The sequence below is a fragment of the Macrobrachium nipponense genome, chromosome 37, assembly GCF_015104395.2.
Source record: "Macrobrachium nipponense isolate FS-2020 chromosome 37, ASM1510439v2, whole genome shotgun sequence".
NCBI classification, from domain to species: domain Eukaryota; kingdom Metazoa; phylum Arthropoda; class Malacostraca; order Decapoda; family Palaemonidae; genus Macrobrachium; species Macrobrachium nipponense.
In genome coordinates this window covers 11,361,340-11,433,428 of record NC_061097.1, presented here as the reverse complement: position 1 = coordinate 11,433,428, position 72,089 = coordinate 11,361,340, and positions in this window count along the sequence as shown.

The following is a 72,089-nucleotide window of genomic DNA, read 5'->3' as shown; positions in this document are numbered from 1 at the left end:
AATTGTTGGCGGCGAATCGGCCGCGTCGAATGGTCCCATCCCCTATATATATATATATATATATATATATATATATATATATATATATATATATATATATATATATATATATATATATATATATATATATATATGTGTGTGTGTGTGTGTGTGTGTGTATTATACATTATTCGTTTGATCTCAACTTCCCTTCAGTATTTTGCTAAACTGTCTATAACTTTTAAAATAGAGTCTTATTGTTCCATAGAAGTGTAGGACAGATACTCTTGCAGAGTGGGAATGAACATGAAAGCATAAACCTAATACGCCTCCGAGTCCTGAACAACAAATTTTGCTTTGGGCAGTGTTTTCTTCACCGATTCGATTTCCTCTGACGTTTATATATTTTGTCTCCAATTTATAAGTAACCTTTTCTAGTTTTATATCCAGAAATGTTAATTTGAGTTGCTTCCAAAGTTTTCCGTGTCTCTTTTCTTTTTAATAGCAATTCTAGTTTTTAATGCCAACTTAAACCGTCCCAAATTCATCTCTCTCTATCTTTCCTATTTTTGCCTCCTAATAATTTACTGTCATAATTCCATACATAAGACATATAAAAAAAAGGCTAGAATGTCATCAGCAATAATTATACCTGTATAACAGAATACACCAAAAAAAATAACTTTGGGCCTAGTAGATTTATTTTTTATGATTTATGGTTATTTAGCTTCAAATGTTGTACATGAGGCTCGAATGGTTCCTTCGTATTGCATTGGAATTTCTATTTATATCAGTTTCCATCAAATAAAAAAAAAATAGGACGTTATTACAGATGCCTCATGCGAAAAAGTTAATGATCTTTTCATTCCTAGAGAGGAAATTATCTGCTGAAGAACCTTCGATAAAAAAAAAAAAAAAAAAAATTGTATGTATATGAATTCATTTGTGCTCATACACTGATAACCGACTGCACACTCATTAACTTGTCATGCACGAACAACCAGTCAATCGAATTAGTGGGTTAAGTATCATTATCGTTATTGCTTTTAGGAAGCCATAAAATCAGGAAGGCTGCGATTAATACTTTAAATTTTTACTACATTCTTCTTTTGACCTCATCAACATAATTCTGCAGCTGTGATGTCATGTGATTTACATTTATTTGTTTGTAACAGTAATCTGCCAATTTCTTTGTGTAATATTTCTCTTTCCCTTTCTCTCTTCTGAACATTTTTGAAGTTCTTATATCCAAGTACCGTTTAATCACCACATTCATCTTTAATGTCTTTCAGCTGGAAGCAATGTCGTCAATAACTATTGCAACGAATTTCATTTACAGTCAGCAGTAAAAAGGAATCTTATGATGAATATTACTTCAAAAAAAATTTTTCTTAGAAAATAAGAGCTGAGTATATATTTTTTATCTCAGCTAAGGAGGTTATGCTCTATTAATTGTCATTAAGCCCTTTTTTTTAATGGGTAATTAGCTGTATGTTAAACTTTTGGCAGTAGTTAATGAACAATTATTTAGTCATCTTTTTTTATCATAGCACATTTATTCACTGTTCAGAAACTTTATTCAATAAAGGAACACTTTAATTTTACATATCTACATCTAATAATACGACAAAAACTGTTTTAAAGATTCATAACAACGAAATGACAAAGTTATCCAAAAGCATTTTACCATTACCTCTCCCCTTCTACCCCCTTGGTTTTGTTGTTTAAAGTGTGAGGAATATTAAGTGTGAGAAGCAAGTGTGTCTCCAGTATAAGTATTTATGACAGAGAGCAGCCAAAGTCAAGCCGAACCTAAAACCATTTATCTCAAGAGAGAAAACTGAACTTCACAAATGCGTTTCTCAACTCCTGCTTATTTTTCGTTTCTCACGGAAATATTCCTCCGACGTTGAATAATATCCAGCATCGAGTTTGCCCTAAAACAGTTCAAGGGACGCTTTCGAATCACAATAAAGCCTCATCGCTCATTTCTTTTATTTTCAAACATGTTTGCTTGCCACTTCTTTCACTCACTATTTATTCCGTTTTCGTGCGGATTTGTTATTTAGGCTAAATTTATCCTTACTTTTGAAATTTCTTTTAAAGCAACGATATCGAGAGTAAACAACTACATGTGTGTGTATATATATATATATATATATATATATATATATATATATATATATATATATATATATATATATATATATATATATATATATGTAAGTGTTTACATAATAAAAATATGGAATGTTAGTCCATATATATAAAAGATTGCTTGCAGGAATGTGATCAGACTAGAGACGCTAAAGATGACGTATACAATAAGTATGTAGGCTAAGTTGACATGTCGTCATCTGTGGTCATTCATTTGTTTTGAAACAGTCCATGCTCCCTGCTTGAGTACAACTACGCCGACCTATGATTCAAACGGCCTGACGTGGGATCTGTAGCGTGTCTCATTTGATTGTGTGTTTCGTATGAAACTATGTCATTTGTATGTATGTTCATATGTTCGGAACTACTGTCTGTTCCTTCATAACTTGTAACAGAGATGGTAGACAGGAGAACAGAGTTAGGTATCGTCATTAGAAGACCTGTATCTCTTTACCTAAGCTTTATCATGTAGAGAGAACAGAGTAGCCATCATCATTGGCAGAAGCGATCAAGCTATCGTTATTAGAAGACTTGTACAATCATATCTGATCTTCAGCATGTAAAACTTCAGAAGAATATATATATTTTATACTTCGTGTTTTCTACAAGAACCTCCTCACCATGAGTTTAACACATCATCGTCATAATCCCGACTTCGTAAGTGATCTACAAACCCCAAAACACTCCATTGAAGATGGAAGTGCAATACCAAACCGACTTAGCGTATAGATTATCGCAAGTCTAACATTACCTCATAGGGTTCGCCTTATCATACAAGGCACAAGCCCTAATATATATATATATATATATATATATATATATTATATATATATATATATATATATATATATATATATATGTATATATATAATATAATATATATTTGAACGTAATATACTGTACATATAAATACAATATAACCACAAAAGTAAACAAGTGATTTTGTTTATTAGCTGATGTTACTAGGGGAAAGTTCAAAATGAAAAGACAGTGCCAAGTACTTTCGTGTATTTAACACATCTTTGTGCCCTGAAACTGTGTTTAGAGAGAGAGAGAGAGAGAGAGGAGAGAGAGAGAGAGAGAGAGAGAGAGAGAGAGAGAATATGGCAACTTTAACAACATTTTTACCTTAACCATTGCAGACCACTGATATTATTTCTAAAACTATATCAATTCCAGCCTTGTCATTATTGACCACAAGACTGGGGTTCTCTATCAGCCATCGGCTCACCACGATATAAAGCACCAGACCCCTAGTTTCATGCCAAGATATGAAGCTATTTGGTCAATTAAACTCCAGGAGTTTCAGCTTTTTAGCGTGTTTTTCTGGCCTTATTATATATGAGAGAATTCAAGTTACGGCTGTACAGTTTCCTCTTTTAGGATGGCTAAGTGGCTACGTTTCTATATACAATAACTGAGTACTAAATATATCTATGCCTATGCTGCTATTGTCTGCTGCTTTTTATGTAACCTTCTTACAGAAAATTTAAAATGCACATTATTAATGCATGATTTTTCAGTGACTTTCGAGATAGTTTGGACATTTATTAGGTTACCAGGCATACGTAGAACATTCCCAAGATAATTGCTGTTTGACGAGGTCTACGAGTGTCAGCAGGTTATGGCAGAAACAAAGAAGTATTTAAAGACAACTTCGCAATGTCCTCATTTACTGTCATGTGTAATGGTTGCTATGCTCGGTTATGATTTTAAGATGTCAGATGTACAGGCTACTAAAATATTTTTAAATGAAGACTCGTTCTTTCTGAGAGTGAGTGACCTTGTAGGAACTGGGATGCCTCACCTGAACTCTATATCTGCAGTCAACTAAACAGTAATCAAGTAAACTAAAGCACCATTCAAATAATTCATTTATGGGAGACCTTGGGCTTGATATGTAAATGAAAAATGTCAAGAGCTTTTCATAGGGGGGACTAAGGTATTCTGTTTTCACAAGAGGACTGACTCAGCCCAGTGTGGATGATTTATGCTTCAAGTACAAATTGCTAAACGAATGCTTTGCATGAGTCGATGATAATTGTTGGATAACTTTTCTTGGGTTTTCCTGATGTAGTAGACAACTTCAGAGATAAGTGGTACTTTTACTGTTAGCAATATTCTTCCCATTGTGAGAGCGAGTGCTCTCTCATAATTAGGGATAACATCAGGTTAATGTACCTAGGGATTCTGAAAGACACTCGATTTTTATAGGATTGCAAGGAAGAGCCCTCTAGAAAATTATTGCTTGAATATCTCTATTTTTTACTTGAAAACTACCTTGTGTAACATTTTAAATGAAATTAAAAATTTTCCAATTCTATCATCAATACTGGTATACCTCTGACAATTCCAGGATCAATGTCTTGTTTCTTTTTGCCAGGTACAACACTACAATTTAGGCAACTTCCAACACTGATAAACGTTATGTGTACTGAAATGAGACCATGTTTTCATTTTCTTGAACAACAACTAATAGAGAGATGTGTAACCGCTCTTGCTTTTATAATGAAATCAAAGTCGGAACTTCCATTATAAACAAGTAGATCCTGAAGCTCTTTGTCATGTCTAATGATAAAGAAGACACCGATACATTGTGTAGACGTGTATTTTTTTTAATGTAATATTCTTCTCTTTTCTACCCTAGAATTATAAAACACTTAAATTAGCTTTATATTTTCTTTTGAATTGACCACAACTATTGTTACTCTTTTTCTTGATTTTCTCCCATTGAGGTTGATTAACACTTCATAACCTAACCATTTTGTTCGCTTTTTTCTATTTTGGAAATTAGGCCCACAGCCTCTTTCTAACTAGCCATATTTCCCCTGTTTTATGTAAACCCTCTGCCTCTAAAAATGGACTTTTAGTACACATCAGGCCTTGACCTTTCACATTTGGCAAACCTTTGGAGCTCTCTTTCTGATTTACTTTAATCATCTTATTTTCTTGTCGACAGAGAAGTAGGTTTATTGTTCACTTTAGCTTTAAGCCTCGCTCTCTTTTCACTTTTTTCCTACGTTAATCTTCAACTAAATTAAATCAAATAAGTACAGGATCAGAGTACATTTCATCAAGACAAACATCAGCATCTAAAACATTGTGTGGATTAAGGAGCCTTTTTAAATTACAAGCCTCAGCATCCACAACAGCCCCAGGATGACTGCTTATATGAATTATAGTAACAGAATTTTAAGAGAGGTGAAACTAGAAGGTCAGAAATTGTGAAGCCTCAGCAGAAAATTAATGTTATTTGCAAATCGATCCTCATAACGAGCTGTAAGTCAGGAAACATGAACACTAAAATTGATAGCTGCAAATAATGCACTCTGAAAAAGAGAATATTGTCTGAATTTAAGGAAAACCAGTATCTTTTTTTATTTGTCTCGTGAATTTTTTGAAATACTGCTGATAATCAGGCAGAAAATTTTCTTAGTTTTCAGAAATTCCTTCGTCGTTCCCGAGTAACTCACAGAATTTTATAAGCGAGATCTCACCCAGAAACTCTGAAATATGATACTGATATCGTCATCTGTTAGATATAAGACTTCTTGAAAAGAATACACAATTTTTTTAAGCGATATTGTTAAAAAAAAAAGACAGACAATATCAGGGATTAAACCAAGTAAACTTGTGGAATTGAGAAGGGTGGAGGAGAGTAACAAAAATGGCTGCCGATTTCAGAACTCCGGTCAAGGAATAAGCCAGAGGGAAGAAAAATAAAAAGTTTGGTGCGAGAGAGAAAGATACTGTCACCATACCTTATGATCCCGGGGTAATGAACTTACCTAAGTAAGACTATGATATGCCGGATTGACAAGTGTAACTAGGTTACCTAATCAGAGCAGGGTCGCTTGCTTAAACTTTTTTAAATAATGGCTGAAATAGTTTTGTGGGAACAAGATAGGTTGGTCATGTCATGACAGACAGAAAGCGGAACATAGCAGTGGCATAGCCAGGAGGGTTCATCAGGAGAAGAACCACTGAGGGACCTTAAGCATAAGATTAAGATTACCAGTACTGTATAGATCTCTAATAACTGGGATGATGGAAAGCACTTGTGATAGCAAAATAATCCCAAAATATCCTTAAAAGGGTTTCAGCCATTTTTCACCTTGAGTGTGTCATTGAGATCATGCATTTCATTTTTACAGATGAAGTGCTTGAAAACTTATCGAAACTGTGTATAATTTTATTTGTATTTGTTCTTCGTCACCTACAAGCATTGCTAGACATCTAAAGGTCCATTAAAGAATGAATCGGGTTTCTAGAAGAAAATAGTATTTTCAAGCATGATAAAAGAAAAACTGGACATATGACAAGCATTAAGAAGGGAAATCCATGAGATTAACCAATGATTATGGTATCGCGGGTTCGTTTCCCGCTACTGGACATCATGATTTCTTTCATATTTCTTTAAAATAGGATCTCTAGGCTTTGCAGTGACAAGCATATCCAAAAGAGAGCAAAGAATTTGATAAGTTAAGAGGCCATTGTGGCTATTACATTTACATATGTATCTGGTAAAAATAACCAGTAGATTCTACATATATGATAGGTGGAAAAGTTCCTAAAGATCAAGGAAACTATCAGAAAAACACCAAAAACTTAATAAAGAAACGATTGGAAAGGAGGGCAAAATCCAAGAGAGGTGAAATAGAACTAGCAGAACTATCCAAAACAATAAGCAAACTAAAAACCTAAGATATTCGTAAACACAATCACATCAAAATTGACGAAACTCTATAGATGGGAAGAAGCATCAAGTTGATGAAAAGAAAACTTAGAACAGGGCGCCAACATATATTTATTTGCTTTAAAGGATGAAAATGGAAATATTCTCAACAAGAGATGGAGTGGTAAACATTCCTGTGGATTTCAATACAATGCTGTACAGTGGTGATATAGGAAATGACTTTGTCAACAGAAATAATGAAACAACTGAGTCGCTACCAAAAGTAACAGTAGGAGAAGTAAAGAAAGTATTAAAAGTATTGAAAAGAAACAAAGCAGCAGGAGAAGATGGCTTAACAATTGATTTAATAATAGATGGAGGAAATTTCATAAAAGTAAAACTAGCTGAACCTTACACAAAATGTTGCAAGAATCCTCTATACCTACAGCTTGGAAAAACTTTACCATTATATTAATTCACAAAAAAGGGAGACACAAAAGGCCTGAAAAATTACCGCCCAATAAGTTTACTCTCAGTAATATATAAAATATCTATAAAGATCATATTAGGCTGAATAGAAAGACAGCTAGACTTTAATCAACCAAGAGAGCAGGCAGGTTTTAGAAGCGGGTTTTCAACAACTGACCATATCCATGTAATTAACTAGCTAAAGGAAAAATCAACAAAGTATGACAAACCACTATGTATGGCATTTGTTATTCCTTGTTGGACGAGTTGGTTACGTTCTCAACTACCAATCTCAGGGTCCGGGTTCGATTCCCCTCTCTGCCAACAGAGGAATTTATTTCTGGGATAGAAATTCTTTTCTCATTGTGGTTCGGATCCCACAATAGCGTAGGTCCCATTGATAAGTAACCAATTAGTTCCTAGCCACTAAAAATATCTAATCCTTCGGGCCAACCCTAAGAGAGCTGTTAATCAGCTCAGTGGTCTGGTAAAACTAAGATATACTGATGGCATTTCTAGACTAAGGGGAAGCTTTTGATTCTGTCAAAACTTCGGCAGTAATGAAAACCTTTCAAAAGCAGGGAATAGATGAAGCTTGAGTTAGAATACTTGAAGATACCTACACGGGTAGTACAGCAATCCTAAAACTACATAAAGTCAGTGAGTAATTTCCGATTCAGACAGAAGTTAGACTGGAAGACCCCATCTCTCCTAAATTATTCACATCGTGCCTTGAAGAAGTTTTTAAGAATTTAGATTGGGAAAATGAAGGAATTAACATTAATGGGGAATACCTTAATAACTTCAAATTTACAGATGACATAGTTCTACTTAGTAAATCAGGGGAGAAATTACACAAGATGATAGAAGATTTGAATAGAGAAAGCAGAAATGTAGGAATGAAAATGAATATGAGTAAAACAAAGATAATGTTCTATGAAAATGCAGATACAACATATAAGGGTTATGGACGTGCCTCTAATGTTTCCCCAGGACATGAGACTGAAATTAAAAGAAGGATAAGCATGGGCTGGAGGGCTTTTGGTAAACAAAATGAGATTATGATAATTAAATGCCACTTTCTCTAAAAAGAAAAGTATTGAATCAGATGGTCCTACCAGTATCAACTTATGCATCAGAAACTTGGAGCTTTACTAATGCCTTAGAACATAAGCTAGTTACAACTCAAAGAGCTATGGAAAGGATAATGATGGGAATAACACTAAGAGACATAAAAAGAACAACATGGTTACGAGAGCAAACTAAAGTAGAGGATATTCTAACAACTAAGAAAAAGAAATGGGCATGGGCAGGACATACTGTAATGAGAATGTCAGGCAATAGATGGACAAGAAGAATAAAAGAATAGGTCCCTAGATATTGCAAACGAAGCAGAGGAAAAGACGATGGATTGACGAGCTAAGAAAATTTGCAGGTATAGAATGGCGTGGACAGACTATAAACAAGCAAGAGTGGAAGGACATGTCTGAGGCCTTTGTCCTGCAGTTGATGATGATGATTATTTGTGTATATACATACATACATACATACATACATACATATATATATATATATATATATATATATATATATATATATATATATATATATTTATGTCCTGCCCATGCCCATTTCGGTGGTCTGACTGCCACCCTTATCAAGTAGTGAATGACCAAAGTTGCTTGGGAGATATACCTTTAGGTGATGCCTGGAGTCGTTGCTGAGCCGCCGTAGGTTATTAATTGTCTTTATCCTCTTCATCCTTGCCTTAAGGAAGACATGGTCTATATGATCAGAGTCCCAGGCTCCATTGGAAAGGTAGATACTATTACCTTGTTTTATCAGTGAAGATTCTACCATTTGACATTTGTATTGACAACTGCTCTTGTATAAAATTTGGGATGAATTTTATTTATAAGACGGAAAATTGCGAAACTATTTTGTCCATATCTAAACTCCTATGTTTTTACAAACTGGTTTCTGCTGGATGTTACTCAATGATTTTCCCAGTGTATTCGGATAAGTGAAGATGAAAGGGTTGGAGTGACCTAAGGTTTTTGTGATCTCTCGTAAATTGTCCATGTGAGGGATTATGATGTTGTTTGCATATTTTCCCTTTTCTTTGTTTTCTGTGAGCTTGTAAAAAAATGCTCTTTGTTTTATGCATGGCTTTTTCTATTATGTGCTTGGGGCATTTTAACAAGATAAGTTGATTTCTGATTGTTTCAAGTTCTTTGTTAAGAAATTCTGTGGAGCAAATTCTCAGGGCTCTAAGAAATACGTTGATTGCTATGCCGAATTTAACTGAAAGGTCATGGTAGCTGTAAAAATGTATATATAAAGTGAGAATGTCACTTTTCTGAAGACATTCAGAGTGACACACACTTAACACACTTCCCTATGGTACTCCTTCCTCTTGTTCTTTCAAATTGGACAAAGTACTACCAACTCTGACTTCAAAATAACGGTTTTTAAAAAAAAACTTTAATAAAAAGTGGTAGTTCACCACGCAGACCAATTTCATCCAAGATTCATAATTCCATGCCTCCAGGTAGTATCATAAGCCTTTTCTAGGTTAAAAAAAAAACACCACATAATGCTTCTTCGATTCTGAAAACCACACCAACCTAAAATTCACCATTTTTTCCATAAGTTTACATTAACAGGATGTTAAAGCTATTGGTCTATAGCTTGTAGGGACACATGAATCTTTCCAAGGTTTAACAAAGGGTAAAACTGTAGCTATTTCCCAAACACTAGGGTAATCACTCCTTAAAAATTCTATTAATAGTACTCTCTCCCTGTAAAATGGAGAATTTTCATCCCTGCTTGATATCATTGCAAAAAGTTCAGCAAAAACATTGCTTACAGCTTTTAAGTCGGTTATAAAGTGACCACTGACTTTTAAAACAGGGAGGGGACTAAGATTATACTTTCCTGCTATTTTCTTAATAATTGTCCATATCTTGGGCGTAGGTGTTTTGCAGGTAATTGTTGACATAAAAAGTACCATGATTCTCGTCTAACATGTTTTTTCCCATCTGAATTTGGCTTGAGCTTTTTTAAAGGAGATCAAGTAGCATTCACATCGATGTCTTCTGTACCTAGTAAAAGCTGCTCTCATGGCTTTATGTCTTATTTTGCATTGAACATTCCACCATGGAACAGGATTCCGATGCAATTTTCCACTGGTATTTGGGATTGCCTTTTCTGCTGCAAACATAAAAAATCATTGCTAAATAGAACACTGCTTCTCCTATTGTTGGCATATATTTTGCATCTAGTTCAATATAACCTAGTTCCTGGAAAAGGGGCCAATTTGATTTACTGGTACACCACCTAGGCATTCTGTATACTGCCTCATATTTCTCAGTTCTGATGACAATTGGGAAATGATCACTACCGTATAGATCATCCAACACCTCTCAGTTGAAGTCTATGAATTTATCAGAACTGGTGATAGATAAGTCAATGCATGAAAATGTACCAGTCTGAATGTGAAAATGGGTGGGTTTTTCAGTATTCAAAAGGGTCATATCTGAATTTTCTATCGATGATAAGATAAGGTTGCCTCTTTGATTTGTTAAAATGTCACCTCAGAGTTCATGTCGACCATTAAAGTCTCCCAATATAAGAAATGGTCGAGGTAGCTGTTCATATGAGTGTGTTAACTGTCGTTCAAGTATTGGGTTATTAGGAGGGAGATACAATGAACAAATTGTGTGTCTTTTTTAAGTGAATTGTAACAGCTACAGCTTGTAATTGAGTTTGCAACTGTATTTTTGAGTGAGCAATATCTCGTCTTACAAGAAGAGCACTTCCACCCGAATTTCCCTGTAAAGGGAATTGGGAGTGGAATGCAAAAAACTCTTTAAGAGTAAGCATTTTGTTGTTGCTTAGCACAGTCTCTTGTATCGCTAAGCATACTGGGTTATACGTATTAATCAAACATAATAGCTCTTCATATTTAGGGCGAAGTCCCTGGCAGTTCCATTGTAATATAGCAGAGAAAGTACCTATTTTCTAGAGGATGATCCTCTGTCCAAGGTCGTTCTGTTATGCTTTTTCTTTTTACAAGGCCGTTCTGTTATGCTTTTTCTTTTTAGATGACATCTGAGGTTTGTGAAGGACTTTTGGTACAATTCCAGATGTCGAAGGAGTACTTAGAGGGTCATTTGAATGTACCAAGAGATCATTTATGATGGTATTTGAAACGGCAGTATCTTTATCAGTATCTTCGACCCTTGTAGTATCTGGTTTATCATTTTCAACTAGTCTAGTTTTATTGTCTAAACCAAGCTGATCTGAGTGCAACATTTTGTTTGCCTTAGGTTCTACATTTGTTGCTGCTGTGTTGTAAGATAAGATAGTGGGATATGACTCATTATTTGCCATTAATTCAGATGTTCTATGAGGGTCAGCTAAACGATAAGATGATGAGGGTTTACTCATTTTTTTTTCTGACTATTTAACTTTTTCTGCAGATGTATCTCCTTTTTCAAGGTGCTTGACTTTTGATTTAGGCATTGTTACAGACTCTTCACTTAAAGTCCTCTTGTTGACAATTGTCCCATTATCCATTTTTTCTTCTTTATCTTCATTAGGCTTTTTGAGATTCAATTTCTTTTGTCTTTCCCCATTTCCTTTTACTGTATCTACAAATGACTGCTGGGCTCTTTAAAGGTAATGCGCTCTTGAGTCTTGATACAAAGTGTTTCTTTTTAAATGACATACATGATACATGATTTATGTGCTGCATTATGGTCTCCCCCACAATTAGGGCAGCATGGAGTGAGCTCACAATTCCCATGCTCTTTTCTTCCACAGTTAAAAGCATATAGCTGGTTCATTCCTTTCTTTATTCCTACATGTTGTAATTAGATGGCCAAACATTTGGGAATGGAAACATCTTCTGGGAGCGGGAATATACTGTCTAACTAGCAGGTGAACCAAGGCAGCTTTCAGAAATTTAGGGAGACTCAAACAATCAAATGTGAATATCAAAGTAGGTGTTGAATGTAATATTCCCAATACTTTTTTCTTGATTCGTCTCACATCAACCACCTTTTGATCAGCAAATTCTTTTCGGAGAGTGTCCTCAGAATAATGTAGGAGTTCAGTACTATACACTACTCCTTTAGACCGATTCATTGTTTTGTGAGGAGTGCATTTTGCTGTGCTTCCTTCTACAGCATTAATTATAGATAACTTTCTATTTTCATCTGTGATGAACCTTCTACAAGCAAGTTTCCTTCACCTTGAGAGGCTATCTTTGGTTCTTTGCCAGTATTTGTTATATGTCTCAGGTCCTTGAGATCCAAGTAAAATTCCAATATCCGGATTAACATTCCTATTTCTATTATTAAATCTGCTATTCTTTCTTCTGTTCTGAACTACCTAAGGGCTCGTAGTAACAATCAAAGAATCATTTTTGTTTTCATTGGAGGAGATTGGGGATGACAAAGGGAGGTCCTTATCCAAGCCTAAGGTTGTCAACGGTGCCAAAGAGTCGGGGGGTCCAGGGGACAGTGTGCTAGAGAGACTAGTCATGGGAATTTGAAAGAAAAAAAATGGGGGAAACATACACACACAACTACTGCTTGGGAAGGCTGACAAGGTATCGTGGACTAGACAAGGTTTGACATTCTCCACCAACGGCGCACATAGAAGTTGCTTCCCTATGGTCTGCCCCATTACCTACCCTTTCGGGATAGCGCCAATATGCTTGCAGTGGCCCAGGTATAAACCAATCTGCCTGCTGGGAGTTCGGCCCCCACTAATGGGGACTGACACCCCACTCCAAACATATTGGCGAGCTTCCAGACAAAAGCCAGGAGTCCCATCACCCACGAGCCCCCCCCCCCCCCCCCCCCCCCCCCCCCCCCCCCCCCCCCCCATCTCTCGGGTCCAAACCATATTGGGTGGCAACTCACCACCACAACTCCCACAATTAGCTTCGAATCCAAACCCCCTCCAAAAGTTTTGTAGGCCTTCCGTCAGGATCCTTCCTTCGCAAGCTTGAAGGCAGAATCCCTTACCCCCTCACCACGTGAAGGAACCTACTCGAGGGGACTTTCTTCACCAATCATATACCCTCGCTATACCAAACGTCCTGATGCAGCCACACCAACAGTCCCTGTTTGGGCACCAAAATAATGTGGTGGGATCACATGCAAAACAAAGCAAAGCAAACAAGATTTCCCCGCATTTATGTTAGTCTGTTCAGCTACCAAAATTTCCCCCTGCCACACTTTCCTCTTTACTGAATTAAAGAATACCAAATCATAACGGAACATTGTATATCAAACTTAATGCTATTATAACTATTAATCCTTGTAGATGAATAAACACAGGTGGAGATTTTAACTGTGTGACCTCTCTTCGTGACAGTAGTTCAGAAAATGTTCATTTACAGTCAAAAGCTCTAAGGAACTTGATAAAGCAAGTAGGATTGAAAGACATAACCACAGGTTGTCACAAGTTACCTGAATATACTTTTGTTAAAAAAACTACGGGTCAAGAATAGACAGAGTATATGTTAAAAGGCTAATTAACCATATAAAGTCATGGGAAACAATACCTATCAGCTGCTCAGATCACAGCATGGTTTTAGTTAAATTTAATGTACAAAATGTAAAATTTGGTAGAGGTTTTTGGAGGCTTAACACAAAAGTTTTGGGTTCTAAAGAAACTGAGGAGAATTTCGGTGTAGTTTGGAGTCATATTGTGGCTAGAAAAGGTATTTTTGATAATTTGTTATCATGGTGGAATTTTGCAAAAATGGAATGTAAAAAGTTTTTTATAAGAATGTCGAAAATTAGGCCGCAAGAAAAATATGGACTTCTAAATATGTTGCAGGGAAGACTGAAACAATTGTATGCAAAGCTAATGCTGGTGGAATTGACTTTTGAAAGAAATAAGCGGGTGATTAAAGACAGAGTGAATGACATACAGAATGAGTTTTTGTGAGGGCATTAAACTACGAGCAAAACTAAAAGACAGGGCCAGAAGGTGAAAAGGTATCAGCATACTTTTAGGAAGAGAGAAGGATAGGAACTCGGGTATTTTTAGAGTTAAAACGGATAAAGGAGTTCTCATTAATACTGACAGTATTGTTTCATTTTTTAAAAGTTATTACAAAGAGTTATACGATAACGTTAATGTTGATAAAATTCAACAAGAGGAATTACTTAAAATATGCAAGAATAAATTGGATAACGATGATGCAGATATGTTATCAAAGGAAATTGAAGAAGAAATATGGGCAGCCATTAAGGGCTTAAGCACTGGAAAGTCACCAGGAAAGGACGACCTTCCTACTGAATTTTACAAAAAGTTTTGGACACTGTTGAAACCTCACTTCATACAAGTAATTAGGTACGCTCTGAAGGAGGATTTGAGTAGTTCTCAGCATGAAGGCATTCTTAAGCTTATACCAAAGGGTGGGGACGTAGAACTAGCAGAGAACTGGAGGTCAATATCTCTTCTTAACGTAGATTATAAAATATGTGCAAAAGTTTTAGCTAATCGTATGAAATTGGTAATGAATAAGGTTATTTCATCTGAGCCGTATTGTGGTGTAAATGGAAGGTCAATTATCGACTGTAATAATATGATAAGAGATTTAGTGTATTATTCAAACGAAATTCATTCAAACTTGGCTCTTTTAAACCTTGATTGGTCAAAGGCTTTTGACAGGTTGGATACGAAGTTCTTAAGGAGAATTATGAATTGCTTTGGATTTCCCGACTCCTTTATCAAATGGTTAAAGGTGTTATATAAAAGTAGTCATAGCTATTCATGCATCAATGGAGTAATTAGCTCTTCGTTTGAAATAAATAGGTCTGTTAGACAGGGATGTCCCTTGTCCATACTTTTGTTTGTAATATTTCAAGAACACTTATACTTAGCTATTAAAGGTAATAAACAGATTATTCCTCCTCCACTACCAAATAAAAAATGTATCAAGCTTCAAGGGTTTGCAGATGATTCAACAATTTTCATCACCGCTGAGAAATCTCTGCAAGTTGTTTATAAAGAAATAGAAAGGTTTGAAAAGGCTACAGGAGCACAACTAAACTTCGATAAAACAAAAATTTTAAGAATTGGAAACTGGGAAAATAAACTGTCTTGGCCTACTGACAGGGTAAAAAGTATAAAAAACTAATATTTTAGGGATTGAATATAGTGGAAATTATGGAGAAACTTGCAGACAAAATTGGGAAAACAGAATAAACAAGATCAGCAGAATATCATCCATGTCAGAACAGAGAATATTAACCCTATATCAAATGGGTATTATTATCAATTCCTTGATACTCTCAAAAGTATAGTATTTGGCTCACACATTTCCATTGTCTAAACGAGAGGCATTAGCCATAAATTCTTGTATTTTTAGATTTCTTTAGCATGGAAAGTACCAGCCTATTAGAAGAACAACGCTTTGTTTACCCAAGGAAGAAGGGGGACTAGGGATTACTGATGTTTATCACAAGGCTTTATCTATTTTATGTTGAACTGTTTTAAAAGAGCTAACAAATGATTCATGCCTTGCTGTTTATTATTGTAGTATAAGACTAAGTCATATGATGAATACGATTGATATAAAAGAGGCATCGTTTATTTCTAATCCATACTATTCTGTAGCGATAGAGGCAATTAGAAAGGTGTTTCGTTGTAAAAATTTCCTTTTGTTGACAAGTAAAGGAGTTTATGATTGTATCCGTCCAAATTGTGAGGCAATAATAGAGAGTAACTACCCGCTGTTCAACTGGAAAAGCATTTGGAAGAATGTAAACAATACACATAGGATTACGAGAGAGAGAGAATTTATGTATAGATACTTGCATGAGACTCAAGCAACTAACCAAAGATTAAGGATGCTAAAGATAAGGACGGATGGTTCTTGTGACAGATGTGGCGAGGAAGAAAATTCAATCCATATAATTTATTCATGTACTTATATAAAAGATATTTTTCTATGGTTTAAAAATATTTTGATCAATGTATGTAGTATTGAGAATTTTAATGTTAAGAGTTTAATTGTAAAACAACAAAGTGTAACAATGCTGCATTAGTTTTAATTGTGGAATACTTGTATGTCTAATGGGTGAGCAAGAAAAAGAAATATGATCTTAGACAAATTATAAACTTTTTAAAGAGTAAGTTTAGATATACTAGATGGTTACTTGAACGTTTGTTAAGTGAAAGAATGCTGAAGTGTTTTAATAGAAAATATGTCAATTATGATTTCAATTAACTTATCTGTAGGTTTGTGTTATATTATTATATAAGTTGGCAGGCAGATACCAAAAAATATGGTATCAGAAAAGGGACCTCATTTGCGAATGGTTTAAGTTTATGATTTTTGTAATCTATTAAGAATGTAAGTTTGATATGACTAAATATAAATGTATATATCTAAAATATGTTTAAAATCAGATTATATTGTAGTTTACTTTGTAATAAAAGAAAAAAAAAACAATATATTATTTTCCCTACTACGAAAACCAAGTGTAAATTGTAACAAATTCTGAAATTTTTCCTTCAGATACCACAGAAGAAACATTTACGAGGTGGCCAGGAGTGAGCATGTCACCGTGAACGTGTAGGACTGGTTCACTGGTGAAAAATATATTGATATAATTTCTTCAGGATTTCTTCCTCCCTTCACTTCAACAACAGCAGAATTACCTCTTCCCACCTGGTCCTGTCATTTTCATTCACGACCGCTGCCCCATCCATACGGCCAGAATAGTCCAGGAATGGTTTCAAAGTCGAGAGGATCTGCAATTGCTTGACTGGCCAGGTAAGGGTGCAGACATGAACCCAGTAGAGAATATTAGGGATAATTTGGTAAATTGTTGGGATCCTGAGAGGGAGAGGAGACCTGATTAACTTATGGACCACTGTCGAACACAGTGGGAGCTCTTCTGCAATTGACCACAGATCGTCAAAAACCATGTAGTTTCTATGCCTAACGAGAGCAAGAGGTGACCGAGGAAGGGAGGTGTTGACTTCTCACCAAGATTAAAACAAATGTAAAAATTGCATTTGTATATCTTGACTTCCGCTGAACTTCCATGTTGTACGATGACTTAGCACCGCTCCAAACAATGTAAAATAACTCGTAAACGGACCTTGTTCACAATTGGTTTTAGCTCCATTCCTTCATGATTTTACTATAATTTATTTATTAGAAAGGTTAATTTGATATCGAAAAGGAGTTCAAAATCTAAAGGGAATTTCACTATCCTGATTTCTTTAAAAATTCTCTAAAAAAGAGAACCTAGACACATCTTTAAACTGCATTTCTCCAAATAGTTCTTTCCACAAAGGACAGTTAAATGACTGAAGGGGATGTTTAACAATAGAGATGTCCGTCTCTTAGTTGTTCTCACACGGATGATGATGATAACAGCGAAAGGAATTTATGTCCGTATGGCATTAAAACTTTTATCCCAATTAATATATTAGAAATATAGTACCAAGTTAGATTGATACATTTATTCATAACAGGTAATAATTATTGTAATAAACGGCATGTAGGGAATAACCTCTACATTATATTCGAGAGGGAATAACCAAACCATGAATACATGAAACTTCTGAATATATATAACTATCATTGGCAAGCGAATTAACTTTACCATAGGGATTGGTTAAAAGTTTGTACCAAGTTTGGGAGTCCTTCTTCACTTCTATTGCACGTTGCGGAAAATTCTCTGTGACTCTCTCTCTCTCACCCTCCTTTTCATTTTATATTTATTTACAAGGAAGAATGAGTTTAACCCTTCTTTCTTCTTTTTAATTTCTTGTTTTTGTATCCAGAAAATCTACAGTAATACTATAATAGCATTAGGATAAGTACTATAAAAACATGAGGGATTGAAGATAACAAGAAAATCTTTTAAATAGAGATTTTCGTTAGCCAATACTCCATCCGCGAGCAAATCTACCTCTTGTCCAATCATCGGAGTCTCAACTAGCCCACCTTATCCCCACCAATTTCAGTTGTTGCAAAGCCAGGTTGAGGACATCAGTACAGTAAAAGCAAGAAGCTTGTCAGTTTGAATTAGATTTTAGAATCCCAAAACCTGTAAGATTGCTTAACAACAATAAATCCATCCCCGATATACTTCTATTAGTTTAGTCAAGATTAAAGGATCTTTGTAGCACATCAGAACTACATACATAGCGCAATGATATTTCTAGATGACATTATTTCACTTCAAATTAGCTAATATGAGAGAGAGAAGATAAGATGTCGAAACTTTCAATACCTTCACTGAATTTTTGGGTATATTCAATCGAGTGCTGCTGCGCTTCTCTTTATAGCTTCCTAATATAGTATTTGTAAGAAATGCACTGCAACCAATACAGTATATACTTGGCTTACGTGATAAGGTTTAAATATCCTGTTATGATGTTCGTGATTTTCGCCAATACCACAACAACTTTAATATTTTGATAAATTTTAAGTTCTGTGTAACGAATATGACCGATATACAATAATAGATACGGTGGTAAGATTACGCCTTAGCCGAAAGTTAAATGGAATCTTAATAAACAAACTTTTATTAAAAGTGAGACAGTAATCATAGTTACAGCGATTTAACCTGCTCAGATTTCTTTTTTTTTTTTTACTGTGTGTGTGTGTGTTTGTGTTACTCCAACCGTACGTAATGACTCCTCCCACTAAAAGAACTCTAGAGCTTATTGGAGAAAGAGTCCTTCCCCCCATCCCCATCCTCCCTCCCCTTGGATACCCCCTATTGTTAGTCTCTAAAGAAGGTGTAACAGGTAGACCTGTTCGCAACTGTGCACTATATGATATTATATATATATATATATAATTAATATATATATATATATATATATAATTATATATATATATTATATATATAAATAATATATATAATATATTATATATTATTATATATTTATAAATATATATATAGATATATATAATATAATTATATATAATATATTATATATATATTATTATATATTTAATAATTAAATATAATATATAATAATATATAATATAATATATATATATATATATATATATCATATCATATCATATACGTATGTATTCATATATACATAGCTTAATAATGTCAGTCTATTGAATATACTTTTTTTTTGCAATGATAATTAAAGTTAAATAAAGAATTGAATAAATAAATCAACACAGATTCTTGTTGACACACCTCACTCTCGTGCCAGGAAGAGTACAGCAAAACATTAAAAGGATCCGATCGAATTAACGTTCTCGTTAAAGATAAACGTTTTTGTGAACCCTTAGTTGAAAGTACAAAATGTAGAACTTTTTGGATTAATTTCAGCTAGGATTGTCGCATGCGTGTGTGTGTCTAAGTGGTGTTTCATTTCATGGACATACTCTTCCTCTAATACGCAGATATTCATGCCTCATTTAACGGAACTATACCAATTGTAAGGCTTTAAAATGATAACTTTGTTCAAGAAATTCTAAAGAAAAAACTATATAGTAAAATTAATCTTCCTCGTGTATTTCGTGTACATGAAAAAACTCAACTCAATTTCAGAAGCAAAGAAACGAGAGATGGTGAGATGAAAAAGAAATGGCAACGGAGATCGCAGAGCGCACAGGCGTTTGTATATGTATTTCTTTCATTTGCATCGGTTCCAACTTTTCTAAATACCAGTTTATGGTCTGGATCAAAACGAGTTAGCGACGCTTCTCGGCTGCTGCAGGTGACTATAATTGTGTTCCATTAAGTTGTCTCTGTTTCTAGTCCCACCTCATGAATATGCAATGGGGACAAAAGGCTTTAGGCGGCGTTCTCTTTGTACGGACTCTTCGAGTGTGCGTGTGTGTGTGTGTACACAAGGTTTTACCGGGTGGGAGGAAGCAGAAGCTGCTTTATGTTAATCCATCTCTACGGGTTCGTGATTGTACGCTTATGCAGTGGCAGCAGACTCATAAGAGCTGCAGAGAAGCGGTCCCCCTCCTTCTGGGCTGACAGTTGTAACGTTATGTTCGGAACATCAATCACCTCAGAACGTTTTGTTCAAAGTCCGTTAAAGATTTAGCGACGCTACCCGCTTCTTTTTCACCCGTTTAATGGCAAAAGGAGCATGAATGATGACTTGAGGGAATGTCATCAGTTCGGCATCACTTTTTCGTTGACTGAGGGTTGCAGACCTTTTGAATGACCATTCCTAGGGTCATTATCATTAATATACACCCAGCGTGCTATTTCCAGAGGGTTTCATTTTTTACGAAAACATTCTGATGGTGGAACTTACTACACAGTATCGAGACCAGAATATACAAGCTTAATGACATTCATCGCAGAATTTGTATAGTTTATAATTAGTTATGATGCCGATACTAAAAAGAAATAGCAACCTTTGTTACTTTATTATAAGCTTAAGCCAAACAAAATAAGCAATCACTTGCTTAGTAGATGAGACAGAGAACTGGAAAAAGAATATTGCTATGCAAAAGTTGCCTTTAAAATCACACTCAAGATTAGGAGTCGAATTTTGTATGTCTATTCACCCTACATTTCTACCATATGAATTCAATCAGGTGTGTCTCAAGTTTTAAATAATTACAACACATGAACAATAATTCTGTTTGCCAGGGCAAATAAGTGAATCAATTTTCGTGATTTTCATAAGTTTAGTAATAATGGTAAGTAGCAGTAATCGTGGCTGAACCTTTTGCCTGAAAAGAACTGGCGTTACATTAATTGTTCACTTTCCAGGATATTAAAAAGTCATCAAAGAATACAGTGGAAAAGAGGTGCAGCGCTCAGTTCGGGTTTGCCAGGTCCTTAAAACTCCCAACCCGAGGCGCACCACCCAAACGACCTGTAATTCAGTACAATCATCTGTTGGGGTCAGATAATACACACACAACACACACACACACACACACACATATATATATATAGATATATATATATATATATATATATATATATATATATATATATATATATATATATTAGAGAGAGAGAGAGAGAGAGAGAGAGAGAGAGAGAGAGAGAGAGAGAGAGAGAGAGATTCTACTGGTCATTTTTACCAAATACCTACATATGTAATTGTAATTAATAGCCACGATGCCCTCTTTAATTCTCACATTTCTTGTTCTCTTTTGGATACGCTTGTCATTACGAAGCCTTGACATTCAACTTTCAAAGCTACCGACATCATGATTTATTCATATTTCTCTTAAAGTTGGATCTCAAGGCTTTGTAGTGACAAGCGTATCCCAAAAGAGCAAAGAATCTGAGAATTTAACAAGGCATTGTGGCTATTACAATTATATTAAAAAAGGCCCATATAACACTATTTTAACGTTGTAACCATATATTCGAGCAGTTCCTTCTAAGCTCGTGTGATCAGGAGCACAGAAGGAAGTGCTCGAAATATATGGTTGCAACGTTAAAATAGTGTTTTATGGGCCTTTTATTTTCATATTATACTGTTGTATTACAGTAAAAAGACATTTATATATATATATATATATATATATATATATATATATATATATATATATATATATATAATATATATATATATATATATATATATTAGGGCTTGTGCCTTGTATGATAAGGCGCCCTATGAGGTAATGTTAGACTAGCGATAATCTATACGTTAAGTCGGTTGGTATTGCACTTCCATCTTCAATGGAGTGTCTGGGGTTTTGTAGATCACTTACGAAGTCGGTATTATCTTTACGACGATGTGTTTAAACTCATGGTTCGGTGAGGTTCTTGTAGAAAAAACACAAGGTATAAAACATAGTATATTCTTCTGAATTTTTACATGATGAAGATCAGGTATGATTGTACAAGTCTTCTAATAACGATAGCTTGATCGCTTCTGCCAATGATGATGGCTAATCCTATTCCTCTACATGATAAAGCTTAGGTAAAGAGGTACAGGTCTTCTAATGACGATCACTAACTCTGCTCTGCTTGTCTACCATCTCTGTTACAAGTTATGAAGGAACAGACAGTAGTTCGAACATATGAACATACTATCAGATGACATAGTTTCATACGAACACACAATCGAATGAGACACGCTACAGATCACGTAGGCCGTTTGAATAATAGGTCGGGGTAGTTGTCTCAAGCACGGGAGCTTGGACTAATGTTTATAAACAATTGAATGACTACAGGTGACGGCATGTTATCTTAGCTTACATACTTATTGTATACGTCATCTTTAGCGTCTCTAGTCTGATCACATTCCTGCAAGCAATCTGGTTTGACCTCTTTAGTTTTAGATTTTTATATATATGGACTAACATTCCATATTTTTATTATGTAAACACTTACATTAGCTCGGTCAGCTACCAAAACCAACCACTGAATATTACTCAAACTTGACTTGCATTTGACTTATAGGAGTGTGATACAGACACTATGTGAATATATATATATATTAGTAGTAAAATTCATGGTGTAACATGAATTGATTCAAGTAATAAATATAAAACAATGATATTGTAAATAATAGTGATCACAGGATATATAATGATACAGTTTTTGTCAACTTCATCTCTTTAAGATCTTATGCTACAGAAAATACTAATGTACTCTGATAATTGCATAGAATGAAGATTAACATGATAAAAATCATATTTTAACTGATAAAAAATTTCATATATGAATTGATAAAATTATTAATGATTATGCTGATTGATTCGTTGATTTTTATGCTAACTGTTATGTATCTGATTCATTAATCAATATACTAACTCATAAATAACTGCAGATATTGGTAAGATAAAAGGTAACATATTGATTAGAGGCTACCTGATTTGTTCATACATATGTATATGGATTCATATAATTATGATTAATATATGTGCACTTTAAATAGATTCCTATTGCGTACACGCAAAAATATATTTAGATTCTGTTTATGATCATTTATATAAGAGATTCCTATTGCGTACACGCAAAGATATATTTCGACTCTGTTATTTATGATTAATTATATATAGGATACATGATACTTTATTTATATATAGGATACATGACCGAGGTTATACTACTTCACTTTTAACTAGCTTTCGAACAACTTTTCGTCCATTACACAGTTCCAGACAACCACCTTTAGCCAATTGAAACGGCCTTTTTCAATGGTTAAAACAAGGGGAAAATTTGCCTGGGCGGGTCCAACGTTCTATTTTGCGCTCATACTTATTCTCTGCATCCTAAGCTACACGATTCCGTTCGCGATGAATAGATCATCCCAGCACGAGTCCTTCGCCAGCAAAGTAGAGTTGAATATCCTTCGGGTCGTAATTGTCGGAAGTATGTCCCTTTTGTAGTCGAATTCCGACAGCCGCCGGAGCGTTCCGCATTAAAACGAGATTAACGACGAGATACGGTGTCGGTCGAAGAAGTCCATGAAATTCCTTTCACATTGTAGGCGGTTGTTACTTGACTGTAGTCGTCCGCTGCGACGAACGATTTTTTGAAGTTGCTATGTGAAACTCTCGTACTGCAGGATACTGTAACCGGTTCCATTAATCAGCCTGCAAGTGAAATTATACTTGTCACAAGGGCAAAGTAAATTCAGACGACATCCAAATACGGGGAGGGAGAGAGCCATTTAGACCAGACTTAACCCACATGAATTCGCTGATATTTCGGAATTCAAAAGAGTCCGCTGTACAAACTTTTTTATCCATGGCATTAACAATGAGTGAACCTATCCAGGTCTATGATGACTTGTAAAAATATCCGAGATTATAAAAAATAAATAGATATCATTACGAATCTCAAAGAAAATTCGATATTACTGGTAGTAGTAAGTTACTAGACAAAGAAGTGGAAAACGGGGCTAATTGTAAGATTGCCAGGCCAAACAATAAGAGTCAAGAGAGAAAGAGAAGATTAATCATGATCCTATGTGCCCTAACAAAAGTTTCATATTCAATTTTCTCGTGCGTATCCTCTGAGGTTAACTTTTTAAAACATTATTAATAGGTAGAGATGCAACGAAAAAAAACCCACTATGTACTAATTTTCTATATAACTTTGGGTTTTTTCCAAGAAAATGTTACTTTTCCCATGAATGTGATTTACTTGAATTGTAATAGGCTAATGTTGCAAGTAAATATTTCTTATCCACAACTTTGATAATTCTAAATGTCCGTTTACCCATGTCATAAGCTGAATTATTGACTCTAATTGTCTATGAGGTTCAGAAGAAAAAAAATTAATTCATTTTGTTGTTATAGAAATTCTATTTGCTTATATTGTTCATTAATATTAAAATGATTACAAGTCCTTAACTAATTGCATTACACACACGGATAAGAATATGTTATGTGGCCTGTCATGTGACCTATGAACCACATGTGAAGTTCATGAGCTGAGCATTCCTTTCTCCAGTCAATCTGCTTTTGCAAGCAGAGACGACACACAGATGAAGCCTGTGTAAGCAGATTATTGAGGTTAAAAGGAACAAATGCTGATACGGCAATGATGACGTCGTCACTTGGCAGGAGATTGCTCTCAGCCAGCTAAGAGTTACGTTACTTGCTGTAAGAGATACGACTTTAGTATTTTTAAATGATATTTTAGTGTTTTAATTCTCCACCCGCATGAGAGAATGTCTGAAAAAAAGAAAAAAAAAAAAAAACAACAGTACCAAAATTGAACAATATATTAGTTTCATGTTGGCATTATGTTAAATAAATATTCCTTATTCAAACTATATGAAAAAGGTTTCCATACGAATTCTATATATATTATTAGCCCTGTATAAGATTCATATAGGATTATTCCATAGATAACATTTTCACTTCTAGACTTCCTGACTTTAAAATCTCTTTTATTTTATTTTATTTATTTTATTTATTATTAGTTTATTTATTTATTTAATTTTTTTTTTTCATTGACTACGAATATAAATCACCGGGACAGACAATATGTCAGTAATTTTGATTTTTTTTTGGATATGGTTTGAACTTTTAGCTTATTGTCATTACTAAAGCGTTAAGTTAGAGTTCAAATCTTTACGCATATATATTTGGATATTTAATTATCTATGGTTACGTTTTTTGCTTATTGATTTTATCGTGATTCCTTTTTTTTATTATAATTTGTAACCCTTCCGACTTCTTACGGAGTGTATATATTGACTCCACTTGTATCCATATTTTATTTTATCTTTTTTTATATTTATTTATTTATAATTGTTTTTTTTATATATATTTGATAAATTAATGGTTTTGGCCTTGAATATGTGGAAAAGTGTGTTCTAGCGGCGTACCGTATAAGGCTACTTGCGGCATCAATTCTATAGATACAAGATATAAATGATAAAGGTATTTAAAACCGCGAGAACCGCTATAATCCGGTCGGATCCAATATCACGAGTTGTAACTCGTAAGACATTGACACTTCCTATTTAATTATCCGTTATTCTACCAAACCGATTGACTCTGGGTGGATAAAATATATTATTGGTTTTCTTAATGGAAAGGAATTCACACAACGTGTTAAGGAGATTATTATTGATTTACACCACCCGAGTCAGATTATCATGTGTTTGAATTCCATGTTTACTGATTTAGCACTCATAAATATTCCTAACGCACTCAATTGCGGTGTTTGTTTTTAGTGCTATTAATTCTATATAACGTGTCAAGGAACTATTAACACTAAGAAGTGTTTATTCCCCTCTGTCAGACTCGTAACTCTGTTAATAATTCTAAGTATATTCTTTCAAGGATTGTTTGGCACAGGATAGGCCCCTAAACTGACAGGTGTCTTAGTGTGTCCCTTGTTTTCATGACACGTGTTACAATCAGTTATGTGCTTTTTATATCTGTAAGCATTGTAGGCCAGTAAAATAGTGATTTGGCTTTCTGTAACATAGTAGGGAACCCTGGATGACGGAATGCAACCAGTTTATGACGATTGGTATGAAAGAGATTATTACTAATACCTGTCGTTAGTCATCTGCTGTGTTCTTCGGGTTTACCTCGTCACAGACCTACATATAATATTACATTTGATTACATTATTCTGATACACATACTTTAAATATACTTTTGCTTTAGGGTTTCTGCTCGAAGTGTGTATTGTTTTTGCTTAGCCGCTGACCCTGTTTCCGTTTCGAAGTGTTTATTGTTTGGGTTATGTCTGTTGACGCTTGCTTTGTTCAGTTTGTAACAGTTCTGCGCTCCGACCCAGATATTCAATGCTCGCGATCTCTTGGGTTAAGGAATTTTCTTGTTAGATACGGTTTTAACAATAGGCACGGATGTTTCTATATCTTTTAGTCCAATTAATGGTTCTTTGCTGTATGGTGCGGGATTGCGGGATAATGCGTCAGCTATGATATTTGCTTTCCCACCCAGGTAGATATCTTATCTTGGCTCCAAAGACCTGAATGATCATTTGTCACCGAGTTCCTTTTGGACTGTGATTAAAGCCTTTGAAAAAAACTCGTAAAGGACTCATGTTCAGTAAGGACTTTATCAGGATAGCCAAGATTATGAACTTAAAATATACTAGTGAGTTAAAGATACCTAGCCCTTCCTTGCCTATTACGGTATATTTACTTTCAGAGGGCTTTAGTTTACGTGAATAAAAAGCTATAGGGAAGAACTGTTTATCAACATTACTGAAGTAATTACCCCTGGTACCCCCTTGGTCTGAGGCGTCTGTTGCAATAAAAAAAAAAAAAATTCCTTAGTTTAAGGTCAGGGTTTTTATTTTTTAAGCTTTAGGTAAGCTGGCATTTTCGCCGCTTTTAAGATATTGGAAACGCGCCTGTTGAATGCTTTTTCAGACCATAATAAATCTACGTTCTTCTTCGTAAGATCTGTTAAAGGAGCTGTCATGATTGAAGAGTTACATATTTACATACGATTGTAATACCCACTAAAGCGCGAAAGTGCTGTATCCCCCTTTTACGTTAATAAGTACCGGAAAGTTATGAATAGCCGACACCTTACCATGACTACTTTTAAGACCTTGACCAGACATAAAACCTAGATAAACATGTTCGGTTTTAAAAAACTCTCATTTAGATATTTTACTCTGAGATTATTTGTCTTTGTCTCTGTAGCACTAGCTCTACTTTATGTGAATGTACTTCTAAGGTATTAGAAAAGATTACAGATCATCCATATAGGCATGTAGGTTATCCCCTAAAAGTCTCCAAACCACTATAATTGTAATTGGGGCGCAACGTAAGCCGGAGGCATACGTAAAAAATTGATAATGTCCCCTGGGTGTGCTGAAAACGGTGTATGAGGTACAATCACTTAGGTAATGGTATCTGGTAAAAGCATTTAAGGTAAGTCCAATTGTTGAAGTTTAAAAAAAAATTTATTCTAAACCTAACAGAGATAAGATGTCGTCGGTACATCGCACTGGAAACTATCGGGAGTCGTTTCCTTGTTTAAGCGTCAGAAATCTACGCAGATACGCCAAGTCCGATCTTTTATGGCATGACATTTGAGGGAAAAATTATATGGGCTTATTTGATTTCCTAATGACTCCTATTACTAACTTTTTTCAACTTCGTCATTTATCTCTATTTTGAAATTTCGTTGAGAGTCTACACGAAGGTACTATATAGCTTTATGTTTGTCCTTAGACCGTATTTTGTGTTAAATTACATCCGTTTTTTTCCAGAGATCACTCGCCAGTGGAGAAACTTCCTGGTATTCAGGTAAAAGATAAAAAAAAAAAAAAAAAAATTCTGCTGAATCACCTCTGCTTGAATGACTTTACGGATATTACTTTAGTATAGATTATCAGAGAGATTCATCCACGACTGGTTGGGCGTGATTAAAAACTTAGCACCAATAAAAAATGCGATATTTATAACTTCCGTATCCACGATATGTATACTTTTAGGGCTTTGTTCGCGGAAATCGTTATATTTCAGTGTCGGGAAGGATTAAAATTTCATTTCCCAGCAAAGTCTTTTTACACGCACTAAGACATTCGAGGGTGCATGCTTCTCGAGATTTTGCGTGCAGAGTGCGACTGCGGTTGTGGGAGAATTCTGTTGGGTCATTTGAACAGAATGTTACGATTCATGAGACAAATGTATAGTTCCTTTATATAAGTTATATTTGATTAACTGTCTCATTTTTGTTCAAACGGATTTTAATATGTTTGAAGGTTTTATAGGATTTTCCTTTGATAAACACGCCTTATTTTGCAGGATGTAAGATAATATTTTGTATACCCCTAGATGGATCTTACAATTACACTACATACAGATCAACGTTTTTTATAACTATAGAGGTATCTGTAAACGCTCGCTTATCCGGACTTCTCATTAGGGAAGTTCGAACAACAGACGGTGAGTCCGTAAATACAAGATATTACGTGTATTAAAGAAAATAAAACAAGATATTCTAATTTTTACGGCGCGTACAGTGGGCTTAATCCACCAGTATTTATTATAACTTAATGTATTAAAAATTAAAACGAAAACCTGCTCTGATTACTTATACGGTCGTGTGTTTCATAGGAAAAATCCTTTTTAATTCAAAATAAAAAGATATTGGTATGAACCAACATCGCTTTTTCCCCACTCTGCTAGAGTCGCTTATTGTGTGGAATTTGCTATGCTTTGAACACTTCGGCAGTTTTCGACTGACCTTGACCGCTTGACTAGGTGACACAGTAACCGAGTTTGCTTGTTTTGATTCTGAAAGGCTACTGTTTCTATTTCTTCTTGTAATAATTAGGATCCTTCTCTTTATTACCATCGCAACGTATTTGTGTGTTTTTTAGCATTATGTGCTTTGTGGTTACGTATAAAGCAATGAATGACGAACTATTAGGAACTGAGTCGATTACTAATAAAGACAAGTTATCTACTACTGACCTACAATATTAACTGTTTGTACTTCATTCTTTGCTAAAATTTGAAATAGTGAGGGATCCTGGTCAGCGCATTTAGCCTGATGAAAGTTTTTTACAGACATGTTATTCCTTGCAATCCAGCCCATATTTTTAAAGTTTGAGTTGAGTATTGAGGTTCGATATTTTATATAACTCAAAAAACTCAAGGCTAAAACTGCGATCGGGACTTTGCAAAGGAGCATTTATTGTCATGACCCGAAATAGTGTTACCTCTAATTTATATAGATTTGTACGGGTGTTCCACTTGTTTTTTTGTGTGTTTTCTAATCAACTACGGTGCTTAAAATAACGACCCTATCCATGCATCTGTATAAATACAGACGTCCACTGCGTAAACGCATATTCACTATTTATATGATTTGTTACGTAAGGGATTAATAATCACCCAAAATGATAAAATATAAAATTAACATAGTATATGATTATGATATTTCAGTAGAACTTCTGGATACAGACACTCAAAGATAAAAACTCGCAGTAGCGAAAATCTCAATGATGTAGATAATTTCTGTAAAAAAGAAAAGTAGGATTAAGAATGTCTCGTAACTTCAGCCACAGGAATAACGAAATTCGACCTGTAAAGGAAACACTCAAAGTTACTCCAAATGAATAAAAAATTGTACTTAGCTTGCTTTTGTGGGAAGTCACGGTGTTCCGATAACGACACGGAACCGGCGGCCTTGGTCCCTTCCTTCTCTATTTAGCGGACGACCTGGTTTGGCTTCAGTTTCCCGTGCGCGTTGTTTCGATGATTCGAGCCTTGAAAAATCCGATGCTGCAGACGCGTTCGGTTTGTTTCTTGCAGTGCCGGAAACGCTCACTAACGATGTTTTCTTGAATGATTCTAATGAGAGACGAAGCTTCCGTTGCCGTAGGAAAAGGACACGTCGGTTTTGTTTCTTGAAGTTATTCACTAACGATGATACTAAGTTGCTTGACGAATCTTGTTGTTTTCCGAAGTCGCTCACTAATGATGATACTAGGTTGCTTGAAGAATCTGCTGCTTTCGTCGTCGTTGACTTCATGATTTATTATTCTGTTTTTTCTTCGTAGGACGTTGTAGAGTTCTTCTGGTCCGCTGGCCACCAATATTAGGGCTTGTGCCTTGTATGATAAGGCGCCCTATGAGGTAATGTTAGACTAGCGATAATCTATACGCTAAGTCGGTTGGTATTGCACTTCCATCTTCAGTGGAGTGTCTGGGGTTTTGTAGATCACTTACGAAGTCGGTATTATCTTTACGACGATGTGTTGAACTCATGGTTCGGTGAGGTTCTTGTAGAAAACACAAGGTATAAAAAATAGTAATATTCTTCTGAAGTTTTACATGATGAAGATCAGGTATGATTGTACAAGTCTTCTATAACGATAGCTTGATCGCTTCTGCCAATGATGATGGCTTAATCCTATTCCTCTACATGATAAAGCTTAGGTAAGAGGTACAGGTCTTCTAATGACGATCACTAACTCTGTTCTGCTTGTACTACCATCTCTGTTACAAGTTATGAAGGAACAGACAGTAGTTCGAACATATGAACATACTATCAGATTGACATAGTTTCATACGAACACACAATCGAATGAGACACGCTACAGATCACGTAGGCCGTTTGAATAATAGGTCGGGGTAGTTGTCTCAAGCAGGGAGCTTGGGACTAATGTTTATAAACAATTGAATGACTACAGGTGACGGCATGTTATCTTAGCTTACATACTTATTGTATACGTCATCTTTAGCGTCTCTAGTCTGATCACATTCCTGCAAGCAATCTGGTTGACCTCTTTAGTTTTAGATTTTTATATATATGGACTAACATTCCATATTTTTATTATGTAAACACTTACTATATATATATATATATTATATACATATATATCACGCACATAAAAACACACACACATATATATAATATATATTGTAACCATTGTTCATTTTGTGTATATCTGTATCGTTTTATCTATAGTTTAATAACACCTTGTTAACAAGTCCAAGTGAGCTACCCCAGCCCAGGAGGTTTACGCTGCCTAGTTTATTGATGTAATTAGCGAACGAGATTAGCTCTAGAGGGAAGCTCAGTTTATCACTCGCCGTTATTGTAGCTCCTTTGTTGGTCGTGAGAAAAACAACCAACGGCGCTCTATCGCTGCAGCTGCTCTCTACGTTCAGACATCCTTGTGGCCTTAGTCCTTCTCAACGAATTCCTGAGAGTAAAGACCAGTATTTAATTTCCATTTGTGTTCTTTGTAATAAGTCTTCACATTTGCAGGATTTTCCAGGGCTATGTTATCACACGGCCGATACAACTTTGATAATCTTCCATGTATCTGATAACGTGTTATACGGAAGACGCTCTTTTCGTGAAATACATTATATTCATACTCTTACCTCTTGTCACCTAAAGTTACTGAAGTAGTGTGACTATAAATTGAGAGAACAAAATTACAGGGCAGTAGCTCGAAACCTAACTGAATGGCGAAAAGTTAACATTTTGACATGGGTGAACTCACTTTTGGTTTCCTCTCTCTGGCAAAACTCTAAAGATTTATCTTCATGAATACCACATGAACTGGTCATGGGAAAAAAATTTGCCAAAATCCCCACCGTGATTCGCTGACATCGGCCGTATAAGCATGTGCTTAAATTAAGTTTCCTGTGAAACAGAAAATTTTTCCCCCTCCACCTCTCTGGAAATACACTTTCCCGTTTGTTTAAAAACCTATAACCACTTTTCTCTAGATTTTTACATTTATCAATTTTTAGTATGATGCCTCCAATAATAAAGCAAATTTCTGTTACTTTAATAATTATTAATTACTCTCCGCAAACATAAGGTTTTTTTGAATAAGAAATGGTATTTCTTTCTTAGCAGATATCGACAATTCACCAGCATTATTCATCGATATATTTGTGTCAGAACCTAAAACTGACAGGTGTTACAATTTCATCCGTTGACGACAAAATTTCGTTCACAATGTGCACAATCAGACGGATCTATAAAAATTTCTTTAGCTTTTAGTGGATTGTGATTCTGAACCCCCATATAATATATATATATATATATATATATATATATATATAATATATATATATATATATTATATATATATATATATATATATTTGTGTGTGTGTGTGTGCGTGTGTGTGTGTGTGTGTGTGTGGCTTGAGTGGTATCATATTTCACTTGCAGGAATCCTACTACCGTTTTGTAACTAATAGATAACTATTGATTTTTAATTTTATGATTTGTTAAAATTTTTTTCAAGTAATTGTCTTTTTTTTATTTTTATTTATATTTACAGTAGAGTTCCCCTCGGATGCAATAACGTGTTGATAACTGCCATAATTGAAATACCTCTGTATGACTAACCGCCTTCTTATACTTTATTATATATTATATATTATTATATATATATAGTATATAATAATATATATATTATATAATTAATATATTATTATATATATCATACATACATACATACATAAACATTTTAAGTTTTTTTTTGCCACGAAGGAAAAAATAAAAAAGCGAGATAGCCGAGTACTTTCGGTCCTGCTCGGACCCTTTACTGAAGGCAAAACAGGACCGAAAGTACTCGGCTATCTCGCTTTTTCATTTTTTCCTTCGTGGCAAAAAACCTTTATTTATACATAGCATCACGTTTTATATACTTCGTGATCAAGTTATTCATACATACATACATACTACATATATATATATATATATATATATATATATATATATATATATATCATATATATATATATATATATATATATATATGTATACACACACACACACATATATATATATATATATGTAATATATATAAAGAAAAAAGCAGAACTCCCCGACAATACTAAGGATGTGTATATAAAATTCCATGTACGTTTTCTGACAACTTTTACATTGGCCAAGCGGGTAAAGCACTGGAAAAGCAGAACATGAGATATGCAAAAGGAAAACAGTGGTATTTTTGTACATGTTAGTGAGAACAATTATGCTATTAAACTGGGAAGGGGCGGCAATAAGGATTGTGATTCTTATAACATACAGGAAAGGAATATTATCGAATGTAGCTTTATAAAAGAAAGTTACAACCATTAATATGAACATCAGTCAAGGGATGTATAACTTGATCCTGTAATATCAAAAGAAATTTGTAAATTGTTTAAATTTTAAGGTAGGCATAGAGATGTATGGAAATAGGACTATCATATTTTGTAAACACAGTAAGGGTGCAGCAGTGTTAATGAGATTTCCAACCCCGCCTCCCTGACACCTGTCAGGTGGGGATTTGTAGTTTCCTCCGGTGGGTACGTACGTTATCGGTACTGTCCCTTGTGAGTATATTGTGAATTTGAGCCAAATGAATTTTGAAAGCCACTCCTACCTTGACACCCGCCTGTGGGGAGATCTGCAGTCTCAAATGGTTGTGTGTATGTTCGTCAGTACTGTCTTTGTAGTATATATATCTGTGACTCTATGCAAAATGTATCAGTCCTTCGTCAACGGCTTGGAAATAAAGTTGAAACCAGTGAGGACCTACACCCCATCTCTTATTTTTCACCTGTGGATATGTGTTAAATGAATCATGTGCTAAGAAAGGATTATAATCACACACATTTAGATATGATAATATAATATATAATATATATATAGATAGATATATATATATATATATATACATTACTTACATACATGCATACATACATACATATATATATAATATATATATATATATGTATATTTATATATATATATATATATATATATATATATATATATATATATATATATATATATATATACTTATATACTATATATATATATAAATATATATATATATATATATATATATATATATATATATATATATATATATATATATATATATAAAATATAAGATATATATATATATATATATATATATATATACTATATATATATATACTATATCGATATATATATATATATATATATATATATATACTGTATAGATCTATATATATATATATATCCCCCTTAACCCCCCTTTATTAAAAGTACGCAAATTAGAAACCCTTACCTGTGGCAATAGTGCCCTGTCTGCAACCATGTCGTTAGGCTATTAAGATCTCGTAAGTATAAAAATATACTATTTATTACCCAAAGCAGTTGAATATAAAATAGAACAAAATGATTAGCAAGTCATAATGACAGACAAAACCCAAAATCTGCCCATAAGAAAACTAGTAAGTTAACATTCTACCCTCCTGCCTAAGAATTCACTCCCAGACCCAAAATGTCAATAAGTTCATCATATTATTCAGGTTAGAGATTCCCGTCTCTAGTACCAGGAAATAGAACCCATCTGTAATAAAGATAACAATGGATAAAAGATACACTTCACACATCACTCTTTTCAAAGTAATTTAAGTAAAGAAAGTATTTCACACTTCTCTCTTCTTTTCCAAGGTAACGGTTTTCTAAGTCTTACAAAATATGTGTCATACCTTTACGATGGGGGTTTCTCTCCCCGACACCTGACGTGTACCAACCGACCTCTTTGTGCTCACCAAAAGGAATGTGGCTTTCGCAAGTGCCTTGGTCTATTAGACCTGTAACATCTGTACAAAACGAATGTAAATGACTTGACACCAATGACCAAGCGATCTCTCGGTTAAACGCTTACTTTACCCATATTCCTTCACTCAAGTAAGCTGCCCTTACAGCTCAGCTTGTCTCCAAGCAAGACATGATATGTGATTCACTAACATTACACACTTGTAAGATATTATATATGTAAGATATTATATATATTATGATATATATATATATATAAGTTATATATATATATTTATTATATAATATATAATATATATCTATATATATATATATATAGATATAATATATGATATTTATATATATTAAATATATATTATATATATGATTTATATATATATATATCACCATTATAATATCTATACATTTATAATATTATATATATATATTATTATATATATATATATATATATATATAATTATAATTAGCTGAAGCCACTGGGAAAGTTTAAAAAGAAAAGACGGACTGCCAAGTACTTTCGTGTATTTAACACATATTCGGGGCACAAACTACAACATAACAAAACTAGTGAGCAAGAAAGCTCTCACAAAAGCAAAGTGAAGATAAAAAAAATTCAAAATATGTATAATAAGGCCATTTAAAACAGAAACAATATTCGTCTAGATCACCAACCACCCAACAAGTCAAAAGAAAGAGAGCAATTGCCCAATGAACTCATTACTTACAGAAAAGAAAAAACTGACTACTTGTCAACCAGTTTATTTAACAACTGAATTCACAATTATGAATATCAACAATAATAACAACACTACTAACAACATTCCTAAGAAGACATCACAATAAACGAAAGCGACAAATTATATCAAAATAATTGAATGAACAGTAAAATCAATAAGAAATACATAAAAAGGAATTTGACTAGTACACAAAATTAAAGGATAATGTTTAAACTCTTCACTATTTCATTTATGATAAGATTGTCTAATATGTACATACCAGGGCTCAAATTTAAAAGTTTTCCGAAATACGTCTTTATAAAGGCAGATTTAATTATATTCCTACTAATATAATCGTTACAAAATAAAATTTGTTTTGCTTCTGTCCAATCAATCCCATGGTGAAGATTACTAAGATGAATATATAGGGCACTAGAAATCTGTCCTGTTCTAACCGAATATTTTATGTTGGTTTAATCTAGTAGACAACTCTTTTCCAGTCTGGTCAATATATTTCTCATCACAACTTTTATTAGGAATTGTATAAAGGCAGCAGGTAGATGCAAAATGGGGAGTTTTTTTATAAGCATATTACATACCGAATTTGATGTTCATATTATGGTTGTAACTTTCTTTTATGAAGCTAGATTCCATAATTATATATTCCTTTCCAGTACGTTGTTAGCAAACGCAATCCTTTATGCCCCTTCCCAGTTAATAGCATGATTGATCTCACTAACATGTACAAAACTACCACTGTTTCCCTATGCATATCTCACACATTTTTTTATGTTATTCTATTCTCTCTTACGTTTGACCAATGAAAAGTTGTCACAAGACTTAAATGGAATTTTATATACACACCCTTTAGTATTGTCGGGGGAGTTCTTGATAAGTACCTGTTTCATTGTTTTTAAAAAGGATATCAACAACAAAGTTTTTCAGGAGATGGGGGATATCTTTCATATTATTATTATAAGGTAGTACAAGCAAATTTTTTGTGTTGTAAAGTTCTTTTTGGTTTTGATACACACTTTTTTTGCCGCACCTAACGCATTCTTTAATACACTGAAATACCCTGACAAGTGTATTAAACAATGCATTAGATACGGCAAAAAGTCTATGTATCAAAATAAAAAAGAACCTTACAACACAAAAAAAATTGCTTTTACTACCTTATAATAATAATATCCCCCATCTCCTGAAGAACTTTGATGTTAATGTCGCTTTTAAAAACAATAAACCAAGGAAACATGTACTCATCAAGAACTCCCCCGATAACACTAAAGAATTTGCGAATATGAATTCCATGTATGTCTTGTGACAACTTTTACATTGACCAAATGAGAAAAGCACTGGAAAAGAGAATAGAACAACATAAAAAATGTGTGAGATATGCACAGGGAAACAGTGGTAGTTTTGTACGTGTTAGTGAGATCACTTTGCCTAGTTTTCATTTCTCAAAAAAGAGTTCGATTAAAGTAAAAAGAAAAGATGCACTTGGTTACTGGGTTGTTTTGCAGTTCAAAAATCCAGGTATTTTGCCCAGGGCTGTTTTTATCTTCAGATAGGAGCAGCACAAATAGTGCCAGGGAGATTAGCTCAATTCGTCTTGCAGTCAAATAAATCATAATCACTCCCAGTTGCTTGGGCATGAGAACTAAACTTTAATGTCACTATAAATCAGCTTTGGTATCAAAATAAATTATATTAGCTTCGTCCCACTTGGCATGCCATTCACACCTCTTCCAACTTTCAAAATTGCTTCTTAGATCAGATCAAATACAATAACACAACATCTAGGCTTCAAGAACACCTGCATCACCCTTAATGAAGTCATTCAGACAAGACCAAAATACTGACAGTCCCATAAGCCTGTTGTTAAATTCTCCGTCCAATTTCTTGTAATCACCGTTAACGACCTTTAGCTATCATTAGAGCTTCATGCCACCCAGCTAGCAGGCCACACGGCACATGGGAAAGGGACAGATTCAATTTTCACATCACTTCTTAGCCTACTGTGTCATTCCCTTATGGTCGTAGACAATAAAGACGCCCCTTTGTGTCAAAATACTGTTCTCTTTCAAATCAACATGAAGTTTTAGAAGGTCCCTCAGAAATCACTACGGTGTGAGGCCCTGTCACAATACTCTATGTCCGTAGATACCTCTGGACCCAACTGTCACTAACGAGTTGAGAGAGACTCACTCATCCAGCCCAGTGCCTTGGCTTAACATTCCAGTCAAAAAGATATACGTTTCCTTGACGACCATCTCAACTGGCTCATTCTACAATGAACATCAAGTTCATTGACTAAATCAGGTAAAGTGTTGAGAAACTGTATTTTCAACTAGACACCAGTGTCTGTAACTCCAGTTCCTATTCATAATATCCTCTCCATTCCTATTCCTAGATCCTCAATTACACATTTGAATTTTGTCTACCTATTTCCATTCCAGTGAACTGTGGCCTATTGAAGTGACAATATTATTTAGTGTTATAGTCATTCTTGAATAGTGATTTAGTTGTATTCTGGTGACAAGTTTTGAATAAATATTTTGCTTGAAACATAGTGCGAAATTGTGCCAAGTTTTGCTTTGCACTTGCGCCCTGAGTAACGTAAATTCTTGCAATATTTATGCTTCTGTTGCTACAAGTCTGACTGTCTGCAGATTTACCGACAGTGCTGTTGTCTTCCTGTGTGCCAAGCAATGGTATCAACTAGAAAACAACTAAAAAGTGCATTTACCAAAGTGATCAGAGACACCGTTTTAAGGGGTGCATTTCTCCCTGCTGTTCTGTATCAGACCCATCGAAGGAAATCCTACTTACTTTTACATGTTAACTTTAGAAATTAGTTCTAGTTAATTTGAGTTACATCTATTCATAACTGGTGTGGCACTAGTGTTTGTAATCCTGTTTAACTTAGCCTACAGTGCCAAGGGGTTCTATTGAAACCTTTGCAATTTTAGTGAAATTATTCTATTATGGATGCATAATGTTTCCGTTTGAACCAATTTTTAGCTTAACATACTTTTCACAGCAATTCTTAGACTTATTATGTTTGTTGCCCCCATTTTGTTGGTCCCGGTCCCTCATAGCAACTGATTAAGTTGTCCTGTTGCAGAGGCATCCAAAATGGTCCAAATCATTGATCTATTCAATCAATTGAAATCTTAACCTTTTGACCCAACAAAACCATGGCTGGCAAACAACAGTGGTTCAATGCAGAGGTAAGCCCTTGAAAGATTCTGATTCCTCGTTCCATTCTTAAGGGGCTTTGCTATGACCAGCCTTGCCTGAATGCACACCCCAGTACGCCACCCGGAACTCCAGCGGCTCACCCAGGGGTGACATACGGTGTGCCCTGGCCTTACAGCCTTTCCCTTTGGTCCCAAGACTTTCATTTCAGACCTATGCCATAGGAGTCATGCTCGGGTCTTCCCTATGGAGGGCAAGGAATAACCACTAACACAATACCCATACTGACTGCCCCTTAAGCCTATTGCTACATTTCCTGTCCAATTTTGTGTTAGTCACCTTTAACAACCTCTAGCTGTTATAAGCGTTTCATGCCACCCAGCCAGCAGGCTATCAGCATTTGGTCACAACATATGGGGAAGGGGACAGATTCAATTTTCATACCACTCCTTATCCTGTTGTGTCAATTCCCTTAGGGTCAGGATTACCTTCGTTAACACCTCCGCTCCAGTGGCTGCCCCTTTCAATATAGCTGCAGGTCTTTTAAGATTTGACCTTAATCTTGGCTTTCACACCTATTAACTTCTCTCCTTTGCAACATCCCTTTTCTGTTACAAACGATAAAGACACCCCTTTCTTTCGAAATACTGTTCTCTTCCAGCATTACCACGGGATTTAGAAGGCCCTCCTCTGAAGATGAACAATAGATGCCACCAAGCGGAAAAAATCCAAGATGGTTGCTGCAGACAGGGATATAAGGGCCCAGAATCGCCTTTAGAAATCAGTAAGGCGGTAGGCCCTGTCATGATACTCTATGTCCATACTCTGGACCCAGCTGTCCATAAAGAGTTGAGAGAGACTCATCCGGCCCAGTGCATTGGCTTAAGCCCTTCCATATTGGACTCATACTCCAGATGAATTCCTAACTCACTCACTTAGCCAACATCATACTTGTCCTCTCACAAAAAAATATCGTATATCACTAAGTGGCTAAGGACCTGCTCGGTGGAAATCTACGCCGATGACCCTTACAACCTGCCTCCAAAGGGGCCTGCTGACCTAAGCCTACCCACGGTATACCACACTGCAGAAAATGCCTTCAAAACAGCAAAATCTCTCTCAGATATAATTGGAAAAAACTCTGAAAAAATTGAGGAGACAAATGATAAATTATCAAGAATCTGGGACGTGATCAAAGAACTACAGGAATCCATAAACAGCCTTAATACGGTGAAATCAAATAACCTCACACGGATCTGGGATGCGATCAAAGGAGTGCAGGGATCGATAGACAATCGCACAGATAGCCACCAGACTACTACGAATGCGGCATCCAGTTTTTCCTCGCCTCCCAGCAACACGGAAGTGCCCCGTTCCGAGGGGACTGCTGATCCCCCAACCTCTTCTCCCTCCCCAGTGCCTCCGGTGGAAGATATATCTCCGGTGATGACTACTAGCCCTCGTAATCCTCCCCCACCCTATCTCTCCCCCCAACCCCCCATCGTAGATGCAGATGAAACTGATCATGAGGGGTCTGGCGGCTGGCAGATACAAACAAGCAGAAAGAAGAGAAGAACCTCCCGTTTGGCCGCTGGACCGGAGCCCAACATTCGTGTTTCACCTCGCCCGACACCTGAGAAGAGATGTCACGTAGTAATTCACAATCTGCGCTCATCGGTGACACTGGATGCCATAGTGGAGAGAGTCAAGTTTCTCACTGGCTCTGACCCACTCATCTCTCACGAACTCCCATGCAGGATTAAACATAAAGTGGCTTACAGGATTACCTGCCTATTTCAACACCTCGACGTTCTTAAAGGCGAGAATTTCCGTCCTAATATACTAGTTTCAAGATACAAACTAATCCGGGATCAACCACCCCAGGGGAACTTACTGACACTCCAACCAGGGTCATTTCCACCACAAGTGCCAGTCAACCCCCACGGCGAGTGACTGCCCCCAGCTCTGAACCCCCTGGCTAACAACCCCCATCCACCCAAATGATCAGCGCATTCATCTCCCATCTTCGTGAGTAGCCATGGATACTTATTAAACATAATCTCTTGGAATATCTTTGGCCTCAAGCGGAACATTCCTCTCCTAAAAATGTTCTGCAAAAACTTCAAAGGCATTATTGCACTGGAAGAAACGCTCCTCTGGCCACATGACCTTGCCATATGCGATTCAATTCATGAAGACTTCAGAACCTTCTCGACTTCATCGATGCAAGTTACAGATCAAATCCTTGCCGGTCGCCCGAAAGGAGGCTTTTCTTTCCTGTGGCACAAATCGTTAGACAATACGATAAAGGTGATGACCTACAGGAGTGACAGATTGCTGGGGCTTCAAGTGACAGTAGGGAACTCTAATATCCTAATTATTAATGTTTATATGCCATGGGAAAATAACAATAATTTTGATCATTACTGCATGATCCTAGGGGAGTTACACAGTATTATTCATGATTCTCCTGCTGATCATATTTGTGTAATCGGGGACCTTAATTCTCACCCCACAAAACAATTCTATAATGAACTTACTCGCTTCTGTCAAAATCATGCTCTCCAAATTAGCGATGTAATGCCTCTCCCTCCCTCCTCTTATTCATATGTACATAATAGAGCGGACGCTATTACAACCTCCTGGCTGGACCACTGCATCACATCTCCACAACTTCATGATTCTATTATGACCTGCAATATTCGCTATGATCTTGCAACGGGCTACGATCACATCCCATTACAGGTGTCATTCAGTACCCCATACCTCCCTACCGTGAACTCCCTAACTGATCGCCCACCAGCGGTAAACTGGGATTTTAAAAACCAACAGAAAACCAGATACTTTAGGGCGACCACGGAAACCAGGTTGCGGTCATTAGTTCAACCGGCAGACGCCTTACTTTGTACTAACACAAATTGTAGAAATGACCACCACAAGAGGGATCTGAATGAATTCTATTTGAACATAATCTCCGCTTTGCTTGCTTCGGGCAGGACTGCCTACAGATTTCGTCAAGGTAATTCTCGTAATATACCTGGATGGAATGACTTGGTTAAAGATCTGTATACATACTCACGAGAAATGTTTTTACTGTGGAGGCAAAATGGTAGCCCCAGGGAAGGGCACACTGCATTGCTAATGAGACAGGCGAGAGCGCAGTTCAAACTTGCTCTTAAGCACTGCAGGTTAAATGAAAAACAACTAAGAGCCGATGCAATGTCTAGAAACTTAGAATCTGGTGATTATCCTCGTCTTTGGAAAGATATCCAGTCTTTAAATCCCAAAACTAAAAAGCAATCACATAGAGTAGGGGAAGCAGTCGGAGACGAAGCTATTGCAAGTATGTGGGGCGATCACTTCAACAATATCCTGAATTGCATAAATGATCAAGATTCCCGAAGGGATGTAGATAACCTCCTTACTGACAACATTCAATTTCATTTTGCAGATCGTATTTCGCCAGGTAACATCAGCGATGCCATAAACAGCCTACCTAATAATAAATCGCCCGGCTGTGATGGTCTTCCTGCAGAGGCCTTCAAACTCTGCCATCCGATAATTTACATTTTGCTAGCTGCCCTATTCAATGCGTGCATAATTCACCGGTTTCTTCCAGACTCCCTACTCTTAGTTCACTTGATACCATTAATCAAAAACAAGCTAAAGGATGCAGCTGACCCTGGCAACTACCGGCCGATTGCAATCACAACGATCGCATCGAAGATACTTGAGTCTGTTCTTCTAGTTAGACTTCTCCCCTTTCTACACACCACTGACAACCAGTTCGGGTTTAAAGCAAACCACTCAACCGACACCTGCATCTACATACTGAAAGAATTGCTGAACTACTACCTATCATCAGCCTCTCCTGTTTTCCTTTGTTTTGTAGATGTGAGAAAAGCATTTGACAGAGTAAACTACCTGAAGCTCTTCCTGAAGCTGCATAAAAGGGGCACACCCCTGTACCTAATTGGCATTTTACATTGCTGGTTCTTTCCACACAGCAATTCTGTGTCAAATGGGGTAACGTGTTATCTTACACCTTCGGCTCCCTAAACGGGCTTCGGCAAGGGGGCATTCTCTCTCCATACCTGTTTAATACGTACACAGATGACTTGAATGTCAAACTGAACTCGCTCCCAATCGGATGCACGTCAATGAAACAACTATAAACAACCTCTGTTACGCCGACGATATGGTTCTGATTTCCCCATCAGTGCAAGTCGGTCTCCAACGACTCATCGACACCTGCCGCCAATATGCAGAGGAATTTGAGTATAATCTACAACGAAACCAAGACCCAGTGCATGTCGCTGCTCCCGAGATCGCTTAAGCATATTGCAGAACCTCAAATTTTCCTCGGAAACCATCGGCTGGAATTTGTGCACGAATTTCCGTATTTGGGTCACATTATCACCGACGACCTAAAAGATACGGCAGACATTGAACAGAGGCGTCGTAAACTATGTGCAGCTGCCAACATGATTGCAAGGAGGTTTGCCTTCTGTCACCGAGACGTGAAACTGCTGCTATTCCGCTCGTACTGCTACAGTATCATGGGTGTTCCCTCTGGACGAACTATAACCCAAGAGACCATCACTTGTGCACAATGACATTCTGAGACGCCTCACAAACACTTCCCACTACCACTCCGCCACACAGATGTTCATTGAAAACCACCTGGACAATTTAAAAATCATTGTTAGGCGAACAATGTCCAGTCTGGTAACCCGAGTGAGAAACAGCAGCAACTCGCTCATACAGAGAAACAGCAGCAACTCGCTCATACAAAGCATCCTAAGGAGTGAAGCAAGAAGAAAATCTAAATTGTGGGAAAGGACTTAAAGGACTTAATCTCTGTATTGGCAAGATGTCATCTGCAGTTTTTGTCATTATTACATTTATTGCTGATATTTTAATTTTTCATTATTTACTGTGATTACTATCAAGTTAAAGTTTTATTTACATTTAATTTATGTATTAGGCCCTCTGGACCTGACTACTGTAACCACCTAAGGTCTCCGTAGTTGAAATTTGAGTTATATAATATGTGCACAACTCTATTACTCTCAATGCATATTTTTTTTTCTCACCAATATTATTACTGTTATTACCAGTATGATGATTACTAGCTTTTATGCTACCTCAGCTATTTTGTGGACAAGTGCCGATTATTCATTTTCTTTTTCTATTTTATCATGTCTCATGTATCTAGATTGTGTATGTTACTGTCTGTATTTTGTATACTCAATGTATATGGCCCCGAGCTGAAATAAAACATATTATTAAATACAGTGTTTAGATAAACCCTACTAATATTTCTTCCTATGTTCATTTTTATTCTGGACAAAACAAGGTTAAAAAATCAGAGTTTAAATCTATGTTTCTAAAAGCATTGCATGCATGTAGCCCAGAATATAGAGTTGAGGAAATCGATAAGATTCGGAACACAAGCTGGAAACTGAAATACCCAGACAGTTTATTAAACAATAAATTAAATTCGGCAAAAAATGTCTATGTATCAAAATCAAAAGGAGCCTTACAACACAGAACATATGCTTGTACTGCCTTATAATATCAATATGAAAGATATCCCCCATCTCTTGAAGAATTATGGTGTTAATGTCGCTTTCAAAAACAATAAAACAATGAAACATGTAATTATCAAGAACTCCCCGACAATACTAAAGGCTGTATATATAAAATTCCATGTAAATCTTCTGACAACTGTTACATTGGCCAAACGGTTAAAGCACTGGAAAAGAGAAAAGAAAAACATAAAAAATGTGTAAGATATGCACAGGGAAACAGTGGTGCTTTTGTACATGTTAATGAGAACAATCATGATATTAAATGGGGAGGGGCAAAAAGAGTGTATATTCTACGTAATAAGGTACTGGAAAGGAATATTACTGAATCTAGCTTTATAGAAGAAAGTTACAACCATAATATGAAAATCAGTCAAGGGTGTATAAACTTGATCCTTTAATATCATAAGAAATATGTAAATTGTTTAAATTTTAAGGTAGGCAGTAGAGATGTATGGAAATAGGACTATCATACTTGTAAACACAGTAAGGGTGCAGCAGTGTTAATGAGATTTCCAACAACCTGTCAAGTGGGGAATTGCAGTCTCCTCCGGTGGGTACGTTTATAGGTAGTGTCCCTTGAGAGTAAATAGTGAATTTTAGGCAAATGAGTTTTGAAAGCCACTTCTACCTTGACACCCGTCTGTGGGTGGATCTGCAGTCTGAAAAGGTTGAGTGTATGTTCGTCAGTACTCTCTGTAGGATATATATATCTGTGACTTCTAATACTATGTATTAGTCCTTCGTCAATGGCTTGGAAATAAGTCGAAAACACTCAGGACCTACACCCCGTCTTTTATTTTTCACCTGTGGATATGTGTGATAAATAAATCCCGTGCTAAAGTGATTATAATCATCATACATATATATACATTATATATGTATATATATACACATATATATATGTATGATGATTTTAATCACTTTAGCACGTGATTCATTCATCACACATATCCACAGGTGTAAAAATAAGAGAAGCGCTGTAGGTCCTGAGTGGTTTCGACATATATTATATATATATATATATATATATATATATATATATATATATATATATATATATATATATATATATATATATATATAGAGAGAGAGAGAGAGAGAGAGAGAGAGAGAGAGAGAGAGAGAGAGAGAGAGAGAGAGAGAGAGAGAGACTTTAGCTGATCTCTTTTCATGAAATGGAAACATCAAGTTTCTACTTTATTTTCTCTTTTTACTTATGGTCTTAAATGATTAAAATGTTCGTTTTAAGGGGTCCGGAATGATCTTAATCTCTTTTTTCCCTTTAATGTCTCCCATTTTACCTGGAGGACGAGATCTTTTTCTTTACCCTTCTTGTTCCCTTCCTCATCTATCTTCTTATTTATTCTGCAATGATAATTTTTCATCTGTTATTTCCCCCTGAAGGATTTCCCCTTTTGTCAAACGATAATTACTCCCCATATTTCATACACATATATCGCATATTTTTCTCTCTCATTTGGATGACTTTGTCATTCTAATTGTTTTTCTGATACATTCTGATTCATTTATTCAAGTTATTTCAAGGCATTATTTATCTCTAAGAAGGACAAGCAGTGGAGTATCGCGAAATCTTCACGTCTGAGTAACAGCCCTCATGACAACCTCGTTGTGCTCTTGACTACTCTTCTATAGTTTGATAAGCATTGCTATAAATACAGCACTCACCCCCAAGTAATTTTGCATCGCAGCGGCATGTAATAGTGGAAAACCACTAGCTTCGAGTGGTTTTTCAGAGTTTTCTCTTTAAAGGGGCAATACATGCGAGATGTAATACAAAATAATGAAACGTTACTAAAATATTCACCTCTCTGTAATATAAAGTACCAAGTTACTGGCCAAGGTGGAAACAATAATATCATGTTGACAATGAAGATTCTAATTTACAGAAAGAGACAGATGTGGGAAGGGGAATTTTCTCAAACTTAGACATTTCTACTTATCAATAAAAAGAGGCTAAATGAATATGCTATTTACCTAGAAGAAATAACAAACTTTTATTTATTTTGATCAACTGTATCTTGCTTGTAAAAGTCTTGTTTGCGAATAGAAAATAGTTTTTTTGCCGGTTATATGCCTTCAAGGTAAGAAGTTCATTATATGTATAATATCTATCTAGGTTATGACATTTAGGTTATGACATTTAGGTCATTCTCATTGGTTTGAAGATATATTTGCATTTAAATTTTCTATTTAATTTCCTTTTATTTTAAGAATTCACTTTTCCCACCCTTTATTTATCGCCAGTACGGGCTTTGAATATATTTTGCACAGAAAACTATTCCTAAAATGTAATTTTTTTGTAAACCTTTCTCACAATTAGGCTTTATTCCAGTTAATGTGTTGAATGCCAAATGAATCGCTACCATTCTATTTCAATTCTCATGATAACTGTGGGAAAAATGAGGTCCCAATCCCCATGCATGTCCTTCTTTACCACAACTGCGACTCACCACACCTGTCATATATTATATATATATATATATATATATATATATATATAGTATATATATATAGTATATATATAGATATATATATATATAATATATATATATATATATAGATATATATGTGTGTGTGTGTGTGTGTGTGTGTGTGTTTGTTTATATTCATCATCGAAAGAGAACACGTTGTTAGTTACACAGAGGTTGATTAGTTTTAATGTTTTGTCAATACCAAGAGGTAAATGTTCTTCACATAGTCGTAACTTCCTGTTTTATAAAGGACAACACGTCGGTGATCGGGACTTCGGTAAATAGTGATTCCACGTTGTGTTTGTATTGATTATTGGGGAACAGGTGTTATTTGTGTAATTATATATCTCGAGTATTCCCTCATATTTCATCTTGTTCATTATTGTTCTGGTTTAATATTTTCATGTGTCCGTATGTGTTTGTGTAATGACTCCTCACCTACTCCTAGATTATAATGCATTGGAGGAATCGTTAAAAAAAAAAAAAAAAAAAAAAATAAGAATATATATATTATATATATATACTATTATATATATATTATATTATATTATATTATAATATATATATATAAAATGCATTAAGCTACAAATGTCCTTTAATATCCAATTCGCTCTACCTCGGAATTAATATATTTTCATATGTTATCCGAAGAGGATATTTTTTTTTTTTTAGTTGATAATAATTTGGTTCTTTCGTGGCTTCGAACCAGCAGGCACCCAGCGGACAGAGGAGAAATAAGGGAACTTCGGTGTGTTTTATTGCTCGGCCAAAAAGTGAGGTATTTAGTTGATACCGATTCCGACCTTACAAATCACTGTCGAACTCAGGTATTTGTAAATTAGAATCGATATCCAGCCTCCCCATGCCATGAGATCCAATAATCTCTGCCATGTTGACAAAGTCGAACGCTTGCCGCATATAGCCATATTATAAATTTTCATCACATTACCGTGATTCATATACATGCATTAAACTACAAATGTCCTTTGATAGCCAATTCTCTCTACCTCGGAATTAACATATTTTCATATATGTTAACCAAAAGGGAATTTTTCTTTTTTAGTTGATAATAATTTCGTCCTCTCGTGGGTTCGAACCAGTAACCAGCGGACAGAGGAGAAATATATTAATTCCAAGGTAGAGTGATTTGGATATTAAAGGATATTTGTAGCTTAATGCATGTATATGAATCACGGTAATGTGATAAAATTTCATAATATGGCTACTTGCTCCAAACGTTCGACTTTGTTATCATGGCAGAGGTGGATGGATATCGATTCTAATTATAAATACCCAAGTTCGACAGTCATTTGTAAGGTTGTAATCGGTATCAACTTATAACTCACTTGTTGTTTGAGTCGATAGCGTCACTGAAGTCCTGATTTCTCCTTTGTACGCTGGGCACTTTTGGAATTCACGAGAAGACGAAATTATTATCAACTAAAAATAAAAGGATCCCCTTCGGTTAACATATGAAAATATATTAATTCCGAGATAGAGCGAATTGGATATCAAAGGACATTTGTAGCTTTAATGCACATATATGAATCACAGTAATGTGATAAAAATTCATATATACATCATACATTATATATATATATATATATATATATATATATATATATATATATATATATATATATATATATATGTGTGTGTGTGTGTGTGTGTGTGTGTGGTGTGTGTGTGTGTGGTGTGTGTGTGTGTGTACATCAAACAGTCTCTTTCTATCCGGCTGTAATCTTCCAGATGCTGACTAGTAATAGCTACATATTTCTCTGTTTAGGTAACGGAGATTGGTTTTCTTTCTTTCTTAAATCTCCAGCTGAAAACCTTTTCAAACAGAATCAACAGACTATAAACCAGAGGGCTCCATAAGGAAAACCAGGCTGGAGAGAGAGAGAGAGACCTTACCTTACCTTACAGACCTTAAAATCTTGTTCGGGGTTGCCCCAGGTCCCTCAGTGTGAGGCACCTCTATGTCTACCAGAGAGTTGCTAGTACATCTTCCGGTATATTTTGCATCTTCCAATCTTGGATGGTCTGGGATGCAGTTTAGATATTTGTCGAGCTTATTCTTAAACACATCTACGCTCACTCCTGATATTCCTCAGATGAGCTGGCAACGCATTGAATAGACGCTGCATTATCGATGCTGGTGCGTAGTGGATTAATGTCCTGTGTGCTTTCCTTATTTTTCCTGGTATATTTTTGGGCACTATTAATCTACCTCTGCTTGCTCTTTCTGATATTTTTAGTTCCATGATATTTTCTGCTATTCCTTCTATCTGTTTCCATGCCTGAATTATCATGTAGCGCCCCCCCCCCCCGGGCCCCCTCTTTCTCTTCTCCTTTTTCCCAGACTATATAATTTTAAGAATTGTAGTCTTTCCCAGTAGTCTAGGTCCTTAACTTCTTCTATTCTAGCTGTAAAGGACCTTTGTACACTCTCTATTTGTGCAATATCCTTTTGATATGGGTACCATATCATATGCAATATTCAAGTGGACTACGAACATATGTTTTATAAAGCATAATCATGTGTTCAGCTTTTCTTGTTTTGAAGTGCCGTAACAACATTCCCATTTTTGCTTTACATTTTGCCAACAGAGTTGCTATTTGATCATTGCATAACATGTTCCTATTCATCATCACACCAAGGTCTTTAACTGCTTCCTTATTTGTGATGGTCTCATTATTAGGTCCCTTATATGCATATAGCTTTCTTTCTCTGTCTCCATAATTTATTGATTCAAAATTTATCAGAGTTTAAATACCATCCTATTTACCTCTGCCCAATCATATACTTTGTTAAGGTCTCTTTGTAGAGCGTTCCTATCTTCATCACAAGTAATTTCTCTACTTACTTCTTGTGTCATCTGCGAAACTACTCACTACCGAATCCTTAACATTATTGTCTATGTCTTCAATCATAATAACAAACAGTATGCAGCTAACACCGTACCTTGCGGCACACCGGATATTACCTTGGCTTCATCCGATTTTCTCGTCGTTTGCAATAACTATCTGTTTTCTGTTGTGTAAAAATTCTTTTAACCATCTTCCTACTTTATCCACGATATTGTGTTTTCTAATTTTCTTCGCTAATATATTATGGTCTACTTTATCAAAAGCTTTTGCAAAGTCTAAATAAACCACATCTGTTTCATTTCCGCTTTTCATATTTTTTAATATGTTTTCACGGTGGACTAACAGTTGGGTTTGTGTACTTTTTCCGGGTACGAAACCATGTGTCCTTTATTAAAACAAATTATTTTTATTAAATGTTTCATAATATTTTTCTTCATTACCCTTTCATACACTTTCATTATATGTGATGTTAGACTCACAGGCCTATAATTACTTGCCTCTAGTCTTGATCCACTTTTGAAAGTAGGGGTAATATACGCTAATTTGTGCTCATCATATATCTTGCCTGTATCTACACTTTGTCTTAATAATATTGCAAGTGGCTTTGCGATAGAATGAACTACTTTCTTTAACAAAATAGCAGGAATTCCATCAGGCCCTGCAGCAGCTCCATTTTTAATTTCATTAATAGCCTGCACAATATCAGCTTCATTAATATCTATGTCAGTCTAAATATTCACTATTTTCATCCCTTACTTCTATATCATTATCTTCATTATCTATTCTAGGGGTGAATTCTCTCTTATAATCGTTTCTGCCAGTATGTTGCAAATTTCCTTTTTTTTTCATTCGTTAATCTCCCTTCAATTCTCAGAGGGCCTCTCATTACTTTCTATTCTTCTTTTATTCATCTTCTTCGCATTTATGAGTATAATAGTTTGGGGTTTTGCTTGATATTTATAGGGTTTTTTTCTTCCAAGTCCCGTTTTTCATTTTCTTTTGATTGTATATCTTTTTTTTCTGCATTTTCTATCTTACTTTTTAGTTCTATAAACTTTCCATGCATTTTTTCTTTTGCAAGACCTTTTTTCCACTTTCTGATTTTCTGGAACAAGATTCTTCTGTCTCTTGGTATGCATGAATGATGTTTACTTTTCTTCTTCGGTATATATTTTTCCACTATTATCTCCAATATTTTATATAATATCTCCGTATTTACCCTTATGTCATCACTTACGAAAATGTTATCCCAATCTTTGTTTAATTCTTCATTAATTTCTGACCATTTATATTTTTACTGTAGAAGTTTGTATTTTCCATATCCTTCCCACTTTTTCATTTCTTGCTTATCTCTATTCACTTGCTTTGGGAATGAACTGTTAATTCTATGACATTATGGTCTGAAATACTCGCATTATAAACTATTATTTCTTTAACATAATTCATCTCGTTCACAAATACTAGGTCTAAAGTATTTCCTTTCTGTTGGCAGGTGATTTATTTGTTGAATGTTGTATTCTAGTAGCATATCTAATAGCTTTTCAAATTGCCTCTTATCTTCTGCACTACTATTACTCTCTTTTTTATTATGTATAAGTACAACCACAATCTCCTATTCGTTCTTTCCATTCTACGAAGGAAAGTTGAAGTCACCAGATAGGAGAATAGTCAGTCCTTGTGATTTCTACATATATCATCCAATTTTTTCAATTATTAAGTCAAACTCTTTAGTATTAGGAGGTCTATATATTACTATGTTCATCAATTTTTCAGATTCAAAAAAAATTCTACGCTATTAGTTCACATTCTGAGTTTACTATATTTCTCATATATTTTTCCTTGTTTTTTGTCTTTCCCATATATTGCGGTTCCCCCTTGATTCCTATTTTTTCTATCTGATCTATAAGTTTGGAACCCTTTTATTTGATCATCATTCCCAGTCTCTTGGGAATACCAGTTTTCACTTAATTCATTATATCTATTTTCTTTTCATTTTGGGTTAGTTCTTCTAAGTACTCTATTTTTCTTTTTGAGTTACTCGTAACTAAACCCTGCGCATTCATCACTATGATGGTTTGCGTGTTTTCTCCTTCATTTAATACTGATAGTAATAAGGATTTTCCCATGTCTCTTTCCTGTTCTGGTATGTTGTTCTTTTTTTCATTTCCAGAAATTCTGACATTAAAAAATCCAACTTTCCATAATATTTGATCTTCCTTCATCATAATTATTCATTTTGTGTCTGAATCTGCAATTTTCTCCGTTTCTGCAATATCCTCTTGCATAATAAATACAGTTATTATCTCTTGAGTAGAATTTCGGAGCTGATGCTTTGAAATTCTTTGCTGACACCTCTGCATATCTCATTGGTGGTTTGCTTTTCTCTTTTACCTGATATTCTTGATTTCTCTCTTTATTTGTTTCTTTCTTATTTTGGATTTTATTACTTGGTTGGTTATTTATTTGATTATGATTCATGGCTACAGGGTGCATATATTTGCATTTTTTGTCGAACTTACATCCTTTTCCTTCTTTTAGGTTTTTTTACATATTTTTTTGGATGCAGATCTCTGCAATCATCCCCATATCCATCTAAGTATGCACATTTACCATATATTTCATAGTTTTGACATATCTTAGGATGTTTGTAGTAACATCTTTCTCCAAATCTGCAATTCCCTCTTTTCAAAAGGTTGCAGATTTTGTCTTTCTTGTCTATTTTTTCCTCTTTCCCGTCATTGTATAGATCTGGGTAGAGCCTCTTCGGGATTTGCTTTTCTGTTGTCATATCGTAATTTATTTCTTCGTAGGTATGCTGCTTTAATTGCCTCATATGTAGTATCAATGAGTATCTCTGCATCCATACTTTTATCTTGTTCTTTGTTTTCCTTATTTTTTCTGTCATTTCATTTTTGTTACTTCTCTTCCGTTTTCCTCTTCTTCTTTTTCTTCTTCTTCTTCCTCTTCCTCTTCTTCTTCATCCTCAACTATTTGTACATTCAATCTTGATTTAATAACATTGTCTATCCATAATAGACATGTTGAAGCAAAAAAATTCTTGTATCTTTTCTCAAATCTTGTATTACCTCAGCACACTGTGGATGGGTCGGAATGTTGCATGCAGCACATTTTCTGATTAGGTTTTGGTGGATTGACTATGCTATACCAAACCTACACAGTTTTTTTTGCATGCTTTTGGCATTCTTTTTCCTAATGCATCAATTAGTATATTCACAAGATTCACCTTATTCATTTCTTTTGTCGGAATATGTTGGTTTATGTATATTTTCTTTATGAGTCTCTTGACCACTTGGATTTTATTTGGAACTTCTTCAATTATTTTCAAGATGTTTTCATTAGATTTGTTCCAGTTTGAAGGATTATATCCTTCTAATATAGCTATGAATGCTTTTGTATCTTTTTGGTTAGGACTGTTGCTGATTTCATAGATGAGAAATGCCAGTTCCCTTCCTGCTACCTCATCGTATTGCGAATCTGCTAGACACGCCAAATTACGCCACCTTTTTCCCGCAGTTGGAACTTACTGCCATCTTGTTCTGATTTATAGTATTACACTTGATAAACTAACTTAGAAGACGCTTTATCCTACTATTTTCACACTAATCTTATCACCGATAGTTCACGAACACTTCTAAGATATTTCTCAAATTCTAGTCGTATGTTAAACTTGTGATAATCTGTTGATTATTGTGACTTCACGCGGGTACGTCTCACCAAGCAAGATGGCTACTACGAGAGAGAGAGAGAGAGAGAGAGAGAGAGAGTTATAGAAAAAGGTGATTAATACATAAATCTGAGGAAATACAAGATAATACAGATGCACCTGAAATTCATATGTCAACAAAGACCAGGAATGAATGTGCTTCCCTTAAACATTTCACAGTTTAGTTTTAGCCAAGATATAAACTCCTAGCAAGTTGAGTAGCATTAAAGCTGATGCTAAAAAACTGCATCCTCTATGCAGCAGCACCCTGCCCAGTGTTACGGGCAAAAACAGTTGGTAAAACCAACTTGAGTGATGACGTAACTCTTTACAAGAACTGAGATGAGAGTCAGCACCGGATGACCAATCTGAAGAAGTCTTCTAGTAAGGGAGATCATTTTAAACACTCAGATATGTTAGATTCATCACGAAACATTCGAAAAAATTTCTGCATGATCCCAACTTTTTGCGAAACAGGAAGCATTATTACGTATATGCTTCTCAAACGTCAGTTTCTCAAAAATTACACCTAAAGTCTTCAAAGAGTGACTAACATTTATACAGTACATACAAAGGCAAGTGTCCCGTATCAACTAACCAACATACTTTGAGTTTTTCAACTACCTGAGCAAGAACAGGTGCCTGGCTCGTGAGACTATGCTGGTATTTTGCAAAATTATTCAAAGACCCTAATGTGAAAGTTACAGGGGCCTGTCTTTCAAAATTTCACTGCCACCTTTAAAAGGTCATGCCAAAGAAACGGGTTAATAAAGTTCCCTCTGCCTTCCTAAAATTTCACAAAAAAGAAACTTTAAGTGTAGCTATCTTATTTCATTGTTCCTCCAGAGACAAAGAGGAAAATTTGGTGTACCTTTGTTCTAATAAATTGTGATATCATGCGCTTTGAAAGTCTGTTGACCAAGCTTATATTTTAGGCTAAAAATACCGTACGAAGTATTTCCTTTAGGAACTGTTGGCAATTCTATATTTTAAAATTATTTTATACACGACTATTTAAGAAGAGACGTCAAGGTTTGTGCATGAGCGATTGTGAATGTATAGCCAGGTACAGAATGTTTAACAAATTGTTTTTCCACATTAGGCGCTCAGACAGAAATGTGTAGGTTTAGTGAATCGTTGTTTGTTACGTGCTGCTCCGCGATTATTCGGTGCTGCTGTTGAGATGCGTTAGGTGATCTCTGCTTGATGGCAAAATAACTGTAGGTAGTTGAATAAAGCTGCCCATTAACACTAGTTTTAATTCAGAAAATTACTAAACTACTTGCTGCTGTAGAAAGGATTTTATTGGTTCTGCAGCTTTACAAGCTAGTACACCGAAAGGGCATTGAAATCAGAAATGAAGTACGTGGAACCCAACAATTTATGTACCCATATAGGATAAAAGGATAAAAGGATTTTATCCTATATGGGAGTCGGATGCAAACACAGCTCCGTGGTTGCACGCCTATCTCAAGTTTGTAAGCTAAAATCTTTAAGACAGTTTTGTGACTATAGGCATATCCTTAAGTCAGCACAACTGATATACATTGGCATTGTTTATGATTATCAGCTTAGCAAAACTAGAGTGAAACACATTGACACTTATGTAATGATCTAGCAATAATTGTTCAGGCATATTAATGTATAATCAGTCATTTCAAATCTTATACATTTCAAATACAGCTGTTTTTCAAAATATTCATAAATTTCTTGAACACTAGCAGAATTGAAGCAAATACCTGCATCCTTCCTGTATCAAATTTCACTGCTGAAATGAAATGTGGAATTTCGATAGTTGGCAGAAGCTAGTATCAAATGATTATGCATGTGTTGAACTGTTGCTTTACAGCCAGTACTTTGCGTGTCATCCTGAAACTAGATAAGCTCAACCATACCAGAAAATGTTTCTGACGGTCTCATTTGCAAATCGGAAATTAGCTGTCAATACCATTTCCATTGACAACAATCTATTTATGAACCTGGCGTCTGGCAATAAAGAATATATCTGTGAAATTTCAGGGCTTAAATTCGGTTAAACCATCTGGGAGCACTGGTCTTCAGTTAGACGGTGATTTTATTTACCCAGAAACCTGCGACTGGTAAGCTTTAGACTTTAGGATACTGAACGCAGAAATAAAGGTTAACTGAGATTCGAAATAAATCATAAATGACATGTCTTATATTCTTGTAATTACTGACAAAATGAAGAATTCTGATACAGTTACTGTAGTTTGTCTGCAGAGGTTCAATACCATATGACTTTGATCAAAATATGGGTGATTAAAATCATGTTTTTTTAAGAAAAGAAAGGCATCATTTCAAAAATGTGTTACTGCTTACTCCAGTTTATATGTAGTTGGATGAGAACAATGAACAGCAAAATGATGATGATAGTAGAGCAGGTAGGTGAAATTTTCAGACGAATTGTGCCCTTTTATCAGAAAAGCATTGAGCTTAGCACACTGTTAGGGGATGATATTAGGACTATATTTAGCTAAAGGGGCATTTAGCTAAAGGGGCATCTCAGATTTGGCCCATGGATGCTTTGGCAGCCATTTAAAGAAAAGGCTCCGACTGCCCAGATGCATGTGTTGGCATTCTGCATATTTTGGTTCCTTGAAGCACGAACACTCTTTATAGCTCACTAAGCATGTTAAAGCTTGTGTATAACATGTACTATATGCACTAAACTAGTAATATAGATCTGTGATAATTGATTGCAATCTTTTTATTTAAAAATATATCTTAGAAAAATACCCACACAGTTACACTTTTCTATGAAGCCATGATTCAGCACTCAATGGGTGTAGTTGATACCCTCAACCCTAAGCAAGTGACTGTTATCACAATGGATGAACCTCTGTATGCAATAGCAAAGTGAATTCAAGGGCATTGCCAACAAACTATGGCGAGGAGCACTTTGTAGTCTTATTTGGGGGTTGCACATAGAAATGGCATCACTCAGTCTTAGGTTATCTTCTGGATGGTAGTGGATGGATGGGTACTCTTGTGGAGGCAGGAGTCACCTCACCTGCAACAGCTGATAACAGCCGATTCCTTCCTGAAAGTCACCTATGTAACTCGCACTTGCCATGCTCATCAAGTTACAATTGCCTGTCTTAATTTTCTCCTTCACAAGACTGGTGCAAGCAAAGAGCTGAAACGAAGTACTCAGTTCCAATTTTGGGGCTTGGTACTACTAGAAATAATGGTGATGCTCTTTATCCGGGCCATTGGTGAAGCAGACTCCTGTTATACACTTAAGCCCTTGCCATGCTTGTTCCTTGCAAGATGGATTCTAGTACACCTGAGAGACATGGTGACTGTTAATGCAGAAACACAAACCCATCTAGTTGGTAAAACAATGTCGTTACTTCTGTAAGTGGTAGTTAAAGAGTTGAGAGGTGTAAACAAATTGACGATTTCATCTCACTTCCTAAAATTATGAAGTCTCTAAAATTATGAAGTCTCTTTGGTAGTTCAAGCAAGGTCTTCAAGGAGTACAGTTGTATATATTTCGTAATTCAAAGGATTCATTTTGGGCACACAGATGTAAGTTTTTTGACGAACTTATATATATTTGCTTTATATGTCTTATTCATTTAAGCGTTAAAAGGCGTAAATTGGTTTATTTGTGACATTTAACATTTGATTATCCTACAAATATGATAAAATGTGATATAGTCAAAGGAGGTTTAAAGTGGCAATGAAAGTGTCTTGTTTAGAAAAGTATATTTAATTAGCTTTGCAAGATGTATTAAGGTACATTATGTCACCGTTATGACTTATTGAATATTATGGGTTATTAATAATGTATTTAAAGTTTGCAATAATTCCTTTCAGAATGAAACCTCTCCTCCTCCTACATACTACTACTACTACTACTACTACTTACTACTACTACTACTACGGTTAACGGAATAAAGTTTAAAGTTGAGTTTCTGAGTTTATGTCGCCCATAACAATAGTTAATTCATCTTCAACATGAATCGGATCAGAAGGACAACGTAGAAGACAATGGTGACGCCAAGGAGAAGTTACACACCCTCAAGAACAACCAGACTGCTGCTCTCTCTGCCCTCACAAGAAACGGAATGAAGTCAGCAAGTGTATGTGTCATAAATACATGTTTTTAAAAAAACAGATAATTACATATCTGTAAATAGAATCCATGACCTGAGGGGTCATTGGTGAATTAGGAGCGTCCTACGTGACTAACACAAATCTAGATCACGCTGTGCAAAGCCTGCAATAGCCTGGTTTAAGTTTGTTTGAAAACATCATCGATTTATACCTTTGTCAACTTTTCATAACACCTTCCATGGGAAGCGGTTGACCTGTTAACCTGCGCCGGAAACTTGTAACTTCCGAGCCGGCGGTCTACATATGTCTTTTTATGTGAATCGCTGAGATAGCTAGTGTTTCGCTATCGACAAGATGCTTTGAGAATTCAGTTCTACTTTAGTGATCAAACGGAACGGTCTCATGACCGAACTATCTCTCTTGTAATGGAGTTGAGAAATAAAGTTGTTGTACTGTTATCAACTTATCCGTTTGAATCATCTCCCTTATTCTAAGAACCCACTTTACTAAGATACAATGTAGGAGAGAAGAAAAGAGGAACTCGTAATGCTTACGAACTACAGTCGTAAGAAAAGACAACCAGTCTTTCGCCAAAGCGGAAGAAACAACAATGGTGGCAGCATCAAAGAAGACTAACATTAACAAGAACCATATCAGCCGACCGAAGAATTTCAATCATCAGGGCCCAGCGATAAGTCAATAATAAACTAAGGAAACGGGATCTTCAATCAACGCAACTGTAAACATTCTATGAAGACGAAGATATGTCCTTCATCGAGAAGAATACAAGCATCAACATCGACGTTTGAGTGACTGTTATCACATATCTCCAAGAATCAAAACCAAGGATGCGGAGCAGCATCGAACATCAACAGAAAGAAGAAACAAATAAGGAAACAACGCACGGTCACAAGCAAGGACGTAGAGAGTAGGCCAAGAGGAAGCAACGCGAGGAAGAGGGAGGCTGTGACGTCATCACGACTTGGACTTCTTCATGCAACGCGAGGAAGAGAGGAGGCTGTGACGTCATCACGACTTCCGACGCGAGAGAGAGAGAAACTGTGACGTCATCGGATGTCAACAATCCTTCCCCATATAAACCAGAGCTAAGTAGAATTTTATCTATTCAGGTTTTTTTTCAGTGAAGTGTTGTTCATCAAGAGTCGATCGTCCAGTATTCTGGGGGTGAGTTATATAGTCTTAATCTTCATTCATTACAGGAATCAATCTTCAACTACGAGTTCTCGCCCGCAGACTTTTTTTTTCTCGTTGTTGCTAATCGCTTTTCTTCCAGGAGTTCTCCGTATAATATCTTTATCAAATTACCTGTATTAATAGTATCTTTTTGGGGATTTTCCTATTACTTGCAACACATTTATACAGTATATTACATATGCGTTTACGTAGTGGTCGAGTGTATTCTTATAGATATTTTGATAGGACCGCAAGGAATAGGAGTGATAAGAAAAAATAAAAGTGAACAGGCAACTACTGCGGCTGCAACCCGAATGTTGTGACGCTCGTTAGCGCGAGGTCAGCAATTGTCCCTTTTCAAGGTCGGGTCAATGGGTTCCTGCCTCAAAATGTTGAGGCATGGATCTCATCTGTAGACGCTCATTTAAATGCAAAAACAAAAGCCAATCACAGACCCAGCTATACAATTACAGGAAGCCAAAAGCTTCATATACTTTGCTAAAGGAGACGCAAGTGCATATCTAAGAGGTGTTTCTTTCCAAGAGGAGGCTACATGGGACGAGTTCAAATTAGGTTACGTGCCGTGTATGGCCGGTGAAGAGGCTTTAGACGTAGTTATGGCTTTAAGAAATATCCTTAACCAAGCCTCTATGACTCAGCTTAATGTTGTCGAGCGGACGGCGCTAATTGCCGACCGGCTAAATGAATATCAAGATAGTTTAAGTAACTCCGGGTGGGTTACAAGTGCCAGAATTGCCGTGAAAGATTTTATCCGTCTCATATACCTCACGTCCATTACAGCCATGTTGCCTGAAGCTTTAGTGCGGTGTTTTGACAAAAAGCTGCAGCCCGACAGTACAGAATTAGATGTGTATAAACAAATAAAAAACACATGTCTAAATGTACTGACCTTGATCCCTCGCTTACTCAAGTTTTTGCAAAAAAATGAGAATAAACCACAACAAGTAAACGTGGTCCATAATAATAAAGCTGCAGGGATTGGTTGTTTTTTTATAACTGTAAACGACCAAGTCACATGATTTCAGACTGTCGGACGCGTTTTTGTTCATACACAATAGTTCCACTCATTCATATAATCGTTGCTTCTCGCGGAATCAACAGCAGAATCCTAAAAACACGCAAACAGTTGCCAATGAAAACAAAAAGAAGGGTCCTCAGTACTATAAAAAGAAACAAGCAAACGGTATGCTGTACAAACAGCAGAAACAAAACAAATCGTGCTTCAGGTACCTCTGTTCCTGGGCCGTATAGCCAGAACTTGCAAGGTCAAGCGAATTTTCAAGGAGTGCAACAAAGCAAATACCACGTAGTTAGCTCCAAGGAGGGAGAGGACGATTTTGGGTGCATCCATATCAACATCTTTTGTATCAAATAATCAGTTTAATCATTTATCAGATCATTGTGAGGCAATCGATTTTCCTATGAAACACACGGCCGAATCCAAAAAAAATCTGTGCAGGTTCCCGTAGATTTGCAACAAATTCACGCATTATAGTCAAGATGAGTTACGACCAACCTTACATGCAGTAAATTTGGACCATAAGTCATTTACTTTGTTCTTTGATTCCGGTGTCCACGAATATCATGGATTTGAGACTCATCATTTACTCTTTTTCAAAACTTCCCTATAGAGAAGTCCGAATAAGACTCTCGGGTATAGGAAATAATGAATTAAATGTGGTAGGAGTAACTCATGTTCAGTACAAGGTCGGTAAGCGCACGTTTTCCGATACCTTTATCATTGTACAAAACATTAATATGTATCCCGCAGTAATTATCGGATACCCGTCTATGGCCAATCAAAACATAACATTAGCCCCTGCAAAACACGGCGTGTATATCAAAGGAAAATTCTATAAGTCTTCTAATACCCTAAAATCAGTTTTAGATAATAAGGAGACAGAAAGTGTAGTCACATATATCGAAGAACAATCACTTATCTCATGAACCAAGAAATAATCCACGCGACCCAACAGAATTCTCGCTCACTGCCGTAATATCAGCTTGCACGCAAACTCTCGAGCCGAAACGTAACTTCGAACATATTAGTGCGTGTAAAGAAAACCTTGCGGGATCTGAAATGTTAATCCTTTCCGACACTCTGAAAACACAGATTATCCGTCACACAAAGCCATTTATACAGTCGGCTCACAACAACAATGTAACATCGAAGTCTGTAATCATTTGAATACCACTTTAGTAATCCACAAAAATCAACATATCTTGGATGTGGAAGTTTATAAACCATCGCATCCTTACCGTAGCTGAGATCAATCACGCTCAATCACTTGCGGATGAATCCCTTTTGCAATCTATAAAAAATAAAATCAATAAGGGACATTCAAGAAGAAAGAAATTCAGCAGAAATTTTTTAATCTTTTAACTGAATATCATGATGTTTTTTTCCACTACGGATGGAACCTTAGGAAAAACGGATGTCATCGAGCATCAAATAAGGCTAAAGGACAAACAGAAGTAATCTATGTACCTTCGTACAGACTTCCTATGAAATTTCAGAATGAGATAACTGAGGAAGTAGGTAAAATGCTAAAAGAAGGAGTCATTAGGAAATCAAACAGCCCTTATAATTTTCCGTTAATAGTAGTACCGAAAAAAGATCGAACTTGGCGGATATGCGTCGATTTTCGTCGCTTAAATGAGGAAACAATCCCTGACCGATTCCCAGTGCCATGTACTGACGATATTCTATCTCTACTAGGTCAGAACAAATATTTTACCAGTTTGGACTTACTAAAAGGCTTCCATCAGATTCCGTTGGAAGAAGAGAGTATCCCATACACTGCCTTCAGCACATCCAGGGGACATTATGAATTTTTGCGTATGCCTTTTGTTTACGTTGTGCTCCTATAACTTTTACTAGAATGATAAACATTGTGTTTGGAGACTTGTTAGGAGATATCCTACATGCCTATATGGACGACCTAGTAATTTTTTCTAATACCTTAGAAGAACATCTACGTAAATTAGAGTTAGTGCTACAAAGACTAAGGCAGCATAACCTAAGGGTAAAGATAAGTAAGTGTGAATTTTTTAAACAGAACTAGTCTATTTAGGTTTCACGGTGTCTAGTCAAGGTCTTAAAGTAGTCCATGATAAGGTATCGGCTATCCGTAACTTCCCGATACCTACAAACGTCAAGGGAATACAGCAATTTCTAGGGTGTAGCGGGTACTATAGGAGGTTCATTAGGAACTACTCCATCATATCCGCTCCCCTAACCGATCTTATAAAGAGGGGCGTAGATTTCATATGGTCTGAAAAACATCAACAGGCGTTCGATAAATTGAAAGAATGAACTGTGTAGTTCTCCTATCTTGAAATTTCCTGACTTCGGTAAGGAATTCTTTATTGCAACAGACGCTTCAGACCTAGGAGTAGGTGGTGTATTGCTTCAACAATATGATAAACAGTTTTTCCCTATAGCTTTTTATTCACGTAAACTGAGACCTTCCGAAAGTAAATATGCAGTAATAGACAAGGAAGGGCTTGCTACTGTTAATTCACTAGTGCATTTAAGTTCATAATATACGGTTATCCCGTCAAGGTTCTCACTGATCATAAGCCCCTAACGACTTCTTTAAAGGCTTTAGTCACAGCCCTAAGCGAACTCGGTGGCATATGATCATCCAAGACGACTTTTGGCGCGAGGATCGGGTATTTACCTGGGAAAGCAAATATCATTGCTGACGCATTATCACACAACCCCTCGTCATCTTGTACAGAGCCATTAGCTGAATTAATAGATATCTCAACCTCCACGCCCATTGTTAAAACTACATCTGAACAAAGATCTGGGCTGGAGTGCTGAACTATTACAGACGGAACAAAGAAAAGATCAGCAAATAGAAAAAATCATAAATGCGTTAAACGGAAATCCAAAGGAAAAGGAATATATAAAGTATAAGCAGCAGAATTATATAATCAAGATAATATCCTGTGTAGATCCGTGACGAGGAAAACCCGCAACACACCACAGTTGAATAACAACCAGGTGGTGGTTGCATGAAAATCCACTGCATGGACACCCGGGTTCTTCCATCATGTCACAGAAAGCCAAATCTTTATTTTATTGGCATACGATGCTTACAGATATAAAAAAAGCACATAGCTAATTGTCGCACTTGTCAAGAATACAAACGGCACACAAAGACACTGTCAGCCTAGGGCTTACCCGTGCCAATCAACCCTTTGAAAGAGTAAACACCTTAGGTTTATTAACAGGGTGTTACGACGTCAGACAGAGGAAATAAGCACCCTCCTGTAATCATAGATGCCTTGACTCAATATACAGAACTGATAGCGCTTAAAACAAAAACCGCAGTCGAGTGCGCTTGGAAGTTTTACGAGTGCTACATTTGTAAACATGGAATTCCACACAAAATTATATCTGACTTGGGCGGGGAGTTCAATAATCATTTCCTTAACTCCTTGTGCGAATTCCTTTGCATAAAGAAAAACATATTCTTTAACATGAGTTATTACATATATTTTACTCATTGCAGGTTTCCAAAATGAATCTGTTATTGTTAGGAGTGATATTGTTCGTTCAGACATCTTTGTCGTGTGGAAAGAGCGCTAAGACAAAAGAAATAGAATTTAATCATGGCTCTATTATCGAAAGAACCCAGGACATTTTTATTACATCGAGTAATATAGTCATAGAAGTGGATATGCAGGCTATCTTTTTTGCCTGAAGATGACGTCCTTAACCTAAAAGAATCCTGTGAGGTTTGCTGTTTCGTTAAGGGACATGCACCAAACGTCATTTTCATGCTAACTCAGAGATTTTGCTAGCTCAAACCTTAAGCGTCGCGGAAATGTTATCTTACGACGTGCAAAATAAACCGCTGAGGCAGAGGAACTTGCTCGGGACTTGCTGATGTGGTCTGTGCAGCACAATACTCTCGAACGTCGCAACCTGCTTATTTTGCTGGACTAAACCATCTTCGGTATTCCTGTTTTTTTGCGGAGTTTTAGGCTTAGGATTTCAAATCGCCTTAAGATAAATAATCAAAATAGAGAATTGAGTTTTTGCAACACAAAACCGAATTAGCTTTGTCCGAACTTTGCAGCCAGTTATCCTCAATCAATCAAATAATGAGTTTGGTGAACGAACATTCTAGTAATATCGATCAGATTATGGAAGTTCAACACTTGCTGGCTACGTTAGCTTATTATAGTTCGAAAATAGATCATATCCGTATCAAAATATCACATTTTATTGAGAAATCAAAGACTATGTGGAAGCTATTACGTTAGCAACAAAAGGTGTGTTATCTCCACACCTTATGCCTATTAAGGATCTGACTTTAACTTTAGAGAACGGACGGGAGAAACTAGGTTATATTCCTTTATTAGACGCCCATAAAGTAGAGTTTTATTATAGCCTAATATCAGTCAGTGTTGAAAATTATAGGATTATGATCACTATCCCTTTTGATTCTTCCGATGCTTGGCAATCATACAAAATAGCACCGTTTCCAACTTTCATGACGAATAACTCAAGTCCAGTAATATCCAATTTGACGGGACATGTTCTGATTTCTCCTGATAGGAAATCATTTACAGTCATTAAAGAACTTAGATAAACCCACTCACTGTTCAGAAAGCCATGAATAATAAAGTTTGTTCAGCTGACTCTTTTGAATTCTATCCTATATCAATGGATTCATGTGAGTTAGGCATAGTGCTAAACGGCTCTCTCTCCCATACACGCGAAGGTCTGAAGAAACTTTATCCCCTTTACAGTAATAAGTTCAATTACAGAATGAATAATGGCTCCTGGATCCGATATGACAAAGACGGTTTTCAAGTCTCATGCCCGGACGGGACCACCGCCCATTCCCAAGTCTTTGTAGCAGCTGATGGCTGTGCAGGGACATCTACAAACTACACAGTTAGAGGGGACAACACGATAATACGTGAGAAGACGTTTTTTGCAAACTATACCTGGGCGACTACAATTATCCCATCACTACCTCTCCCATACAATGTGCGGGTGGCTCATCGTTTGACGCAACTGGCTGAGATGGACCACGCGTTACCGACTTATGCAGGAGGAGAAAAATCTTCGTTACTACGTGCTGCTGGCCGTGTTTAGCGTGACGGCTATATTGATTATCGCCGTTAACATCTTTGGCTTGGCGTAGGTTGAGGGCGTACACAGAAGGATCTTCAAGGAAACGTGTTGCCGCATCCCGACGACATTCCTGTTGCGTTAAAAGCGTATACATTCGGGCCGTCTGAAACTGGCCATTTCACTTGGTGCCTAGGAAAATTGTCTGGAATTGTGTTCTGTGTGAAAAGCAGTCTGTTACGCTGGCAATATGTAGGAAGGCAAGAAAGACTCAAGCCTTTGCATTTGAACAGTTAAAAATATTTTTCTTTGGGCACCTAATAAAATATTTGTAGCCAATATAAAATATATTTAATATACTCCTAACAGTATTTTTTCGGGGCACCTAATAAAATATTGTAGCCCAATAATATATATTAATATACTCCTAACAGTATTTTTCGGGCACCTAATAAAATATTGAAGCCCTATGTATTAAACTATTGATGCGTTGGTACGTACCTGGAATCTGTATCTGTGCACACATATACTATTATACAATTGTACAATTAATTATTTTTATTATATTACAAGGAGTGACAAGTACTCTTTAACAATTATCCATGATCATGTTTGTGTTTTTACCAGTAACCGCTATTCTTAATCAGGTTACCTATTACCATAATCTTCATGTATACATGTTAACCTTTTGATTTTTACCTTTTGATTTTTTTTGGTACCTAATCAATTATTTTATCAAACAAAATGGATCTATATTTTCCATGCATTTTCTTTATTTATGAATATGTCCAAAAAGGGTATGTAACAGAACCTTTTTATGCATTTAATCACTTGTTATGATTATATCTAAATATATGTTACGAGCACACTCCTAAGAAACCATGTTTAAAGTAACTTTTGTTATTCAAGGTTTGAATGGTAGCTATCCGAGCCTAATGTAATAAATACATGTTTTTAAACAGATAATTACATATCTGTAAATAGAATCCATGACCTGAGGGGTCATTGGTCAATTAGGAGCGTCCTACGTGACTAACACAAATCTAGTATCACGCTGTGCAATGCCTGCAATAGCCTGGTTTAAGTTTGTTTGAAAACATCATCGATTTATACCTTTGTCAACTTTTCATAACACCTTCCATGGGAAGCGGTTCCTTGACCTGTTAACCTGCGCCGGAAACTTGTAACTTCCGAGCCGGCGGACTACTTATGTCTTTTTATGTGAATCGCTGAGATAGTTAGTGTTTCGCTATCAACAAGATGCTTTGAGAATTCAGTTCTTACTTTAGTGATCAAACGGAACGGTCTCAAGACCGAACTGTCTCTCTTGTAATGAGTTGAGAAATAAAGTTGTTGTATTGTTATCAACTTATCCGTTTGAATCATCTCCCTTATTCTAAGAAGAACCACTTTACTAAGATACAACGTAGGAGAGAAGAAAAGAGGAACCGTAATGCTTATGAACTACAGTCGTAAGAAAAGACAACCAGTCTTTCGCCAAAGCGGAAGAAACAATATATGGAGAAGCCTGATAATCTCCATTTAGTAAAGACAGGCATGGAGGAGTTTGAGGAAGGGTTAAAGAAGTACAAAGACTGCCACAGTGATTACTTGTCTCAACTATCTGTCAACGAGCACCAGCCAGAAATCAAAAGGTTTGAAGATAAAGAATTGTCTGCCTTAGGATTCCGATTTCAGGGCATAAATGGATAGCCACAACAGAAGCAAATTTGCAGGATTCTATGGACGGATCTTCTCTGCGGAGCAGGTCACATAAATCCAGGAGGTCAGTTAAAAGCACGGCATCAAGTGTAAAGTCAGCTCTCATACAGGAGAAGGCAAAGTTGGCTGGTTTGCTTGCACAGAGGGCACTGATTGAGAAACAGACAGAAATAGCCCAACAACAGGCAGAATTAAAAGCCAAGGAAGATTTGTTAAAGTTGGATGGTGAAATTGAAGCAGCAAGGGCAAGGGAGAAAGTGTTCCAGGAAGAAGTTCTTCCATCGACAGACAAGTTTTAAAACCCTGAAACACCAGCATTTGTTCCCAGTCACAATGTGCATCAAAATAAACTCAATGTCACAGTGCCTTTTCTACCCATGGCAACCTGCCCCAGAGTCATTCTACCAAAGTCAGCAACAGTTAGCAGCGGCTACGATGCTGTCTCGTGCTGAAGTGACCAAGATTTGTGTGATCTTCTTGAATATGCATCATTCATGTTGGCATTTAATGACCGCATCGTGCCACACACCACATCAGACTCCAACAGGCTGTATTTCTTAAATCAGCATCTAGAAGGAAAGCCTAAGTCTCTCATAGCTGGGTGCATGTTTTATGAATGCTCTGAAGGATACATTGAAGCAAAAAAGACTTCTGGACAAAGTGTATGGAGATCCATACAAGGTTTCCATGGCATATATAGACAAGCTAACCAAGTGGCCACAAGTGAGAGGTGATATCAGTGAATCTTTGCAGGAATATGCTTTGTATCTTGTGAAATGTAATCATACCATGCAGTCGTTGTCAAACATGCAGGTTTTAAATGATTCGCCAAACCTTCAGAGGGTGATTTCAAAGCTACCAGTGTATATTCAAAATAAGTGGTTGGATCATGTGATAAAGCTCAGGAAGCAAGGTGTTTGTGTGTTTCACTACATTAGTGGAATTTGTGCAGATGCAGCAGAGGCAGCAATGGATCCTGTATTCAGCAGGGAAGCTTTGGGTAAAGTGTGTGTTTTTTCAAAGGCAAAGGCAAATCATGGCTCAAGTCAGACCAAGCAAAAATCCTTTGCAGTTACAGTGCAACCATCAAATTCTGCCAACCAGTATACTAGGAAATGCCAACTCTGTAGTGGTCATCATGACATTGAGGAGTGCCTTCAATTTCTGCACAGGAGTGTGGATGAAAGACGAGAATTTGTTAAAGACAACCGTCTTTGCTTCAGTTGTTTGGGCAATAACCACACTTCAAAAAAGTGTCTCAATTGACGGCAGTCGCAAGACATGTAATAAAAGGCATCAGTGCAATTGTGTCACAAGCTAGTGCACAGTTTGAAAGTACAGGTCAAGGTTGTGCTAAGGGTCAAGATGGTACTCAAGGTGAAGTCACACTCCAGGTCAAGGTAATACTCAAAGTCTAAGTAATGTGATGGTCTTCTGCTTGTACAATTTCTGATACAGTGTTGCAATCAATCTTGCCTGTGCAATTACGTGTAAAGGGTAGTGACAATGTAGTACAACCTTATGCCTTTTATGATACGGGCAGTACAGGTTGTTTCATTAAAGATAGTATCAAGGATCAATTAAACTGTAAAGGTATTGAAACAGCTATCAAGTTGCAAACAATGCATGGGACTGATATGGTTAAAACCTTTATTGTAAATGGTCTCTTTGTTGCTGATATACATGGTAATAAATGATGTTGTATTGCCAAAGGTATTCATACAAAAGGATATTCCTGTTAATCATGATCAAATTCCAAGGTATGAAATGTTAAAGGATTGGCCTCATTTATCAAGTGTTATTAATAAGATTCCAGTGTATCAGCCAGAGTTAGACATAGGAATTTTGATAGCTAGTAACTGTCCAACAGCTTTACAACCTTTAGTGTGTGTACCCACTTCAGGTTATGGCCCCTTTGCAGTAAGATATTTGCATGGATGGACAGTTAATGGGCCTGTACATGTTAAGGTTAGTTCAAATGGGGTTTCATGTCACAGGTTACTTGTATCTGATGTTCAACATGTTACTGACTGTATTACTGTTGAAAGTATTAGGAAGTACTTTGAGTTAGATTTTTCAAAAAGGGATCTTCGGGTCAGTTCCTGATGAGCATGGCTTATCTTATGAGGACATAAGATTTGTGACAAAGGTACCAGGATGACATTGAATTTAGAGATGGTCACTTTCAGCTACCCATGCCTTTCAGAGATCACAATGTGAATCTTCCTAACAATAAGAAGCAAGCTGTTAGCAGAGGTAAGTGGCAAAGGAGGAAGATGAAGAATAGTGAAGATTACAGACATCAGTACACAGCATTCATGACAAGTTGTTTGAAAAAGGCTATGCTTACAAGATCCCAGATGATGAGGTCAATAAGATTCCTGTTTGGTATCTTCCTCATCAGCAAGTTTTTTCATCCCCAAGAAAAGGGAAGATTAGATTGTTTTTTTTTTGACTGTAGTGCCCAAGTTTGAAGGTGTGTCATTAAATGATGTTCTGCTACAGGGTCCAAACCTCACCAATTCATTGACAGGAGTACTCATTAGATTCCTGGCAGGATGGTTTATGCATTCATTGGGAGATATTGAAGCTATGTTCTTTCAAATAAAGATTCCACCTGAGAATCAGGACTATGTTAGATTCTTGTGGTGGCCTAATGGTGACATCAATCGACCTCTTGAAGAATTCGAATGGCTATTCCACATTTTCGGAGCAATCTCATCACCGAGTATTGCAAATACTGCATTGAGGGCCACAGCAGACAAAGCAGATGAGAAGTATGATTCAACTGTTGGCAGCACCATAAGGCACAATTTCTATTGTTGACGACTGTTTGAAGTCATGTGCTGATGTTCCTACAGCAGTGAAGTTGGTGAAGGATTTGGTATCTGCAACTGGTGAAGGAGGATTTAGGTTAACTAAATTTGTCAGCAATTCAATTGATGTCCTTAAAGCTTTGCCTGCTGAAGATTGTTCGGTTGAAAGTGACAAGTTTAATCTTGACATGGAGAGTTTAATGACAAGAACCTTAGGAATGTTATGGGACTTTAAGAAGACTCATTCAAGTTCTCAATTGAGCTCAAGGATAATCCATTCACCAGAAGAGGATTGTTATCAACTATCTCATCATTATATGATCCCCTTGGGTTGCTCTCTCCAATCATCTTACCAGCCAAGAAACTGTTACAAGAATTGTGTCAAGTTGAGAGTCTGGACTGGGATGAGAGGATTCCAGATGAGCCAGCTGAAAGGTGCAACATTGGATACAAGGTCTTCATTTACTGGAGCAGCTTTCAATACCAAGATGCTTCAAGTCAAGTGGTTTTGGTAATGTGACAGGTTCAAGTCTTGTATTATTCAGTGATGCAAGTACAGTTGGTTATGGTGTTGCAGCATATCTTGTTCTTCACGATGGAAACCAAGTTCAGTCAAATCTTGTCATGGGAAAATCAAGAGTATCTCCCAAAAAGGTGGCAACTGTGTCTGTCAGGTTGCTCAAAAAACACATCCTGAAGGAGTTGGAGTTTACTGTTGGCTAGGTAGTGTACTACACAGATTCAACAACAGTCCTTCACTATATTCATAGCAACACTAAAAGGTTCCCTGTTTTTGTAGCCAACAGAGTCAGGGTTATAAGGGACTACTCCCAGCCTGAGCAATGGAGATATGTAAACTCCAGTGATAACCCTGCTGATGTGGCATCAAGAGGTATTAGTGTACATCAGTTTTTGCAGTATGACGAATGGTTTCATGGCCATCATTTATCGGGCAAATCTGATTATTTGCCTTCACAGGAGTATGTGTGTGCAGATTGTGTTGATGGTAAAAGTGAACATGTGTCACAATTTCTGAAGAACATCATGGGTTTACAAGATTGATTGAATATTTCTCTTCATGGTCAAGGTTACAAAAGGCAGTTTCTGTATTTCAACAACTAAAGTCAATCCTTAGTGGTAAAAGGAAAGGTTGTGTAACCACTGATGCTGAAAGGGCAATCATAATGTATGTTCAACGGGAGGTGTTTGGTGATGAAGTGAAGGCTTTATCAAAGGAATTGTCAGTTGGCAAGAGTAGTCCAATATATAAGCTTGATCCCCTTTCTTGATTTTGAGGATGGCTTATTAAAGGGTTTGGAGTAGGATAAGAAGGTCTGACATTCCACAGTCTGCCAAACATCCCATACTGTTACCAAGAAGCATCATGTGACTACATTGTTGTACGACGTGAGCATGAATTATTAGCTCATTTAGGTAGAAACCATGTTCCTCTCCAAAAATCTAAGGCAGTAAAGGTATTGGATCATCAATGCTAATGCAACTGTCAGGAATGTGTTATTTCATTGTGTTACTTGCAGGAAGTTGAAAGAACCAGCTTTGAGTCAAAAGATGGCTGATCTTCCAGCAGACAGATTGGAACCTTCACCACCATTCCGTAATGTTGGTATTGACCTCTTTGGACCCTATTACATCAAGGAAGGAAGAAAGGAGTTAAAGAGGTATGGTGTGAAATTTACCTGCTTGGTTAGTAGGTCAATTCATATTGAAACTGCAAACACTTTACAATCTGACTCTCATAAATGCTTTGCAAAGATTTGTTTCTCGAAGAGGTCATCCCAAGGTTATCAGATGTGATAATGGAACCAACTCCCATGGGGATGAGAGAGAACTTAAGGCAGCTCTTGATGAGATGGAGGAAAGGAAGATTGAGAAGTATTTGTCGCATCATCATATTGAATGGAAATTCATCCACCTGCAGCAAGCCACATGGGTGGTTGTTGGCAGCGCAAATCAGAACAGTTAGAAAAGTGTTGTCTGCACTGGTGAATGAATTTGGTGAAAGGCTAAATGATGAAAGTTTTACGGACTCTGCTTTGTGAGGTTGAGAGCATCGTCAATTCAAGACCGTTAACCACTGTAAGTGACAGCGTAGATGCACCTTGAGCCACTAACTCCAACCATTTGTTGATTCCAAAATCTTATGTGATCCCTCCGCCTGGCTTGTTTCAAAAGGATGATGTTTTACATGAGGAGAAGGTGGAGATGTGTTCAATATCTGACCAAACTTGTTTTTTTCAAGATTTAGAAAGGAGTATTTGAGCACTTACAGACTAGACAAAAGTGGAATGAACCAAGAAGAAAATCTAATTGTTGGCGATGTGGTCTTGGTAAAGAGTGACATTGAGCCAAGGAATCAGTGGCCAATGGGGCGAGTGATAGAAGTAAACCCTGATGCCAAGATTAAGACACTTTCTTCGGTTATTGTCCGTCCTAATCAGAAGCTAGTGTTATTAGTTGAAGGCTAGGATTTTCATGTTAAATGTTGATTCCAAAATCTTATGTGATCCCTCCCACCTGGCTGTTTCAAAAGGATGATGTTTACATGAGGAGAAGGTGGAGAATGCGTTCAATATCTGACCAACTTGTTTTGTTCAGATTTAGAAAGGAGTATTTGAGCACTTTACAGACTAGACAAAAGTGGAATGAACCAAGAAGAAATCTAATTGTTGGCGATGTGGTCTTGGTAAAGAGTGACATTGAGCCAAGGAATCAGTGGCCAATGGGGCGAGTGATAGAAGTAAACCTGATGCCAAGATTAAGACACT